Genomic DNA, 72,089 nt, shown 5'->3' with positions numbered 1-72,089 from the left:
TTTTATACACTTCATGCTGGAGGATTTTTTGATTCAAGTCATATCTAATGCGCGGTTTGTCTATATCTTGTTTTCAACTTTCTGAATTATAAATTTGCAATAGCTAGAGTAGTATGAGTCAGAATCATTAAGAGGATCTAATGATGACTTATCTACTATCCATTTTTCTGTAAGTTATAATAAGTGTTCAAGTAGAACTTGCTAGTGAAGGTTTCACAAAGGATTTGTGAGATACTTTATACCTATTTTTACTTCCTAATTGTTGTTTTCCTTGTCAAGCCTGTTTTAATCTTTTAAAAGATAAATTACAACAACTAGTATAGTATGAGTGAGAATCATTAAGAGGTCTAACGATGACTTATCTACTATCCAGTTTGCTGTAAATCATAATATCAGTTTAAGTAGAAATTATTAGTGAAGGTTTCACAAAGGATTTTTGAAATACTTTATACTTTTTCCTACTTTCTATCTGTTATTCTCCTTATCAAAAAGCAAAGTTTGCTATAAGGCTTTATGTAGTTGAAGTGACTGCCTTAAGATGCTTAGTTTCTTAGGATAAGTATCAACTACCTGTTCTCTTTCCTCTACTCCCCTATACTACTCACTTAACCATACAATTTATTCTTGCCACAACTTGCCAAATGAATGAAAGTTAAAGAGGAACTCAATCATTTCAAATTTCCTTCAAAAGCCATCCCATCACTCGAAAAACCCTTTTACATTTCGAAATGAAATCAGTAGTCTAGGAGTAACTCCTTGTGCTAACACTATGGTTATCCATGGGGAAAGGAGACCTATTTCTTTAAGACTTATCTCATTCTTGTAGATGAAGAGAAATCTTAGGAAAATATGTCAAATGTATGCTACAATGACTTTGTATGAGGGAGAGATTTCATCCTTTGAACAATATCGTTTCCTTTCAGAATTCTCCGATGTCTTTCCAGAAGAGTTGCCTGGTTTACCTCCAAAATGGGAGATTGACTTCTCCATAGAGATAAATCCTGGTACTAAACCTATATCCAAAGATCCCTACCAAATGTCTATTGTTCAACTTCATGAGTTGCAAGTTCAACTTCAATAGTTATTGGACAGGGGTATGATTGGACATAGTGTTTCACCTTGGGGAGCTCTAATGATATTTGTAAAGAAGAAGGATGGATCCCTTCGGCTCTGTGTTGACTACAGGCAATTGAATTGAGTAACTATTAGAAATCAATATCCTTTGCCTCGCAATGATGATCTATTTGATCAAATGAAGGGAGCCACCAAATTCTCCAAGATCGATCTTCGATCTAGATATCATCAGCTCAAAGTTAAAGAAGAGGATATTTCCAACACTGCTTTTCGAACTCGTTTTGGTCATTATGAGTTCGTGGTTGTTCGTTTTGGGTTATCTAATGCCCCAGGAGTATTTATGAGTCTGATGAATGGTGTATTTAGGAATTACTTGGACAATTTGTACAAGTGTTCCTCGATGACATCTTAATCTATTCAAAGTCCCCAGAAGAGCATGTGAAACACCTAAGATTGGTGTTACAATTCTTAAGAGAAAATAAAATTTATACAAAAATGTCCAAATATTCTTTTTTCCAATCAAAAATACATTATCTTGGACATAATATCTCCAGTGAAGGCATTATTGTTGACTCAGCAAAGATCGATGCAATTTCAGAATGGCCAACACCCTATAATGCACATGAAGTGCTTAGCTTCATGGGTATGGCAGGATACTATCAGAGATTTGTGGAGGGGTTTTCAAAAATGGCTAGCCCTATCACTTCATTTCTTAGGAAGGGAGTACGATTTAATTGGACAAATGAGTGTGAGAAAGCATTTTCCAAGCTCAAACAATGTTTGACTACAACTTTCATACTTAAGGTTCCAGATATGGATAGACCATTCATAGTATGTGCCGATGCGTCAAAAGATGGATTGGGTGCGGTATTATCACAATATGGTAGGGTGATTGCATATGCCTCCAAGAAGTTAAGGACTAATAAGGAAAACTATGCAACCCATGATCTAGAACTAGCAGCTATAGTTCATGCCTTACGACTTTGGCGACATTATCTGGTGGGAAAGAAATTTGAATTGAAAACAGATCACAAAGGTTTGCAACATATATTTACTCAAAGTGATATAAATGCTAGGCAAAGAAGGTGGTCAGAAATCCTAAGTGAATATGATTTTGACATAACTTACATCAAGGGTACATTGAACAAAGTAGCTAATGCACTCAGTCGAAGACCACAAATATTTTCAGTAATTCCATTGAAGATTGATTTACGAGAGTGCATCTTAAGGGAACAATATGTATACGAATGGTGCAAGGAAGTTAAAGTTTCTCTTTCTGGGGAGGGGGCTTAGAAAAATAAGGTAGAAGGGTATTCTTGTGATGATGACAGTATGATGAGGTTCATGCAAAAGATTGTAGTTCTAGATCAAGATGGGCTTCATGAGTTCATTTTGAAAGAAGCTCACTGTGCAACATATACGGCTCACCTAGGAGTCCAGATAATGTATGCTGATTTAAAGAAAATTTTCTTTTGGGTAGGCATGAAGAAGGATGTAGAAAATTTTGTGGAAAAATGTTTGGAATGTCAGCTAGTTAAAGAAGAACATGGTCATCTAGCAGGATTGTTGTAGCCGTATAACATTCCTGAGTCCAAATGGGAATAAATATCTATGGACTTTATTGTTGAATTACCTGAAACAACCAAAAGGCATAACTCTATTTTGGTGGTGGTAGATAAACTTACTAAGAGTGCCCATTTTATACCCGTTGCAGATACTTACAAAGCATTTGAAATAGCACAAGTATTTATCAAGGAGGTGGTTAGACTTCATGGTTTTCCTAAGAAAATCATATCATATAGGGCCTCTATATTTACAGGAATATTTTAGACTAGTTTCTAGGGAGCCCTTCAGACACAATTAAATTTTAGTATAGCTTATCATCCAGAGACTGATGGCCAAATTGAAAGAGTAAATCAAGTGTTAGAGGACATGCTTAGAATGTACGTAATGGATCAACAATCTAAGTGGGAAGATTATCTTCCTCTAGTGGAGTTCGCTTACAATAACAGTTATCACCGCTCCCTGGTATGGCACCTTATGAGTTATTGTATGGAATACCATGCAGAACACCTTTAAGTTGGGATAGATTAGAGGAAAAAATCTCGGTAGGTCTTGAAATTCTTCAAGAAATAGAATAACAAGTGTGTCGTATAAGGAAAAGATTAAAGAAAGCACAGGATAGACAGAAGAGCTATGCTGATATGAATAGAGTGGATCATAGTTTTAAAGAAGGGGAATTTGTTTTTCTTCGAGTAAAACCTCATAAAAGCTCTATTAGGTTTGGGAAAGGATCTAAGCTCTCTCCTTGATTTGTTGGGCCTTTTGAGATCATCGAAAGGGTTGGACCTGTGGCATATCATCTTGCTTTACCACTAGTTTTTCATCATATGCATGATGTATTTCATATTTCGGTACTACGTAAGTATGTTCATGATCCTTCTCACATTTTAGATTGGCATCAATTACAGGTAACAAACAAAGGAACTCTTAAGGTTGAGCCAATTTTCATTTTGTACCATTGCACTCGACAGCTTAGACGTGCATGGTGGGCCAAGTAAAAGTCCATTGGGACCTGTACAGTGCTAGTTCCGCCACCTGGGAAGGTACATCTTCTATGCGTCTTGAGTTTCCTTTTTTGTTTAGTTAAACTTCGGGCCAAGTTTACTCCAAGAGGGAGAGTATGTAGTGTTCTATTTTTCTAGTATAGTTTTGTCACTCGTATCAAGGGTTATATATATATGATAGGTTTATCACTTGATTGAGGAATAATGTTTTACATACATAGTTATATTTCATTTTATGTTTATCTATGACAGATTGATCACTCGATTGGGGAACAATGTTTTATATAGTTATATTTCCTCTTATATGTGGCATCATTGATTATCTGTATTAGATGGTTTTGGTTAAGTAAAATGTTATACATATGTTTTTCTGTTTGTATCTGATTTATGAAACATGTGATCCAAGATTGAGACACATATACCCATGGATTCTCATGGTTATGAGGAATAGATGGTTAATTATTATTTATGGATGATACATGATTTGTGTGATTATATATGTCTAATATTGTACTAAGCAGGATGTGGTAGGGTACCTGGTCATTTTCCAGCAAGGATGTTCAGTTATGAATGACTGTGGAAGTCATTTCTTCAAAACCAAAATGACTATGGAAGCCATGCACCATTCTGGGTAAAATGTGATTAGTTAATTTCATTATGAAATTCATTCGATTCCTTTGATCTATGAGATTGTAATGTGTGCAAGTCTTTGAACAAGGCCTTACCAGCGAACCATCAGATGGGTAAAAACTCACAATCAGTACCATAAGGAGAGACACAAAGTTTCAAAGCACAGTAGATGAGAGGGCATGGAAATTAGGGCATGGAGTCCTAAATCCAAGAAAGATAAAGACATGGAGACTTGTATATTTAGGGCATGGAGTCCTGAATATTTAAAAATATCAAGTTGTAAAATCTTGGATCTTTGGAGTAGATCAGGGCGCGAAGTCCTCAATCTACAAAGGCATGAAGATGCATGAAATAGGGGTGCGTAATCCCTATTCTCTAGAATAAAAATACCACTCATGGATGAATTTCCTTAAATAAAATTTCATTCTCACAATTTTGGAATGAATTTCTAAAAATAGAAAGTCATGTCCAACATCTCAAGCACAACTTTCCAAAAATAGTAAATCACTTTACATAAATTGGTAATCAAGTAGAGTTGAAGAAAAATGAATTAACTTATCATTAATCTCCTAATAGTTCAATCTCGATTGAATCCTCAATATTATTAATGTTATTATTATCTTTTACGAGACTATGATATTATTATTAAAAAGGAATTACAAGTCAATTTTATCTCATCAATCAATTCACACATCTCCTTCATGACTCTCATGGCTCTCTCTCTCTCTCTCTCTCTCTCTCTCTCTCTCTCTCTCTTTTAAATAATTCATTATAAACTATTTTATGCACTCATCAAAGAATGGCATATTCCTTTTCACTCAGTAAAAATATGTCATAAAATATTCCTCTTATGCTCTCTTTAATGCATATGTTACACTCTCCTTAACTAAGGCAGGCATACCTCTCCTTAATGGAATAAGTTACACTCCTCTAAATGGAATCCAATGCATTCACATTACTCCTCCTTTATGACAAGAATTGGTTGCTCCTCCTATATATGAGTCTCATGTATTCTCACTTGGGGATTATGAGGCCAAGAGTGGAAGAGACTTGAGAAAAATAGTGAGAGGGAGAGATATGGAGAGTAGCCAATTGCTTCCATAATAAATATGAAATTATTGTTAAAATCCTAAGATCTCTAGCTATTGAGGTTGGCCATGAGTGGTATTGAGAGGAAGTGAAAATTTTATTCCTTAGTTTGCCTTGCAAATCTCTCTACTGTTGTCTTTTGGTATTGCTTGTGAGATTTTGCAGCTTGGGGATTCTAGGGGGAGAAGTTCTTCTTGGATATGGTTGGGAGGAAAATTGGGTGGTTCACAATGAGTTGGTAAGGATATTGGAGCTGGAGCATACTCCCATTTTTTTTATTTGTATAAATTCACTGCCAGGTATGTTGACAACATTATATTGTGTTTCCTTTTGTAGTTAATTACATGGTTTTGCTTAATTGGTTATTAACTGAAACTTAGATGTATATCAAATGCTACACACTAAATGTTGAAGGAATTTTGCAATAACTGTAGTTTATTTTATGTAATTTCTTTTTGTACAATTTCATTGCAAGTTGATTTACATCATGTCTTAATGGCTGAAGCATTTAGGCTACCATGAGTTGTATGAAAACATGTTAATAACATAAATCTGGGTTTTCCTTCTCTTTTTACAGTTGTAGATAAGTTTGCACAGCATATGTTTGAGAAAAGGGATAAATGAGATGGTATGAATTTGTTTTTTATTGTGGTTTTAAATAATCACATTTAAGGGAATTTCAATTTCGATTTATTTTAACTTCCAGGGGTATCTGTACCTTATGAACATGTCACCCCAACTTTGATTTCAAAAAACAGCGTTTCAGAATCCGGTTATGTAATCTTCTATATTTTACAGATTTGTTGCTGCTGCCTGGTGGTTTTTCTTACTGTTTTTTTGTCGCTGTGATTTACCTGGTAATATCTTTTTATGAAACCAATCTATTATATAAAATTCGAATTATTATTTTAAAGTATCAAAGGTTAATACATTGATAGTTTAATAAACTTGTGATTGCTTTTTTTATAGTTTAATAGCTAGTAGCTTGTGTTGTGATTGCTAAACGTTGTTCAAAATTCCCAATGGATGTAGCTACATCATTGCGAGTTATTTGTAAAAATGCTTAAATATCTATAGTAATTATGTGCCTAAATTTTTGTATATGAAGCAATCAAGATGCATGACAGTTGTACTTATGTATTAGGTTCACTTCTTGGCATTACTAACAAAGAAAAAGAAATTATGTAATCTTAGATTCATGTTAGTTAATTTTGGTGAAATTTCATTAAGGGTTATGGTTGTAAGTGTTTGAAAAAATGCCTCAATGGCTATACATTTCATGCTTGCAAAATATTTGACATAATGCTTCAATGGTTGTAGCTAATTACATCTATGAATTGTCTATAAAAATATACGTAAATTTAGGATTTGCAACCAAGGTGTTTCTAGAAATATCTCAAAGAATAAGCATGATGATTCCATTGAATTAAAAATCCATGGAAGACAAATTGGTTAGGTGAAATGTTGTAATTGTTAGCTCACATATGAATTCATAATAATTGGAAACCACTCCTTTAGAAGTTGAATTATCTTGTTTTTCTTCCCTTTGTTTTACCAAAGAATTCATAGGCATATTGTCTAGAACAAAGCACATTAGTCACTCTTAAACACTTTTAATTGCAATAGAATGAACAATTAGCTTATTGGAAATTGTGGTTTGTAAAGATTGATATTATTTCCCACTAAAGACTCTATCATTTAAATGTGTTTTAAGACTTATGGTTGTAAGTTTTGGATCTTGAGGAACCATGACCCTTTAGCCTTAATAAGAAGTTTAATATTACCATGGGTTGGTTAGTTAGTAGAAATTAGTATGTAGTGTAAAGAATATCAATAAAAATAAAAATAAAAATATAGATATATGACCTTACATTAACTTTTACGTCTTAAAACTTAAACTTAAATCGCATTTTGAGTCAGCCTTAGTATAATACTAGTGGTTGGTAAGGTGGGACCTTACATAGATTTCTAGTATATGTTTGAGGGAGAATAGTGTGATTTTGATTTGGATTGATACTAGAGGAAAAGAGGCCTTAAAACGTATATTATTGGGGCTATCCATGAAGTGCTAGCAGAAGTGTGGGAACCCAGATATGCCAAAGGAGACCAACAATGTCAAGGCACCAGTTGTAATCTCTTTCTAATTTATATAAATGCAACTATTGATTGATTTCGTACATGAAGTGTCATTTTACATCTTTATGGCTTAATGTTCCTTGACCTATTAAGTAGGTTGAATACAATATTGTATGCTATCACGTGTTGTTGTTGTTGTTGTTTGCTTGCTCCAGCCATTCGAAGGAAGGAAACATAAGATAGTTGGAGTGAGGAAGTAGGATCATCACCAAGCGGAATAACGTTCTAAAAGGTAGGCCCTCTTAATTAATTCTAGCTTAAGGAGATTTTCCATAGATTGTTTTTTTGTGGCTAGACTTGCTCTCTCGGGGTAGAGGAATTGTTTGTGTTCGCATTAAGAATTTACCTGTACCACACCATTTCCACAATAGTACAAAATATCTTTGTCTCTATATTCTACGTATCATCCTTTATAGACCATAAGGAGTCGAATTGTGCTACCTCTGGCAATCCTTCCTTAAGCAGAGGAAATTGGCTATCCTCCAGCAATCTCCATGCAACAAGCACAATTGACAGCAACAACCAAGCGTAGTGGAATGACTTGGTTTCTTTCTAGGCTTCTTGGTATTTTGTTAGGAACTCCTGAAAAAGGAACCTTTCCCAGTTAAATTTTACGCTTTTTGCGCACTATGCAGCAAGGCAAATTCCTGGCACTAGAACCTTGTCTGCGTGGCATTTTCTCACAACCTTCCTTGCTAAAATATGGGTAGTGAATTGAACTGCATGGTCAATTATGGAAAGAATGGAATACCTTGTGACTTCTTGATGATTCCGTAATCCTTGTTCATCTTGTCTACAAGATCGTTCTCCCCAGTCTTCCCTCCAAAATCCTTAGTAGGGTTAACACCTTTGTAGGGCACTCGCGTGGTTTTATGAATCAATATGTTCATGATGGGGATAGACGCTCCTAGCCATAAGCACCCATCATGCACTAGCATAAGAAGTTGGTGCACACATATCGTATTAATGGGGGTATAGTGAAAATGTGGTACCAACGACAGATTGAGCAACATTGATTGCTCAACACCGCAGACCCAATCCATCATCTCCAATGTTGTAACACCTGTTTAACAACGAGATCCTTGCGAGCCGAGGACCTTTAAGGGACCTACTTAGGCAGCAGGGGCATGGATAATGTAAATTTCTCGCTATCAAGGTCCTTCGTGACCTTTGATTTTCCCCTCTGTGGAGGGATATACTTAGGTAGCCTCATCATGGGTTCCACTCCTTCAACATCAATATCCTCCATTCCTGGGGATTCTTCCACCTCCAAGTCCATTATTATCTTTGGCTGCTTACCTTTCTTTTGTTTTGCCTATGTTTCGATATGCTTCCTTGGTGATGCACACATCGGCACCGACTTCTTCTATTTTTCCTTCGCTGTTGGTGTATTTTCTTTCATTGCAGGCTATTTTTCTTTCGTCCCAGTCTATTTCAGCCTAGGCGACCTTGGCATTGTGGGCACCATAGGCATGGCCTCAACACTTGACACTTCTGGTCCTGGTGCATTAGACATAGCTGCTTCTGAAATCAGTGTTTTGGCTCAATTAGTGGCAGTCATTTTGTCCATAAATAATTCACAGGCTATGGGAGACAGATTTTCTTGTGATAGGAATTCTTCCTAGAATGCTCGACTCATAGGCAACAGACAATGAAATTAAACAACAAATGTTATAGCGCAAAGTGTTCTCGGATGGACTGATGCGTAATTTACAAGGTTTTTCAGCCGTTCCACCCAAATTCTGATAATAAATGTTGTTTTGGTGAAAGATATTCAAATTTTTTTTCCTTAATTTCTACAACCCTAGTCCTCTTAACTGTCTTCTAGATGTCAAGTCATGAATAGTAACTCCAATGATCATTTTCCTGTTGAACTGCATGGTACCTTCCCTTTTGGCGCAACCTCCTAAGCGCAACTTCATTGGTTGCATCTTCGTCATTCTCTGTTAAGCATACTCGCTACATTGTCCTTCACATCAGGGAATGTATTTTATAGTCTCGTGCTCTGTTGGAACTGCCTGGAGCACTAAGACTATCCTCCTGCCATATAGTCATTGTGCAGGATCCCCTGTATACAACTTCAATCTACTCCCATTCACTTTTCTCGAGAAGGGTTCCCCATTTAGCTTTGTGAGTTGAACTACACCTCCATCTGTAATTTATTTGACAATATATGGCCCTAACCAAAAATTTAGTGAATTTACTATCATATAACATGATAAGATCATTTACCTTGAATGTGCGAAGCTTGATGTAGCGATCATGCCATGATTTTTTCAGTTCCTTCTATACTTATTGATGGAATCCTACCAAAAATCGATCTTCTTTGAGCTCCATTAGCTGCGCGAGCCATTCTTCCAAGGCCTCACGATCCACCATGTCCGTTAAAGATGCAATGTGCAGACTAGGCACAATGTATTTCATTGACATTAAAACTTCGACCCCATATATTAATCTAAATGGGGTTTGCCCTGTCAGCTTCTTACAAGTAATTCTATAAGCTGAGAGTATTGCAAGTACATGTACATCCCAATCATTATGTTGCACATTGTAGATATTTGTCAGTGTGTTCTCCAAAATTTTGCTAATGTCTTCAACAGTTCCGTTTGCTTGCAGGTGATATGGTGTACTCTTCTGATGGTAGATTTGGAGATCCTCAATCAACGTGCTTATAGTTTCATTCAGAAAGTGCGTACCCCTATCACTTATTAGCACTTTTGGGCATCCAAATAGGGTTAAGACTTACTTGAATGGGAATTATGCAGTCGTATCCCTTGTACAATCCTTGATTAGTTGTGTTGCCACCCATCTAGTTAGATATTCTGTCACAGTGATAATATAGTGAGCACCTGTTTTCTTGCCAGGGGGCTGAATTGGCCAAACAAAATCAATCACCCACTTCTCAAATGCCTGCAAGGACACCTGAGGAGGTAGTGGTAACTCATCCCTACACAATGGTCTGCGAGTTCTTTGACATGCATGACATGCTTTATAGTATGCCTTGGAATCCTTGTGCAACGTTGGCCACCATAGACTTGCACACAGGATCTTCTACGCAGTTGCCTTACCGGCATAATGGTCTCCCACAGCTCCCCCATGAGCTTCAGCAAGAACTCTATCCCTTTCAAATTTCGACACATATCTTCATAGTATTTTATTTGCATGCATTTTATAAAAATGTCTTGCAATGACTGAAAAATCAATTGCATGTACTACTAATTCCTTCTTCTGCTGACTTGTATATCCTTCCGGTGCCATCCCTGTAGTCAAGAAGTGAATAATGTCTGCAAAGTGGTCATCCGCTATATGCACCGCAAAGAGTTTTGCATCTGGAAACCCTTCCTCCAAATTATTAGGTTCTTCTCCTGTTTTGATTCACGACAGATGGTCAGGTCCAACATTTAACCTCCCAGGCTTTACAATGAATTCAAATTCATACTCCTGAAATAATAGCAACTATCTATAGATCTTCCCCCCCAACACAGGTTTTCTAACCAAGTATTTGAAGGCAGAATGATCTGTATACATCTTGAAATGTCCTCCTAATAGATAATGCTTGAATTTTTGAAGTGCATACACCATGGCCAACCCTTTGCGTTCGGTCGTTGAATAGTTTTTCTCAACGTTCGATAGCTTCCTACTTGCAAGGCTATAGCATGGTTCATTTCTCCTTCATTTTCATGTGTTAGTACTGCACCCAATGAAATGCAAGAAGCATCCAAATGCACATGAAACTCCTTTTTCCAATCGGGAAATATGTGTAGTAACCATATTTTCTTTCATCATATCTAAGATGGCTGACATTCTTCATTCCAGCAAAATGTCACGTCCTTCTTTAGCAGCTTCTCCATGGGTGTAGTGATTTGAGCATAAGATTTAATAAATTTCCAATAGTATCCTGTATGTCCCAACGTTGTGCACAACTGTTTAATGTTCCTAGGGGCCTCCAATTTCACAATCACCACAATATTTATAGGGCCCACCATTAATCCTTGCATGCACACAACATGACCCAGAAAGATCCCAAACGGAACACAGAATATGCATCTTTTCAAATTCAGTGCAATCTGGTATCTGCGACATGTATCCAACATCAGGCACAGAGTTTCTACATGGTGCTTCACTAATCCAAACACCGTCTAATCATCAAAGTATACCTCTAGAAACTTATGAATGAACTCCTTGAACGTTGCAATGATTACGCAGGAAAATATCATAGGTGCATTCTTTAGTCCAAATGGCATCACAATGTACTAAAAGCAACCCCATTCCATTGTGAAAGTTGTTTTTCATCTATCCTCTGGCGTGACCTTTATTTGATGATACCCTGAAAATCAATTAGTAAATGAATAGGCCTCCTTCCCTCCAACATTTTCTAGCATTTTGTTTGTGAACAACGTTGAAAATGGATCATGGACACATGCATCACTAAGCTTCTGCATATCTATGCATATCCTTATTTCACCCTTCTGTTTCTTTTCATGAACCACCATCAGGCTCACCCAGTTAGATTCTTCAACATGTTCTATGATGCCTGCCTCCAACATCTTATCCAGCACCTAGTGAACCTTTTCCTTATACATAGGATTAAGGTGATAAGGCATTTGTTTAATAGGTTTCGTGTTTCGTTTTAGTGTGATCTTCATAACGCCCAAATCACCGATTATGCCCTTTAGGTCTGAAAATGTAGTTGGAAAAAGATCCTAGTATTCACAGAGTAATTTAGCAACCTTATCGACTATAGCATCATCCTAGTAATCTCTAATTTTCATGAAATTTAGGTCTTCCTTAGTGCCAACATTTACTTGCTTCATCTTCAAAGGTGTGGATATGTCTGATTTTTCTATTTGTGGGCCTCTGACTTCACAATGTCCTTCTGCCTTCGGAATATTAATGTTCCTGGGGTCTTATTCTTCTTCTTCTTTGACGATCACATTATAGCATTCTAGTGCATGTCTCAGCTATGTGCTCCAGTCTAGTTGGGTCCATTCCTTGGGTTTTGTCGGTGTTCTGAGGATAACTACTTTAATTTCCTATAGCGCTTCATCGATGCTTGCAAACCTGTCCTAAAAATTGAATGTCAATAAGAACCCTTCCTTCAATACATCCCATTCCGTGGTGCCATGGTGGATCTCTGTTTCAAGATACTAGTTCATGGGGGTGGTATCCAAGGTATGACAAAATACATGTACCCACTCTAGCTACGGTTTTGTTCCCCATGCTTTAGTCCATTTTCCTAGGTGATTGCACAAATCGTCTCTTCAATTATACTTCTAATTCATTCTAGTGTTAATCCACCTGAACCGTAGCTTCATCATTCTTTTGTAATCTCCCCCTCTAGCAAAACTATCCTTATGGTGTAGCGTGCAATGCCAACTCCAATGCTTGAAAGTGATGGTCCTCAGGGACTTTGCACTCAAATTCATCCAAAAAACAGATCTATGTTAGTTAAACCATCATAATAAGGTAATTTCTTTACCTTCGATGAAACACAATGTGATAACTTCATCATCATATTGCAGCACAATGTAGATACTTCATGCAAGTGATTCTGCAAATGCTCTAATTCCTCATCCAAATCAAAGGTGCAGTAAGTCTCCAGGTCCCATGCAATCCATCCATCTGCCATTGGATTAATCCAGTCCTAATCTCACGCTATTACCTTGTATATTTGATCTAGTTTATAATCACTTTCTTCATAATCGCAAACTGGTTCAGTATAGCATGCCCTTCTAGAGGGTCCAGAGGCATTATAACCCAAAGTTACTTTCTTTCAAATGACGTCATTCTTTTATTAATATTAATGACTATGGTCATATCAATATCCCAGTCAATTCTCAAGAGTGCAAGGTAGGGATTACTGTCATCAACAATTTCTATAACTTCAAAGTCGGCTACCTCACTTGCACCTTCAATATCAACTCTTACTCTATATAGTCATTCCATGGGGATGATTTTCTACTGATTCGTCATTCTAAGCTAAACTGGAGACCACTACATCGCATGTCTCCCCATTCTTTCCCATGTCTATTTCAGTAAGATGTTCGCATCAGACTCTAAATCCAAGATGACCTGATCCATTTCATAATCTCCTATCTGCACGATTAGCCTCATTTCTTGCCTTGTTCATGTCTTATGCTTGCCAATTTTTCTAACCACGCGATGTCCATTAGGGACTTTATCTTTGCTAGCACATTTATTTATTAATTCCTGTAAGCCTTCCATAGCTTTGATATCGCATAGAAGCTTCATGCAAGTTTCCAAAAATGTAGTGAGTATAGAAAGATCAACATCTGCAGGCACACTTACTTCTTGCATATTGTCGTGGCTTCCTAAGGTGGAGGCCTTAACGATGCTCTTCTTAGCTTCCGTAAATGTTTCATTAGTGCGATCCAAATCAAAGATGGCTTCTTTCTTTGGTGCTTTTCGGACCCATCCTTCTTCTTCAGGTTGTTTACCCTTACCAGTGCTAATCGTCATTCCACTTCTTAGCAGAATATTAACGCTTTGATCTTCTTCATGGGGTTCAACCCTCATCATATGTTAATTATGCATAGGTTGCTGAGGCTACATTTTCTACTCTTTCATTTTAGTTATCAGCACCGGCCATTCTTCATTATATGGTCAAACTTTCTGCAGTAATGACATGATGGGTTTGTAGGATTCTGGCACTCTCGCGCATAGTGCCCTAGCTGCCCATAGTTGTAGAAGATAATTTGACTGCGACCTCTACCAGGTCCTCCTCCTCTGTGGCCCCTTCCTCAACCCTAATATCCTCTGTGCACTCATCTGGTGCCTTGATCTGGAGTCTGAGTTTTTTCTTGCATACAATACACAGGTGTTCTTTCCCTCATCATCTCATAGCTTTGACAGTGATGCTCATTGTGGCCCACATATTTGCATAAGTTACAGAACAACTGTTGGGGTGTCTAAACAAACTTCTAAAGTAAATGGAAATTGTCTGTCGCATGTTGCCCAGTAACTTAACAAATGGGGCACCACAGCATAGCCCCCATGCTTGGCCCTAATAGGGCTTCCGACTTTAATGGAATTGGCCCCCCTCCTATAATATAATTCATGTACATGGGACAATTGTCTTTATCATGCCCATGGCCCTTGCACTTCAAACACCAGGATTCTATGCGTACTTCTGGTTTAGTTTCCTTTTCTTTCTTCTAACTTTCTAATTCTAGGTGGAAGCTTTCTAATTGTGAGTGGATCTGCTGTACTCCTAGGGTCGTATCCTAAATAAGTGATGCATGCAGCCTCATTGCAATCTCCAAGGCCTTTCCCTATGTTTCTATCTTCTATTTTGATAGAGAAATTATCAAGTGGGGAAAAAGCAACGCTATAAACCATTCGTGATGATGGCTATTTGTGATTTTCATGTTAGCCTCTCTGATCTGAAACTTCAAATTTTGATCAAATTCCCAAGCCATCTCATTGACTCTCATCATGATCTCTTTAAATCCAATTCCTTACTCAGAGTCATATTTAGGTTTACTAAACTCTTTGTTGAAATCTGTCTTAGTCTTTGCTAGCGATGTAAGAGGATTATCGGAGAAATACTTAATGTTCCAGGTTAGTGTGTGATTCTATAGAGCAGTAACCAACTGTTCCTTCTTTATATTGTCATCAGTGATTTGTTGTGCTGTCTATTGTAGTGTTTTGTTCTCAATGGTGTACAAAAAGAGCCCACTTAAGATTGTGGATGACAAACAATCTCAACAATATAAATGGCTACTAAACATTGTAGATCTGCAGTTGTTGATAGAAAGAAAACATGCCAAAATTATAATCTATGCCACGATCATAGTTAAACAAAAAAAGACATATTAATAACCCCAAACATCCAATGGAAACCATATATGTAAATAATTATTTTATAATAACACGTATGAATAGAATAGATAAATGTTACCAATCCCCCTCTATGGGATGGGTTCTTGGTTATCCTCAAACATCTTCAGCTTTTGTAGAGTCTCTCTCCTCTATAATGCATAAACTCAGTAAAAATATGGTGTGCGACAATGAAAATAATCAGAGTTACAATAGCGAGTGCAACAATGAAAACAATCAAAAGTGAATAATGAATGGAAAACCCTCCTATTTATAACAAAATATTGAGTTATCCTCGAATAATGAGCAATAATAAAATATTATTGATCCCATTCTTGGAATAACCACCTGGAATATTTTATTATATTTGTTTAGGAGGGAAAAAGTATTTAAACTTTTATTTAGAAATAATAAATAAACAAATGATTTATTTATTATTTTAAGGAATTAGTTAAGGAATAATAAACAAATAATGATTTATTTAATTATTCCTAAGGGATTTAGTCAAATTTAGCAAATCTTAGTAACTAATTAATGATTAATTAGTTATTCTTAGAGAAAAATAAGAAAAATAATGATTTATATGTTTATTTTTCATGATTGGGTCAAATTTGACAAGGAATAATAACAAAAAAATGGTTTAATTAATTATTCCTAGTAGAAAATCAAATAAATAGTGATTTATTTAATTATTCTTCATGGGTTTAGCTATAAATTACTTAATGAAGGTGGTTTATTAGGTAATTTCTCACAGCAAAAGCAATTTTACTATGGTAAAATTGGCTTTACATGGTGTAATCTGATCCTTCTAGTAAATTAGGCTAGATGATCAAGTTTTTGTGATAATAGATTGCCCCCCAACCTACGAGTGTTAGGAGCAAAACGTATGACAGAAGTACGTTGTAAAGACATAATCACTTAGACAACAAAGGGAATTCAAGGAGAGAGAGAGAGAGAGACCAATGAAGTTGAATCTGAGAGAGGATAGTGACGGAGGGGGCGAGACTAATGTAAGTCTCCTTGTATGTTGTGGTACCAAACCTCAATGAGGTGGGGGAGGCATACCCATACCCACCAAGATAACTTAGTAGAAAAATAATGGTTCACTAGAAATATGAATTTGAGCAATAAAGTACATGCTGAATGGTACATGACATGTTGGCATAACAGAGCTAGAAAATAGTACAATGTGTCCCATATACACAATGCACCTAGTAAAAACATGAGCCAGGACTGAATAAAATAATATCTGAGTACATGAGATATAATGACCCTTCCCTCAATAAAATGGGCGGCAGGGAGGGTAGAACAACCGAAGAATCCCTGTTGAACAAGGAGGGGCTTTGCAAAACTGAATGGATCATCTGGATGAGACGTGCATGCTATGAACATTGTGATCGGTAGGAACTAAACCCATCAACTCTGTGGAACTGCATCTGAGGCTGTAGCATAATAGGTATGCATCCGGGCATGTGCGGGGCTACTTGAAGGGCCATCCCCTCATGAGGTCTGAAGCATCTCACACACACCCGGGAATCACTGGTACGATCTGTTGCATTACTAGACCATCAAGTGTATGGATCACAAACATGAAACGACCAAGTCAAAGGGAAATAATGACATGCTTGGATTGATTCAAGGCACCGAACAAGAATGGAAGCTGGAACCGAGATACACCACCCTCTAGGCCGTTCTTGTGGAATAAATGAGATAATGTCGACAAAATAGGGGCCTGCAATAGATGAGGCAATGAGGATCCTAAACTAAAGCATAAGGGAAAATAGTAATGTGAATGGACTTACACCAAGGATAATGGGGAAAAAGTGGGACAGAGGGACAAACAGACGACTACCCTTGTGAGAGCATAAAGTGCATGGTTAACCTGGCAGCAACTAACTCGACTTTGAGGGGATGGGAACAATATGACTAGCGGCTAAAAAAGCAACACAGGATGGAAGGTATGCAAATATGGATGGAATATTGTGACATGATATGATGGGACATCAAATAGACTCCAAAAATTCAAGGGTAACTCATCATGGATGCTCTGAATAAGGGTGACTCGATGACACTACCATATAGACTAGGCCTAGTGGGGACTATGAAAAAATGAGTAAATGATGGTTACTCATGATGAAAATTGACATATGGTATGACAAGTATTAAGAGGAGGTAGACCTCAAAGTACAAGTGTCTCTTTATGACAAATTCAATTTTGAGGGGCGACAAAGTGACCCTTCTTGGAAAAAAGGCTTCCTAGTGAAGTGTCAAATCATTAAAAATTGAGGAAGACCCATTATAGAGATGAGTGAGAGATTTCCAATGGTGCTAACGGTTCATCAAACTGAACTACAATATAGTCACAATGGGAAGCATAAAATTTGTGGATTTTTCTATGAAAGGATGTTTTCCCTCCAATTTGGATTCATTTGCTAAGTGAGCCGTGGTGAATTTGGAGAGGAGGAAAAGGCCCTAAATCTTGTGGAGATCATAGTGGACAAACCGACTATCGGAATTAGGATCTGTGACTTTCAAGTAGGTGACCTTACTCATCTCTTCAATTTCAATGGTTTATTTCCTAATTTTTGGCACCTAGAAGCTCCCTAAGAGACCCTTGCCCTTACTCACGGTCGCATCGCACTTTCTGGGTCTAGAAATGCGATTTGGATCGCAGAAAACAACTGGAAACCTATGAGCTTGCAATGTTTGGGATGAAAACTATGATTTGTTGCTGGATAAAGGGTTTGTTTGCTTGCATGGTGGGGACTGCAGGTTGATTAGTGTAGCTAGTTTTTTTCTTTTCTGAATTGACAAGACATGTGGTGTTTTGCAAATATGGCAGAGCTGAAAATCAACTGGTGTGAACGAGACTTCGATACTCTTTGATCTGAGATCCAAGGGGGTCAAGTTGTTCAAGGGGCATTGGCTCGTTATGGGGTGCTCAAGTTAGTAGAGAACCCGTTGATGATGACAGGTGAGCCCTTGCTATTGATAATTGTGAGTTATTGGGATCTAAACTAGGAGGTCTTTGTCATGTAGGGGAACAAGATTGAGCTCACATTACAAGATATTTACTTCTTGACCGGACTTGCTCCTCTCAGATATTTACTTCTTTTGGGGGATATTCATCTGGTGTTACCTCATGGGAGGAACATTACTGAGTTCGTGGAGTTCCATTGTCGACGAGGTGTTCGTATCAAGGGCACGACTATCATGTTTGTTGATTTAGAGAGGCTAGAGATGCAGGCTCTTACCATAGCTATGCTACAAGTCTTAGGCAGCCAAGCATTCCACCACATCACTAGAGGGCAAATGATGCTAGTTGAGAGTGTTTTGGCTGGGCCCTACTATGGGTGGGCCGAGATGATGCTTTCGTCGGTGAAATGACAATTGAGTCTTTGTAAGAGGCAAGTGATCATGACTGCACTTTTGGTATAGTACTATGTGCATTCTTCTTTGAGAACATACCCCCTATCTGCCCTCATGTACAGATCCAAGATGGGGGACCGTAAGAGCCCGGGATGCGCTACTGAGGGCAGCTACTGTGGAGAGGAAGAGGAGGGGGAGTCGGAAGGGTGTTTTGACCCGAGTTTTTTGCACATTGGGATCAGATGCCCCTTTACATTAATGATTACCCTTATAATGAGATGAACTATAATGGGATCCTGACTTGCCACTTCCACCCGGGTGAGCATGGGGACTAGACGGTAAGTGTTAAGTTGCTATGTTTTATGGTGCATTTTATATTTCTATCACATGTATGTGGTACTGAGTGTGAAACATGTTGTATGCAGACATAGAACCGGTGAAGTCGATAGGATATGCAGACCAAGCCATAGTGCCTGGGGCTGCAAATTAAGGGACATCATCATCTCATCAGGGTCTAGAGGATATTGTGCTGCTTGCTGATTTGCATCATAGGTTTGATATACTCTTGACTAGGGTTTCATAGCATGGATGGCACAACTTAGAGGAACGATACACATATTAGTGCACTGATCTTACCTCAGAGTGACGATGTATATTGCAGCATGTGGTGATGGCAGGTCAGGCAGTATGTGATCTATGTGCTAATGGAGTAGAGCCTTTGGCGTGAGATGTGCCGGACAGTGACTAGATGTAGGGACATGTGGGTCCCTTTTATTGTGATTTTTGTAACATGTTATGGGCATGTCAGATGTATTTAGAGCTATGGATCCAAACATTTTTATGATACATAATATGATTATGCATTTTGTATGACGATGATGGTTCGCCATTTGTGTGGTTATCTTCTGTGGTATACATGTGATAAACGCCAATCTAGAATTTTGTTTGTAATGGTATCTACATAGTGATTTTGGGATCTAGGCACATGAATGAAAGTAATGGCTTCAAATTTACGTACCAATAACTTCACTCGTAGATATTTTCTAGATAGGACTTGGTTATGAACATGATACACACCATTCAATTGCATGACAAGTAGCAAGGAATCTAAACGAACATGAATATGTAGGTTGTGATGAGCAATGGAATCGACTAACAAAGTTATCACTGCATCATATTTGGTGTGATTATTGGTGGCAGATCCAATGCACACACCATTCGAAAGGACTAACGTATGCAAGGGGGTAAAAATGGCCCAGGTTGCTAAGGCTAGATTCTGGGAGAAGTGACTTGCACTATCGGCATGACCGATATACGATGTGGATGATGGATCCATATGAAAGGTGAAAAAGACAATGGATGAGATGATGCAATCTACCTAACTACATGGTAGAAATAAAGACATGAAAACCAAAGGTATGTGTTGTGAGCAACATTTTTGGAGGTAGAGCGGGTTTGGAGAATTAGGAAGGAGATGGCCTTCGAAATCCTCTTGACGAAATGTCTCCTTACTTAAGTGTAGGGGTGATCAGGGGTAGACATAGCTTCCATGGTCTCCTTATCACGTTGGGAGATGGGCAGACAGGAGGAAGAATGACTACATGATGCGGCGGCATTACTTGGGGCATCAACTTGAGAAATAAGGTTCACATACGCATCGTCTTGAATGGTAGATGATGGAATGGTAGACGGAGGGTCTACTGATGTTGAGACCTAACATTCTATCGAAAAAGATTCGATAGAAGCACATGCAACAACGTCAGGAATTTTTGTCGACGAGGAACTCAAAGATGACAACAAGTAAGGAATGGGGCCTATGGTGTCCATCATCTCAACATCAGGGGGAGGGATCACAATAGTAGGGCCAGAGTTTCCCTGTTTTGGTTGATTGGTGGTACCAGAATCCATAGGTAGAGGATCAGAGGTTCCACTATGAGTGGCCTCGTAGTCACGAATTTCCCCAAGGTAATCGTGAAACTCATCGAGATGAGGGAAACAATGGGAATAGTGACCATGAGGCTCACACAGGGCACAAGGGTGGTTTGTGCGCAACGTTTTGAGTTTTTTAGGTGGTACCAATAAGTTAACATGGACTTCTAGAATATTCAACTCAGGGAATGCTTCATGAACCAAAGGTTTAAGTAGAGGAAGTTCAGGACAATTGTTGGTGGCATGCCCAATAACTTAACACAAAGCACACGGGGGTGTCAGATTTGGTGCCTTAGGGGATAGTGGAGATTGGGGAGCCTTGTCCTTCGAATATTTCCTTTTGGATTTCCCCCCCCGCACCACCTCAACTAACCCTGCTCTCAAATCCTTTCCCTCAGCAAGGATTTGTCTCTGCTCAACCTCAGCCCGGCCAAGCAGACCATCCCCAGTGGAGTCGCCAATTTTGTTGTAGTGTTTTCTTCTCAATGATGTACGAAAAGAACCCACTTAATATTGTGGATGAAAAACAATATCAATAATGTAAATGGCTGCTAAACATTGTAGATCTGCAACTGCTGATAGAAACAAAACCTGCCAAAATTCTGATCTATGCTATGATCATAGTTAAAAATCAAAAGAAAGAGTAATAATCCCAAACATCCAATGGAAACCATATATGTAAAGAATAATTTTATAATAACACCTGTGAAGAGAATAGATAAATGTTACCAGTCCCCCTCTATGGGATGGGTTCTTGGCTTTCCTCAATCGTCTTCAGCTTCTGTGGAGTCTCTCTCCTCTATAATGCATAAACCTAGTAAAAATATGGTGTGCAACATGAAAATAATTAGAGTTACAACAATGAGTGCAATAATGAAAATAATCAAAAGTGAATAATGAATGGAAAACCCTCCTATTTATAACAAAATATTGAGTTATCCTCGAATAATGAGCAATAATAAAATATTATCGATCTCATTCTTGGAATAACCACCTGGAATATTTTATTAAATTTGTTTAGGAGGGAAAAGTATCTAAACTTTTATTTAGAAATAATAAATAAATAAATTATTTATTTATTATCTCAAGGAATTAGTTAAGGAATATTAATAAACAAATAATGATTTATTTAATTATTCCTAAGGGATTTAGTCAAATTTAACACAGAGTAGTAATTAATTAATGATTAGTTAGTTATTCTTAGAGAAAGATAAGATAAATAATGATTTATCTATTTATTTTTCATGATTGGGTCAAATTTGAAAAGGAATAATAATAAAACAATGGTTTAATTAATTATTCCTTGAAGAAAATCAAATAAATGTGGTTTATTTAATTATTCTTCATGGGTTTAACTATAAATTACTTAATAAAGGTGATTTATTAGGTAATTTCTCACAACAAAATCAATTTTACTATGGTAAAATTGGCTTTACATGGTGTACTTCGATCCATCTAGTAAATTCGTCTAGATGATCAATTTTTTGGTGATAACACGGTCCATACAAAATTCACAACAAACTAGAAATTCCCTGTCTCTTCGCTTCCTTGTCCCTTGAAGATAGGCATCTTCATTGTATTCACCATATTGGAGGATGGAGGCGGAGGTGGATGGGTGGGTGAAGGTGTTTGCGGTGGAGGCAGAGGTGGAGGTGGGGTGGATGGATGATTTGTTCTAGGAATCCCCTGAGTGATTAGATGAACAGTGCTTCACGGCGTAGTCTATCCTACCCCTTCGTCGTCATTTGAAGGAAGTCTAATCAATGGACTATATTTTGGTCCTACTCCTTCATGATTTCTAAAGAACCATCCACTTCGCATATCTCCAAACATCAAGGTAATGGAATCACCCATTTTTCACATAAAAGCATTTTAATCCAAGTATTCAATGATCTTAAATACTTACCTCATGGTTCGTTGAAGAATCTTCGCTCTGCTTCGCTATAGCCGACTGATGTACCAACTTTAAATTCTGTAACAAATCCCCCTAGAACTCGATTGAACCAATGATTGACAACCTGTGCGATCTTGTTTTCAGAGGCTTCTAATCATCGCACTAATTATGGAGTCCACATTATAGGACTATTGAGCTTCTTCCTTCCTTGATTGTCTGTCAACTTAGCCAACCACTCATATTGCTCAATAGGGAAGGTGTAGAAGAAAATCTCATGTATCTATATATACAGATACTTGTTCAACCACTCTTCCTATGATAGGTGCGGATTCATATTTTCTTGTGCCGTGAACTCATGAATCCTCCCATCCAACCACTTTTCAATTTCTTTCTTGGTCGGATTCCAATGATGTGACACAACACATATTTTTCAAGAAGATATTAGTCACAACGATAGAACCATTTGTTGGCTAAGGGGGTCCTAACCCAGGTTCAAAGTTAGTTGCACCAACCAACAAAACCCTACACTACTGGCCCTTTCGGCAACAACTCACGTAGTGCAGGTTGCAGTCTCACCTGAAGTAGTATGGGGTGATGCAAGATCCAAGTTTCTACATCTAGAGACTAATGTGATGTCTTCCGGCACCTTGGATCTACCTTTGTGCAGATCGGTAAACCATTAGTGCACCTTACCACAACAACCTCAGACCTTCACGAAGATCTATGATCATCCCTTGCGGACCTTTAACAGTCGATTCACCTACTTACGCGTGTCAGAAAGAAATCTAACTTGATGTTCACACAAATCTACTTAAGTTATTAATAAACATAAGAAGAGTCACCAAAGTCTTTGTGAACATATTTAAACATGCATTGCATACATTATTAGGAATTATTCAAGAGAATCGTGTAGCATTCAATCAATATTTCATAAATTAAGTCATTCATCAATGTTACATAACATAAATAGATATGAACAGAAATACCCAACAATTCTTTAGAAAATTGTCTTTATTAATCTCAATTCACAAATTACAGACTCAAAACTACCCTGCGCACACAGCTGCAAGGGTCCGTGCACTCAACTACGAACTCTACCTAGGCCTATGTGCACTCATCCGTGGAGACTTTCTCTCTCTTTGTAAGCAAAGGAAGTAGAGCCTTCTTGCCTTAAACTCTTAAATTGACCCAATTCTCTTTCTTTTTTCATTCTCCTTTCCTTAGTTACCTCCTCTCCTTTTCACTAGGACTCACTATTTATAGACTTTTTCATACAATGCCATGGTTCGTGGACCATGGGTGAATCTCAAAGCCAACACAAAACTTTAAACAAAATAAAGGGTTAAGCCCCTTTGACTCCTATTCATCTATGCACTCTCCATCCACAAATCGGGGATACTTTACATCATTTCCAAAATTCTACCAAAATTTGGGTTATCTTAACCCTAATCTAACCTGGGGGACCCCATCCTAGCAAAATTTGTGACAATATGCAACTTGAAAGGGAACACATGGGAAGAGATACATCACAATCTAGAAAGAAGGTTATCCAATGATCTAAAGTGATGGTTAAAACAACAATGAATCTCGATAAGATTCATACAAACATATATAGAAAATTCCATACATACATGCATAAACAACAACTACATATATCATTAGAGTAACCAAGACAAATGAAATACAATAACAACATATTCATGAAATGTGTTGGCTCTGTTATGTTAAGAAAGTGAAAGATCCAATCATACACACAACTATGACCAACCAGTCATCTTGACAACTAAACATTGCACTCACTGTTGCCTGCTCCTCCAAAGAGATATACTAGCTCTCAACTGTGGAGAAGCCAAGACTCGTTACAATACACTACAATATTTCTCTAAGATACATCTATAGGAATATTGTCTCACAAAGGCCTCTACAATGAGTTATGAGGTTCTATAAATAACAAAGGGTTGGGTGAACCTTGACATTCCCATTTGTGACTCTTCACCTACCCTCATGACTCTTCAACAACTACATGATTGTTACATTCTACTATCGACACTTGGTCTTTCACTTCTACAAGATGTTACATTACAATCTGCTCATGTACCCATGTGAGACAAAATAGGCTTGAGCAAGCCATGCAAGATATCACTAAGACTCGGACAACTGTGGGAAGATTAACTCTTTTACATCCTCATGATGATCAACGGTGGTGAACTATTGCCAAGCTTGGTAGTTCGTTATGGTGTCTACATGCTCAATGGTGACATCCTACTGAAAGTGCACTCTTTCCTCCGTTGCATCTGGGTATACTGATTTGCCACCTCTGTCCAACTCATCTGATAACATGTGCATCATAGTCTTGAGTGAAACCGACCAACAACATATTGATGCATAGTGTCTGTTATCACCCAAAAATTCTCAAAATATCATTGTGTCAACTTTGCTTTTGGTCATGATTTCAAGGAGGTCTAAAAGTCATTTTAGTCTTGATAAAAGGGTAAGTGATAGGGTTTGAAGTCTTAAAATATCATTTTTCATTTCCAAATGAAGTCCTTTAAGTTCACTTCATGGTCAAATAGGTCACATTTTCCATTTAGAAGTCATTCCATTAAGTTTAGGGTTAAATTTTTGCAATCATAAAGGAATCCGCAGTTTCGTAGCGTAGCTAGTTCAAAAAATGTGATTTGCGCTACAAAAACAAGCTAATTTTGTAGAGCACTATGAGGTGAAAACCCTATTTTTCTATTTTTAGTAGTCAACTTCCAAGGGGGTTCCTGAGCAATTGAAAACTAATTTTTGAAAAATGGAAGGTGTTTTTCTTCCTAACATACTTAAGTACAAAAACCTCTATATTTTTTTTGAAATTCATTATGAGGTGGGAGACATTGATGACTCAACTTGCGCTACGAAACTGCTAAAAGTCATTGGGAGAAAAACTTTATTTTCTGGTTTTAGTAGTTCACTTCATGATCCATTTCTAGCCAAATAAAAAATTATTTTAGAATTATGAAAGAGGTTTCTGTTCGTAAAATCTCCCGATACAATAACCTCTCTCAATTTCCTAAACAATGTTACCAGTTGAGAGAAACAAGGCTTTCTTTGAAGCCATATTTTCAGAAATCATAATTTTCCAGTTTTACAGATGTTGCTCAAAGACAGTTTCTGGACAGTTAGGTCATGGATTAGTAGGGTTGGTAACAATGTTGGAGGTATCATTATGGTCGAAGACATGGATTAGCAGCTGTAAAAGAATGTATTTAAGTCTTAGATAAGGTTGTTGAAACATGTTTTAGGAGTTTCACTCCTATTTGTATTAGGACTCATAAAAGACAGTTAGTTGTCAGTTTGTAATTAAGAGTTTGTTTTATGAGTAGATAGGTGTCAATTTTAGAAATTAAAATTCTCCTAAGGATGGATCATAGAATCCAAGGTTTTAAAGAATCTATATGAAGCATGAGGTCGAATTCCTCAAGGGGTTGGAATTTTTATTAGCAAAAGAAGTTGTGTTATGGGAGCAGACTGTGTGTTTTTCAGCTTAATATAGAGATCAGTTTTACTACTCAAGATTCACAAGGGGTTTATGTGTTAGATGTTTCTATGGCCTTTCCAAATTACTTATTTTGCGTGGTATGAGCATGTGTTACTTAGAATTCATTAGAAAATTCTCTAACTTCTTTCAGATGCTTGTAGACTGTGTTTATTCACTGTGTTACTGTTTCACTTATAAACCTAAACTCCAAGTGCCTTGACTTCCATGTTTAGCTGATTATGATGTTTTGTTGAAGACTAATTTGACTCCATGGCCCAATAGATGTTTTCTAATCTGTAATTCAACCAGTTATACATTTTTTTCCATTTTTATGTAAATTCTAGGAAGGGACTGATATATACAGAAGCAGTTTAACTTTTCTGAATCTGAGATTCTTAGTGTACTTCAGTGAGCTTTATCTTTTATCTTTGATATGTTTTACTTCCATAGTCTTAACACTTATTACTTAGAATTCATGGAGGAACATGCTCTGACTTCCTTTAAGTGTTAAACTATGGTGAATTGAGTTCTTGGGTCCTATCTTTGGATGTTTTTCTTCAATGTTTTAATACTTATTACTTAAAATTCATGGTTATTCATGCTCTAACTTCCTTTAAGTATGAGACTTTGATGAATCACTTTTAAGAATTTCATTTTGAATACCTTGATGTATCATTACTCCAAATTCATGCCCACATGCTCTGACTTCTATGAACTTCAAGTTATTGAGACTTTCCTAAATGTGTTACGCTTTCATTGAAGTATATACAAGCCTCAGTTTTATAAGAAAAGCTATTTTTTATCTTTATCTCTGTCACTGACTCCATAGCCCAATGGTAGCAAGTCTCCATATTTCAACCTATAAACATATAAAATCAAAAACCATAGAGTTAGCCATTTATCTATATCTTTAATCAATATCATTAACACTCGAGAGAGCCCTCTCAGGCTGAGGAGGCTAAGCCTCAGCCAAAAGATTGGTTTGAAATAGTTACACTGAGATTGACTTGATAAGCAGCCTATCAGGGTCTTATTTTGGTGATAACAGTGTCTGTGTTGATCTCCAAGTTTGCGTTGGTGGCTATGCACATCAACTCATCAAAGTACATGTCTAGCTCTGGCCGATCTTGGTTCTTTGACTTCACCTTGGTGAGTATTTCAATAGATGGGATCGCATGCATGCGCACATGACATCCATGCTGCTGAACACCCATGCAAGTGAAGCCTGCAAAATGGTAATGAGCTACGGGAGTTCCTCATAGTTTCAGATCTAAACCTAGATGCGTGCCTTCAACTCTACCACCTTTGGCTTCATCATCTTTGGCAAGTGTAATGGGGTTCCTTTGTACCTCATTGTCCATGTTTTCATGTGATTGATAGCAGTATTTGAAAAGATGTGTGCTCTCCTAGCACAACGTTGTTGCCAACCATTGAGATGGATAACTGACATATGCATGATGACGAATCAAGAATACAACATCCGCATGAATGATTCGAGAGACAATACTTCATCCAGTATCAATCTCTTTAAATTTTCTTTGGTGGATGATCTAACCTATTCTCCTCCCTGCTTGGCTACTTATAACACTTTATCCATGCACTAGTTCTCTACTATCAAGAATCAAACACTCGAGTTAGTGGCTTCAGCATATACTCTGTTAGCATCGCCCAATGCTACTAGATGCTTGTGCACATCGGATATGATCACTTGTTCTTCAAACTGTGCAAGAGATATGTGAACATCCGAAGTGGGCACTCTGCACGACTGCACAATTATGTGTTGTGACTAGTCAAAAGATATGTTGTGCATCTCCGCCTCCCGATTATCTTCAAGGATATTTGTGTCTCCTTGATCACGTGAGAATCACTCTACCTCCAGATCTAGTGAAGCTGATCGGGTGACCTCTTGGTTCTGAGGCATGACATAAATATCCTGGTCTAACTCTAGTTGAACCATATCTGTATCCATCTACTTTATCATCTTTTAAGTCTCTTAAGCTAAGTCCCGCTTCTACAAATACTCACCCTGTCTGCTCTGTGCCAACTACTCAACTGATTCTATAACATGCATGGGTACAATTCCATCCATATGTGCATGATATACCTCCTCCTATACCTATTCCTATTATGCTTCCTTCTCTCTTCTTTGCAGCTCCTGTTCTTCCCAAAGTTGTTGCTTCACCTCTTGTAACTTATTTTCTGTTTCCTCCATCCTATGTTTCTCTTTGAGCCTTTGCATGATCCTTTTGTCACCTTGTCGCCTCTTAACCTTGATATCCAAAGCTGATTTCAACACAAGTGGATCTGCTTTTAACTTGTATCTTTTCTCTGCATCTGTGTTGTCAACGACCTTTACTTTTCCTTTGTCACGTGCATGGATGCTACCCTCTGCTACTGCTAATGATGCTTCTCTATGAGATGTTGCTTCCCTCTACTTTGCTAACAACTCTACAGCTATGCTGACTGGTTCATTGACCCTGGAGGAGTGATAATAGTATCTCCATGGGTCTTCCTCAGGCCAGTGACACACCCCATGGATCCAAGGAAATTGCACTCTCGCACAGTGGTCCTTCACTAAGTAATGCGAGTCATATTGATTGAAACTTCTGGTGCCAAAGGTGAATCTTTTGAACACCTCCATCTCGGCCTCAGCATGCTTTAGATTACGTATCTCATACAACCTGATCTGCAAAGGAAGGGTGGGCCAAGGTGCCTTCTTCTTCCTGTGAAGTATTGCTGGCAACCCTATTGAGATGTGATATGAAATCGATTTCATGACGAGCTTTTCCATGGCAAAATTTGGTAAAAAATGTGGAGCCTTCTCTGCATTGTACATCTGTATGAAGGTGCCAAGGGGTGAGGCATACCAATCTGCTATGTTGATCAATGCCTCCATCGCTACCTATGACATGTAAGATGGATCCTGCTCAAATATCATTTTGTACACCAGGGTGACAAAGTGTTCTGACAATGATATGATAACTCCATGGAAGATGCATTCATAGAATAATATGAAATAAGTGTGCACACATGTTTCTGAAGGTGTCCATGCCAAACCCAAGCCTAGGAACTTCTGATAAGAATAGACTACATCCAAAATGTAAGCAGACATGTATACCTCCACTTTCCATCCCTTGGGTGGATTCCAAGCTTCTGTCACCTATTCCTTCAACCTGAGAGCCAATATGTCAGACTAGTTGCAAGGTCTTCCTTAGCTAGATAGTTGTTCCAATACAATCGCCCAACTCTGTGGGAAGGTCTTTGAACTCTCTTGGTGGTATAAGTAGCATGCAAAGATGACCAAGTACTGATATGCCTTCCACAATATCTTCGTCTTGTAAACAGGGCTGGGTATTTTCCTGAACTTGGCTGGCTCTTTCGCCCAGCTCTTCAAGGTATCTATTGAGTTTGCACTACTGTTGGGTTTGCTGAAGGGTTTCTCTATGGTGACCGTGCACTGGAACAAATTGACAAACGGGAGGTCAAATCCAAAAACAGAGGTATTTTCTGATACACGATTAGCACTAAAGCACTAATCACGTATCGGAGGGCATCCCCCTCAGTGAAGAAAAGCCCCAAGTGCTCGGTCATGAGGAAAAGCATAAAACCGTACGGAAATCACTGATTCCATCAGAAGGCAGGTCCCACGCTAAAACCAGTAGGATATTGGAAGGGCTTCAAGCGATAAACGGGTTCGACCAAGTCCTGACTGATGCAATACACTGGGTGACATGTGCCCAATGGATGAGAGAGAAAATCACTCCCATCGTGCAGGTAAAAGTTAGGCTACTTACCCACGTGATATGGATGGAGACCATAGGATCTGGAGGCTCCAGATCAATGGAGGAGAAATGATCCGATGGATGACCAGATTCGATGGGGAAATAGGCTGAGTCATATAAGATTTGAGGTTCGGCATGACCGCTGAGCTAGCAGAGGAATCAGTTTCATGAGCCATCTTGGAGCAATGGAAATAACGCTCGTTCAAAGAGAACTGACACTCATTTCATGAGGAAACAAGTGGCCACCTCTCTATGAAGCATTACACAATGATGATGATGCAGAGCAGGGGAATTCAAGCGGACAAAGGTAGGAGATCCAGAGAGTCATGAAGCAAAAATGAACAGTCAGGGAGCAGATTGGCTTTAAGCCAAGAAAAAATAGAGAGAAAAGGGAGTAGGAAGAGAGGCAGAGAAAGAGAAGTAGAAAGCCAAGAGGCAGGAAAGAAGTGAATTGCAGAGAATAGAGAAGCTGAGCTGACCTGCAGACAGAGACAGAGAGAGTCCGAGAGTCTGTGAACTCCAAAGAAGGCTTGAGAGGTTCAAGCAACTCTTCTGTGTATACCTGTCAGGTATTGAGTACCAAATTGGACTCATACCACTGAGACCAGTTGAGGTCGAGATTCAATAAGGGGAGTTTATGTACTCTAGAGACTTGGGGAATCCAAGTACAATCCTACTAATCATCATCTGTTCCGTGAGACTCAATTTGAGCTCACTATTGTAAAAACTCTGCTTTAAGACACAATAGAAAGGCCACCACTGAAGGCTAGACCAGGAGACGTAGCCCAAGAGGATTGGGTGAACTCCTTATTAAGCTTGTTGTGTTTTATGTGTTTGCTTACTGTGTTTCTCTTACTGTTTCAATGTCTATGTATTTCACAATCTTATCGATTTGTTGCATAAAATAACATAGGCACACCCCAGCACTTGAGTTTGTAATACCTTCATTATTTCTCTGAGGTCATGTACGAGTGATTTCAGATCAAGAAGAGCATTCTAATACCACTGATCTGAACTTAAATTGGAATGCAACATAATACATGTATAACCATAAATATAGAGTTACAACAGTAATAACACTTCATTTCATTAATAATAAAGAACTGAAATATGCTTACATATAGAATGGAAATAAACTAGCTCGAGTGATGGTAGCTTAACTCTGAGAAGAGATGTGGAGGCTACATGCCTCTGAACTGTGTTATAATGAGGCTCAAATTCCTATTTATTAATGAGAAAAAATGGAAAACCCTAAACATCCAAAAACCTAACCCTAGGAGTTGAAGTGCCAAAATTGTGGGCCCCGTTTGGGTAAATTGGTACATCAACTTCGTGGGGTCATAACTTAGGCATACGATCTTGTTTTGGCTACCATAATACCTTGTTTGTAAGATATCGGAGAGGAGGCTGAAAAAAATGGGAAACTAGTTTGGGACTTTTCCAGCCTCTCCGTTTTCCCTAAAAACGTCTTTTAGTCCCTCAAAATGGTTCTAGAAGTTTAGGACCTAAAAAACTGCCAAAAATATTAATTTGTGATACAATTAAGGAAACTGAAAAGAAACAATGGTAGGGGTCCAAGTGGAATAGGTGGGTGGACACAAATATGCACCTGGATCTTATGTGGACCTTTCTCGATAGCCTCGTCTTCCGGGCACAAATATTTTGTCATTTTTATTGATGATTTCTCATAAAAGTGTTGGATCTTCTTCATGCGGAAGAAGGACAAGACATTCTCCAAGTTAGTAGAATTCAAGGCACTGGTTGAGAAAGAAATGAGCAAGAAGGTGAAGGATCTTAGTATTTATAATGGAGGTGAGTATGTGTCGAATGAGTTTAAAAATTTCTGTACAAAAGAAGGCATTCAACGAGAGTTGATAGCACCCCACAATCCACAGTAGAATGAGGAAGCTGAGAGGAAGAACCACAACATTGTGGGAGTAGTGAGGGAAATGTTTCATGATAAATGCCTATATTTTCATTCGTGGGTCGATGCATGCAACACAATAGTTTATTTGTAGAACTAGAGTCCTCATCATATTATGGGAATGATTACACTGGAGGAGGCCTTTTTGGGGAGAAAGTCGGATGTGTCTCACTTCAAGATTTTTGGAGCCTTTGTTTACTACCATGTATCCAAAGAATCAAGGAAGAAGATAGAATTGGATGTAGAATTGGGGATATTTTTAGGTTAGATGAAAACTCCCCACAACTAGCATGTGTACTTGCCATCCCTCAGAATGACAGTTGTGCGAAGGGATGCAAAATTTGATGAAGACAAAGCCATGCAATGCTCTCTTGAGAGGAAGCTTCAGATCTCAACAGAAGAGGAGATCTTAGCTCCAAAGGAGGAACCTCAAGAAGATGTGGAGCAACCAAAAATTCAGGAGTATAGAGTGGAGATAGCCACTCGAGAAGAACCATCTAGATAAGTTAGGAAAAGGACCAGGGAAGCTGAGAGATTGGTGCAGGATGCAAGGGAGAATGTGGGTGATCCTTCAAATCAATGCAAGTAGAGAAGGTCACAAGATCAGTACACTGGCTACATAGCTCTAACGACTGATCTTGTAGATATTGAGCCATCATCTTTTGAGGAAGTAGTAGAGAAACCTGTATGGGTTGAAGAAATGGTGGAGGAATACGTGTCCATTGTAAAGAACAGTGTTTGGGAAGTGGTCCCAAGACCAACAATTAAATCAGTTGTGGATTCAATAAGGATCTTCAAGGTAAATCATGCAACATATGAAGAATAGAAAATTACAAGGCCATATTTGTGGCTAAGGGGTACTCTCATGTTGAGGGGCTTGATTATGAGGATATCTTTTCTCCTGTAGCAAGGAAATCATCCATTAGATCAATTATTTATCTAGCTACACAGATGGGGTGGAATATCCACTAGATGGATGTGAAAACTGCATTCCTTAATAGATTTATTGAGGAGGAGGTGTATATCTAGAAACCATAAGGCTTTGAGACTTTTCATCGAGAGTCTCATGTGTGCAGACTCAAGAGAGCATTGTATCATATCAAGAAACCACCCTGTCGTTGGTACACCAAGATTGATAGCTATATCATCAGTTTTAGCTTCAACAAAATTGGAGTGGATGCAAACCTCTATCATATCTTGGTAGAAGGTAAATTATTGTTTATTTATTTATATGTTGATGACGTGATTTTAACTAGTGATGAGAATTTGATCATATCTTGTAACGAGGACCTTGCAAGAGAGTTTGAAATAAAGGACATGGGTCTCATGCATTTCTTCTTGAGATTGGAAGTATGGCAAGGTGATGGGGAACTCTTTTTCTCTCAGATAAAGTATGCCAATGAGATATTTAAGAGGTTCTGCACAGAAAATTTCAAACCCATGGAGACACCTCTAGCGATCTACTAGAGGAAAGAGGATGCCACTTTAGGTGAGGAAGTATATGCTATTGTTTATTAACAGTTGGTCGGTTCAATAATGTATCCAGTGGAACACAACCATATATGTGTTATGCAGTCAACCATTTGAGCCAAGTTATGGTTAGGCGAACCAAATTATTTTGGAGGGAAGCTAAGCATGTTCTACAGTACCTCAAAGGAACAACCTAGTTTGGACTATGGTACAAACGGATAAATGGAGTGAAGTTATGTGGATTCACATATGCAGATTGAGTGGGGATTCCATAAGACTAAAATAGTACATCAAGTGGAATTTTTAGTTTTGGGCCCACGGTTGTTTCCTTATACAGCAAGAAGTAAAGATATGTGGCACTTAACTTAGCATAAGCAGAATACATGGCTCTTAGTCAGGAAACATGTGAGGTGATCTATATGAGAAAGATACTTGTTGGATTGTTTGGTTAGATGATGGGTCCAACAGTGATATACTGGGGTAATCAAAGTGTTGTAGCGGCTACAACCACCCTCCAAAAATTTTCCTTAGCTTTGTTTTGGAGCCTCCGTACCAACCATCCTTAGCAACATATCTTGCACTATCTAAGTACATAGGCTTCAGCTGAGCTTCAATGGCTTACCAGTCTGTGTTGGTCAACTTTTTTGCCTTCCACCTGTAGGGTGACATTCTAGACTTAGTAATTTTTCTGGATAAGGTGCTCAATGAGAAAATTGCACAATTCTAGAGGGGAGCCAACCTTCCCTCTAGAAATTGCGCAATCTAACTGAGCTCCAGAAATGTGCAATCCAACCAGGCAACCTTCCCTCTGCAAAATGCGTAGTTCATCCCAACACTGGGCTTCATCTCAAAAATTGTGCAATTTTGACTAAAATCCAGGGCTTCAGTCTAGAAATTTCATAATGCATGAGGGACAACGAGTCTTGCTCAGCCCAAAATTTGTGCAAATTTCATCCCCAGAATTACAGACTGTTGCATGTGCTTTTAGGTTGATCAGTTCCCCCCAGGACTGAGCAATCCTAATTTGCATGCATGGGTCGCTTTTTCCAAAAAAAGGAAAAATCAAAAATCAAAAAATCATCCCTATATTTTAGGGATCTATTTTTAGTAACTGGAGGTTACATGCAAATATCATTTTAGAAATTTCCCTCCAAGTCTCGCTTTTTCCTAGATTTGTGGCATGCACATCATAACCTCATCCTTATCAAACTTATTTATTTGATGTTGTAGAGCTCATTCCTTGCATCGATCTTGGATCTCTGACATCCCGCATTGCATCTAGGATCATTCGGCACATTCAACTCAACCATTTCCAGGTAAATCTTCTTTTCATGTCTTTTGTTACTTTTCTATCGCTTTTTATATTTCAATTTGTGTGAATGTTTCTTGCTTGGTTTTCTTGAATGCCTGTTGTCATTTTAATGTATGTAAGCTTGTAGAAGTGTTGTTTTAAGTTTTTCATTTCATCTCACTGCTTTCTCATGCATGACACTATTTTTAAACTAACGGTCACCATTGTAGCGACTCGCTTCACACACATGCTTGTTTTCACATTTTCTAAATCCTACACTCACTATTTGCATGCATTATCATTCACTCTTGTTTACATGTAGCTTCATCATGCATTCAAAACTTTTCATGTTTTCAGTTGCCCATCGGTGGGTCTGGGCTACCTTGGCCCGGACCTTGCCTTGCCCGACTAGCAATGTGCATTTCTAAGAGTGAAGGCTCTACCTTCCCTCCAGAAAATGCACAAATCTTTCCCAGCACTAGCTGTTAGGCTTGCTTTGCCCAATTCTAGAAGGAAGTGCCCTGTTGACCCTAGAAATTGCGCAATGCAATTTTTTGTGTTTGCATGTCATTGTTGACTAAAACTGTGCATTCTACAGTTTCATTCCTTAGCAGGCTAGGTTATATTGTGCATTCCATAGTTCTGGTAGCTAGTTAGCCTCCTGATAGCCCACACTGTGCCTTGCGTAGTTTTGGCAGTCAGTCCCCCAGCCTCCCAGTGAAAATTGTGCAATCTTCCCAATCAGACACCTGGGTATGTTGCATGTTAGTCCTCAAAGTCGTTTTGATTTTAAACTGACATATTGCTTTCCATGAATGTTGTTATGTCTCCAAGTTTCATAGTTATTCATTCCTCCCTTAGCAATTCAGGTACAATGGCCTCCAAGAGAGAAGGGTCAAAAGACACCATCGAAAGTACAACTGGAGATGTAGTTGAACAAGTGTCTATGAGTTGGCCTACCTATGAAGAGACAAAGTTGTTCATAGACAAGGATATCAAGATGAAATGGAAGGATATCAATGACACCTTCTCAGGCACATTTGAGGAAAATCTGGAAGATCGCAGGGTCTATGTTAACATTCAAAAGTCTTGCTTATACCAGATTGCATGAAGATATCCCTCATTTCCATGGATGGACATGGTCAACTGGATTGTCTTGCATACTGATCCCGAGATAATGGTGATGAACAGTGTCAGTGGAACACAACTTTCTACCTTTAGGGCAAAGGACTTTAAGGAGATGTATCACTTCTTGTATGTGTCTTAAGGGTTGTTGTATGTGTTTTAAAGCAGAGTTTTTACAATAGTGAGTTCAAATTGAGTCTCACAGAAAATATGATGACTAGTAGGATTGTACTTGGATTCCCCATGTCTCTAGAATACACAGAATCCCCTTACTGATTCTCGACCTCAACTAGTCTCAGTGGTATGAGTCCAATATGTACTCAATAGCTGACAGGTATACACAGAAGAGTTGCCTGAACCTTTCAAGCCTTCTCTCGAGTTCACAGACTCTCAGACTCTCTCTGTCTCTGTTTGCTTGATGCCACCTTTGCTCTGCAGGTTAGCTCGGCTTCTTTTTTCTCTGAAATTCACTTCTTTCTTGCCTCTCAGATTTCTGCTTCTCTTTCTCTGCCTCTCTTCCTGCTCCCCTTTCTCTCTATCTGTTCGTGGCTTAAAGTCAATCTACTCCCTGACTGTTTGTTTCTGCTTCCCAGCTCTCTGGATCTCCTGCCTCTATCCACTTGAATTCCCCTTCTCTGCGTCATCATCACTGTGTAATGCTTCACAAAGAGGTGGCCACTTATTTCCTCACGAACTGAGTGTCAGTTATCTTTGAACGGTCATTATTTCTGTTGCTCCAAGATTGCCTGCGAAACTGATTCCTCTGCCAGCTCAACGGTCATGTCGGACCTTAAATCTTATATGACTCAACCTATTTCCTCATCGAATTCGATCATACATCAGATCATTTCTCCGCCATTGATCTGGAGCCTCCAGATCCAGTGGTCTCCATCCATATCGTGCGGGTAAGTAGCCTGACTATTACCCGCATGATGGGAGCAATTTTCCCTCTCATCCGCTAGACGCGTGTCACCCAGTGTATGGCATTGGGCGGGACTCAGTCGAACCCGCTTACCGGTTGAAGCCCTTCTGATATCCTACCAGTTTTATCGTGGGATCTACCTTCTTACGGAATCGGCGATTCCCATACGGTTTTATGCTTTTCCTCATGACTGAGCGCTTGGGGCTTTCCTTCATTGAGGGGGACACCCTGCGGTAAGCACTAATCACGTATCAAAAACTACCTCTATTTTTGGATTTGACCTCTCGTTTGTCAATTTGTGTCAGTGTGCAGTCACCATGGGCCAACGGTCTGTGCGCTTTGACCAAGGGTCCTCGTTGTTCCGTGCTGACCACAAATTTCCATTGTTTAGAGGTTATTTCTGATAAGGTTGATATCCATAAGATTTTGAAGCTTGTCATAATTTGAAACAATCATGAAAATGTTAGAGAATGTTTAAGGATCCAATTCGAATCACGACCTTCCCACTGAAAAATCTTTTGGACCACCAAAAGTTGGTTTTCAAGCATCAACTAAGTGAGGGTATAGTTGTCTCACTTGTCCCATCTCTATCCACTTTGCATTGCTTGGCTTTGAACCCTGGAGTCCAATCCTGAGGTACTCAACATCTCCCCTATGCGTCATCCTTACCTTTCTATCCAGAATTGTTTATTCCTGTAATTCATTGAGATATTTAGGTAACAAATCATTAATAGAAGGCAATTGACCCTGCTCTTCGAGATCTTCAATTAATGAAGGTTCAAATAGTCTCAATCTGTTTGCATTAATGACTGGGTAGATGTGCATGTAAGCTGGTAAATCAAGGCAAAAAGCATTCCCACCAATTTTCTCAAGTATATTGAAAGGTCCATACCTTATTGGCTTTAGTTTTTTACCTTCACCTTGCATTCTATCTTTGTTGATATATAGCCAGAATTCATCACAAACTTGAAAACTATGCTCCATCTGATGCTTGTCATTCCTTGCCTTGTATTTGGCTTGCCTCTTTTCCAGCTGTTCCTGTATTGCCTAGTGAATCTCTTGGATTTCTTCAATGAACTTGGTTTCCTTGTCCACATCACTGTGTCCATCAACTGTTATGTCTTTACCAATGACAAAATCCAAGAGAGACCTTGGTGTGAAACCAAAACAGGTCCCAAAAGGAGATCTCTGTGTGGAAGAATGTTTTTCTTGGTTGTAATCATGATGCACATAATACAAATGTTCATCCTAAAGTTTGGGATGCTTGCTGCAATAGCCTCTGAGCAATTTTATCACTGTCCTGTTGACCACTTCTATCTGGCCATCTGTATGTGGATGAAAAGCTATGATTTTCTTTAGTTTGGTGTCCATCAGTTCCCACAGACTTGACCAAAACTTCCCAACAAATCGGGTGTTTTGATCAGATACAATGGAAGTGGGTAATCCAAAATGAACCCATACATCCTGAAAGAATAACCTTGCAGTTTGTTCAGCTGTAATCTGTTTGTTACAAGGTATCAAAATACACATTTTGTTGAACGTATCCACAACAACATATAAATAGTCATGACCTTTCCTAGATTTAGGCAGTCCTCCAACAAAGTCCATGGAAACACTTTCCCAAGGATGAGAAGGAACTGGTAGTGGAGTGTACAAGCCTAGTTTTCTATTGCTGGGCTTGCTTTTAGCACACATGGTACACCCTCTTACATATCTAGAAACTATCTCATTCATTTTTGGCCAATAACAAAATCTTTGTAGCTGTGCAACCATTTTACTTACACCAAAGTGACCTGATATTAGAGAAGTGTGTGCTTCTCAAATTATCTTTACTCTTTCAGTTTGTGGAATGCATAGCTTCCCACAATGATACAAGAGTTGGTCCTTAATATGATAATCCAATTCTTCTACTTATTTGCCTTGACTTAAAGTTGCATATACATCTTTAAAATCTATATCTTGAGCATATTGTTCAATATAGCTCTCATGCAATACTGAATTATGCTTAAGTATAGTAGATGCATTCATAATTGGTCTAGATAACATATCTGCAACTTTATTGTGTATGCCCTTTTTATTCCGATGACTAAATGAAACTGTTGTAGAAAACCCATCCATCTATAATGTCTTGATTGCTGCAACTTAGTTTGGGAGTGTAGATATTGAAGTGGTTGATGATCAGTATGTATAACTATCTCTTTTCCCATTAAGTAATGTTTCCACTTTTTCACACTCTGCACTAATGCATACAATTCTTTATCATATGTGGGATAGTTAACTACTGCAGAATTAAATGTCTCAGAATGATAACATATGGGTTTACTGTGCTGTATCAACACTGCTTCCATGGCATAGTCATTGGCATACATTTGGATCTCAAATGGTCTTTGAAGATCGGGCAATGCTAGTACTGGTGTTGTACTAATCTTTTCTTTCAAGGTGTCGAAGGCTTTCTTTTGTTTTCCTCCCCACTGAAACACCTTGTTCAATCCTGTTAAAGCATGTAAGGGAGCTGCAATTAAGGAAAAGTTAGAAATGAACTTTCTCCAATATTGTGCTACTCCTAAGAATCTTCTAACTTCTATAGCAAATTTGGGTTTAAGCTAGTTTACAATGACTGCCACATTAGAGGGATCTATCTTCAATTCACCACCCCCTACTATATGTCCCAAATAATTCAAAGATGTTTTGCCAAATTCACATTTTGAGAGTTTAACATAAAGTTTTTCTCTTTTCAAAACATCTAGTGTCTACTTAACATGATTTAAATGTTCTTCCCACGTTTTGCTAAATATAAGAATTTCATCCAGATATACAATAAAAAATCATCAAGAAAAGGTCTGAGTACATCATTCATTATTCTCATGAAAGTAGCAGGAGCATTAGTTAAGCCAAAAGGCATAACCAGCCACTCATACAATCCCTGCTTTGTTTTGAAAGCAGTCTTCCATGCATCTTGTTCTGCAACCTGACCTGATGATATCCACTATGCAAGTCTAACTTGGAAAAATAAATAGCTTCCTTTAAATGATCTAATAGATCATTTGTGCGAGGAAGGGGACAACCATTTTTGATTGTTATCTTATTCAGTGTTCAGTAATCAATGCACATTCTCCACGAGCCATATTTCTTTTTCACAAAAACGATTGGAGACCCACGTGGTGATGTGCTAATTCTTATGAACCCTTTCTAGACCAACTCCTGCACCTGCTTCTTGATTTCTGCATTCTCTAAAGCAGACAACTTGTACATTCCCATGTTAGGCAATGGAGCATCTTGCTGCAAATTAATATCATGCACTATTTCCTTTTTGGGTGGCAAACCTTTAGGTTCTTGAATCACGATGTCATATTCTGAAACAACTTTGTCTAAATCAGTTTGATGTTTAGCATCACAGCCCTCAAATACATTGGTTTTATCAGGGTTCTTTTCCTTTACAACCATCAGTAAAAATTGTTTGCATGAATTCACAATTCATTTCAACTACCCTGAGTTTATGAGAGTATAATTATTCTTGAGCTTATGAGCTCTTACAATATATTCCATTCCATCTTTAACGAGGAGATACTTGTTCTCAGCTCTATAGAAAATAGCTTTTCTATCATACAAGTAAGGACTTCCTAAAACAATTCCACATATATCGAAAGGAACTATATCTAACTCAACCTCATCTGCAAATGTTGACCCAAAAGAAAACTTAAGTTTACATTGTCTAGTCACTTGTAGTTGTGCTTTATCACTTAACCAACCTAATGGGTATGGTTTCTTGTGAGGTGTAGTCAGTAATCCCAATTTCTTTACAATTGCTTCAGAAATTAAATTTACTTGTGAGCCACTATCAAACAAATTATCAAACTTTTGATGCTTGGAAATAACTCGAATATGGAAAATCTCATGCCTTTTTCTCTCATTTTCTTCATTATTAGTGGATTGTGTAGAATTACTAGTAGATGCTTCAGAATTTTTACCTTTTATACCTATGGCTGCAATGGTTGTTTCATCTCTTGAGTCTAACCCCAAATCTTTCTGAATAGTTGAAGCAGTCTTATTCTTCTTTCCCTCGAACTTCTTAGGTCTCAACTCCGGATGCAGGATCCAATAGTGCTCATCATCATGCCCATCCTTCTTATAGTGAGTGCATGAAGACTTGCTTTTCTGTGCAGTGTTGGCCTTCCTCTCTTTCCATTTCTATTTTCTTTTCTCCTTAGTCTTGCTTACAATGGGCTTGGATGATCCCCCAACTTCTAGGTTCCCATTCTTTCCTCTAGCTTCTAGATGCGTAGCTTGAACAGATACCTCATCTATACTAGTGGGATTAAGCATGAGGATAGTGTGCCTCATGCAACTGTGTAGACCACCTGTGTACTTCAACAGAGTCTCAGGTGAGCCTAAAGAAATTCCTAGAATCAAATCTCTTTTCCTAAATTCTTGGATGTAACCTTGTAAACTTTTCCCTTTCAATTGGCGAAGAGTTTGCTAGCTCATCATGGCTTGCTGCATGTAAGCTAGTGGATATAACTGCTTTTTGATTGCAGAAACAAATTCACTCCAGACAGAAAGAATCTTACCATGTTTCTTCATGTCAATTTGTGTCCTGCCTTCCCACCATACCAAGGAAGTTCCTCCGAGGCGTAGGCTAGCTAGCTAAATCTTACTCTTGTCTGAGTTGATACTCTGCACTCTGCAATAAACATCAATTTTTCTGATCCAATTATCCAGCTCCTCTGCATTCAACTCTCCATCATATATTGGTAAATCAAATTTAACATCTAATTTAATCAAAGATGTCTTCTTTTTATGTTCAGGGCTATTAGGAGGTGTGAGAAAGCTTTCTTCTTTCCCTTTGCCTTTCGAGTGGTCATGGAGGAGAGACTCTTCTTCTCCTTTATCTTGCTTGGAGCCTGATGAATCTTTATCTTTATGTTTCCTACAGTCCCTATACATTTCCTCTACCATGGACCTCATGGCCAGGAAACTATCTATAAATTGGGGGTCCAGTCCCAAGGGACTTTCTTCTGACATTTTCTTCTAAGGATAGACTCTTCCATTTTCTGAGTTAGTTTCTACCAACTCTCCTTCTCCTAGTTTAAGCTTTGATCTAGTTAGCATTCAAAAACAAAATCTAGCACAAGCTTGTCTAACCTTAACAACCTAGAGCTCTGATACGACTTGATCTGAAATCACCCATAGATGACCTCAGATAAATAATGAAGGTATTATAGACTCAAGTGTTGGGGTTTGCCTATGTTATTTTATGCAACGGATCGGTAAGATTGTGAAATACACAGACACTGAAACAGTAAGAGAAACAGAGTACGCAAAAACATAAAACACAACAAGCCTAATAAGGAGTTCACCCAATCATCTTGGGCTACGTCTCCCGGTCCTGCCTTTAGTAGTGGCCTTTCTACTATGTCTTAAAGCAGAGTTTTGACAATAGTGAGCTAAAATTGAGTCTCACGGAACAGATGATGATTAGTAGGATTGTACTTGGATTCCCCAAGTCTCTAGAGTACACAGACTCCCCTTACTGAATTTCTACCTCAACTGGTCTCAGTGGTATGAGTCCAATTTTGTACTCAATACCTGACAGGTATACACAGAAGAGTTGCTTGAACCTCTCAAGCCTTCTTTGGAGTTCACAAACTCTCGGACTCTCTCTATTTCTGTCTGCTTGATGTTGCCTTTGCTCTGCAGGTCAGCTCGACTTCTCTGTTCTCTGCAATTCACTTCTTTCCTGCCTCTCGGCTTTCTGCTTCTCTTTCTCTGCCTCTCTTCCTACTCCCTTTTCTCTCTGTTTGTTCATGGCTTAAATCCAATCTGCTCCCTGACTGTTCATTTTTGCTTCATGCCTCTCTCGATCTCCTACCTCTGTCCGCTTGAATTCCCCTACTCTGCATCATCATCACTGTGTAATGCTTCACAGAGAGGTGGCCACTTGTTTCCTCATGAAATGAGTGTCAGTTCTCTTTGAACAGTCGTTATTTCCATTGCTTCAAGATTGCCCTCGAAACTAATTCCTCTTCTAGCTCAGCGGTCATGTCGAACCTCAAATCTTATATGACTCAACCTATTTCCCCGTTGAATCTGGTCATCCATCGGATCATTTCTCCACCGTTGATCTGGAGCCTCCAGATCCTATGGTCTCCGTCCATATCGTGTGGGTAAGTAGCCTGACTTTTACCTGCATGATGAGAGTGGTTTTCTCTCTCATCCATTGGACACATGTCACCTAGTTTATGGCATCGGGTGGGACTCAATCGAACCCACTTAACGATTGAAGCCCTTCCGATATCCTGCTGGTTTTAGCGTGGAACCCACCTTCTAATGGAATTGGCGATTTCCATATGGTTTTATGCTTTTCCTCATGACCGAGCGCTTGGGACTTTCCTTCAATAACGGGGACACCCTGCAATAGCACTAATCGCGTATCAGAAACTACCTCTGTTTTTGGATTTGAACTCCCATTTGTCAATTTTTGCCAGTGCGTGGTCACCATGGGCCAACGGTCTGCACACGTTGACCGAGGGTCCTCATTGTTCCGTGTTGACCACAAATTGCCATTATTTAGAGGTTATTTCTGATAAGCTCGATATCCATAAGATTTTGAAGCTTGACATAATTTGAAACAGTCATGAAAACTTTAGAGAATGTTTAAGGATCCAATTTAGATCAATTCTCTTTCTCTATTTTTATTTGCATATCCCCAACGAGGTAATGGTATAAGGTGTTAAGACTCGAACTAGTTGAACCTTTGTAAAAATAGCCTCACAAACACTGATGACCTCCTATGGAGGAAGAAAATAAAGCCAAGGGGGTAGGAGATACTTTCAAAATATTGCTTAAATAAGCCCTCAAGTGACAAAGGAACATGATGATGGAAAATTTTTGGCAGATCCTTTGGCAGCTAGCCACAGGTGACATATCTCCTTCCAGCAACCACTCTGGAAGTGCCACACCCTTTAAGGTACAAGTTAACTTTGGTATACTTGTATTTGAAGGTTAGATAGATGAGGATGTCGTAGATAAATGGTTAAATATGTTACAAGGATATTTTTTGGTTCATGGATTTTCCAACCAGGAAAATATTACCTTTTCACTCCTCAAAGTCACCCCCCACATCAAGGACTAGTGGGAAACCTACTGTGAGAAGAGGGACGAGAGTGCACCCTCAAAATGTTTTAGTTGCACCCACTTGGAATTATTTCCAAGATGCCATCAAGGAGAAATATTAACCTATCAGGAGCTATGAGGATAAATACATAAAGTGGACCATGTTGCGACAGGGAAGGGACTAAAATGTGCCAAAGTTTAGAAGGATTCTGAGCGACATTTGGTATTCAAGTACCATGGCTGTCTACACAAGTACATCTAGGATGAGATAGATTTCCTGGACATCTCCTCACTCGTCACATCCTATCGATAACTTGCCAATATCGATTAGAAATTTAAACCGAAGAAGAAATACTTTGGATCTACAAATCTAAAGCAAGGGAAAGGCACTCCCAAACTATAGAAAAAAGGACAAAGCCAAGCTGGGGTGATGTAGGAAAACACATCAAAGCCACAAGAAAAGAATAACACCATGAAGACAAAGAAGAAAATGGGGAAATGGTGTGAATTCCATAAGAGCCCCACTCACAACACAAGGGAGTGTTGGGCCATGTAGTCACTGGTGGCTAAGCTGAAGGCTTCTAAATAAGATGCATGTTTCGACTTTGAGTCAAAACCAGACAAGGGGAATGGCAAAGGGAAGTGGATTATTGATGTGGAGCCCAGTTTCATTGTTGCTACCACCAATATCTAGAAGAATGAGCCAAAATATCCAAAGGATGGGGAGCATCACTTCCACTCACATATGTGGGTGAAGGGTTCTCCGTTGCAGTTCATTGTTGACATCAGGAGCCAAAAAAAACCTCATTTCAGTAGAGGTCATGAAGCGGAGGGGCCTACCAACCATGACATACCCACATCCATACACCATCAGGTGGATTCACCAAGGACAAGAACTTCCCATCAGCCAACAATGTTTTCTTCCCTATGACATCAAGCCCTTCATGGATGAGGTACTATGTGATGTTTCCCCTCTTGAAGTTTGTGATGTATTATTAGGAAAACCATACTTGTGGAAGTAGCATGTTGTGTACAAATCTAGGACTCACACCATTATTATTACTTTGTGAAATATATTTTACAGGATACTGGAGGTAGCACTTCCTACCACCCTCTCTTTGATAACTATGAAGCAATGCAGTAAGATCATTTCCCAGACCAGGAAATTTGTTTTTCTTATGATTTTCCCTCTGGGAAAGAAGAAGATTGTGGCCACAACTTCCACATAGAGCTCCTTCACATGGAACTAGCAGATGGACAAGGTCTTAGAGGAGTACATGGACATTTTCACCTCTCACATAGGGATACCTCTACATTGTCAGGTCAAGCACTCCATCGATCTAACCATGGGAAAGCTACTACCCAATGGACTGATCTATCGACGCTTTTTTGTTGAGAATGACGAAATCAAGAGGAATATTCAAGAGTTGTCACAGAAATGGCATGTCATGCCAAGTTCATCACCATGTGGGAGCCCGATCGTGTTTTTATGGAAGAAGGACGAAACTTGGAGACTCTATATTGACTATCAGGCACTGAACATGATCACTATCTGGAACAGGTATCCAATCCCATCGATTGATGACCTTATAAATGATCTCAAGGGAGCCAAATATTTCAGCAAGATTGACTTGAAGTCTGGTTATCACCAGGTACCAATCAAACCCTTTGATGTGTGGAAGACTGCCTTCAAATCCAAGCAGGGCATTTTCAAATGGTTTTTCATGCCTTTCAGGTTGACGAATTCCCATGCAACCTTCGTGAGGATGATGGATGAAATATTGTGACCCTTCACCAAATCACTCATGGTGGTGTATTTGGATGACATCCTAATATTTATCTAGAGTAGGGCAAGGCACCTCCACCATATTCGACAAGACATCCAAACCATGAGAAAACACAATTTGTGTGCCAATTTGGAGAAATACACTTTTGGTATGACCCAGGTTCATGCATTTTAGGTTGACGAATTCCCATGCAACCTTCATGAGGATAATGGACGAAATATTGTGACCCTTCACCAACTCATTCATGGTGGTGTATTTGGATGACATCCTAATATTTGTCTAGAGTTTGCAGAGCACCTCCACCATATTTGACATGAATTCCAAACCATGAGAAAACACAATTTGTGTGCCAATTTGGAGAAATACACTTTTGGTATGACCCAAGTAGTGGGGTGTGCATGTGGACCCAACCAAGATACAAGTTATTTGGGATGGCTAGCCCCAACCACTCTAACAGAGCTCCGAAGCTTTCTGGGTCTTGCCAATTTCTACCAGCGGTTCATGTTGGGGTTCTCTCATATCACTTGGCCTTTAATTCAAGTCACCAAGGGAAGAGTGAAAGAAAAAGTATTTTCGTCTAAATCCCAACAGAAGGCATTTGTTGAGCTAAAGCATCGCCTCTACTCTACACAAGTTCTCACATTACCAAACCTACAGCAACCATTTGAGATAAGACAGATGCCTACAACTATGCTAGTGGTGCAATTCTTATTCAGCAGAGGCATCCAATGTCATATCATAGTGAGACACTTTCAGATACAGCCTAAAAGTACCCAACCCCTATTGCAAGGATATGTATTCCCTTGTGTAGGCCTACTAACAATGGAAGCATTACATTCTAGGGAAGGAAACGGTCATCCACATAGACCGATGACCCCTACAGTTTGCATAGACATAAGGGAAGTTTCAGAATGATCACCATCAGAAATGGCCCACATACCTGCAACAGTTCCATTTGAACATTAACTATAAGAAGGGAAGCACCAATAATGTTGTGGACTACCTTAGTTGACCGCTGGTCATGGCACTGTCCATTGTGCTCAACTCTTGTGGGCACGATACTTTGGGGTGGCCGCATCTTTACAAGAGTGATCCAGAGTTTAGCAAAACATACCAGACACTCCTTGAAAGGAAAGCAAGTTCCAAAGTTTCCCCTCCCAGATGCATTGTTATGCCACCTAGGACACCTTTGTGTTCTTTCAAGTGAGCATGCCAAGATGATTTGGGAGGTGCACTATAGTTGGGTAGCTAAACAAATTGGAGTACAAAAAATAGTTGCAGTGTTGTAGAAATATTTTTATTGGCCAAACCTTCAGTAGGATATTGGGAAGTACATCAAATCCTGCATTGACTACTCCATTTCCAAACCAACCATCAAGAAGAAAGGCTTATACACTCCTTTCCCTACTCATAGTTGACCTTGGGAAGCAATCACTATGGATTACATGTCAGGCCTTCCTTCTACTAAGCATGCAAATGACTGTATTTTCATGGTTGTTGATAGATTCTCTAATATGGCCATTCTGGTGGCCTGTAAGAAGGGTATCATAGAAGAAGCCACTACAAAGATCTACTTTGAATGAGTATGGGTATACTTTGGGATCCTACAGTCCGTTATCTTAGATTGGAACAACAGGTTCCTAAGTACATTTTGGTTAAGTATCTAGTCGATGTTGGATACCAAGCTCACTAAGTCCATGACTTTCCACCCCCAAATTGATGGCCAAACAGAGGACGTTAATAGGATGATCATTCACATTCTACATATGTACAACTCAAAGCATCCATGTAAGTCGAATGAAATCCTCCCCTCTTTCCAGCCTATCTATTACAGAGCTCTCCATAACTCAACTAGCTACAACCCCTTTCAGGTGTGGTTCAGATTCTAACCACTATGTCCCATTTATGTGGCCATACTATTTGCAACTTCTCAGGAAGATTCTACTTGTGTCCAGTTTGAAGCTAATAGGGCTAACAACCTCATTGAGTCCATTCAACATGTCCACCAGTAGGTGCATGACATATTAGACAGAGAAAATGGTAAGTACAAGCAGCGGCATGATCAACATCGAGTGCCACATAAGTTTAAGGTGGGCGACAAAGATTGGTTACATTTGTATAAGGAGAACCTCGTTGGGACGCACCACAAGCTTCGACCACTCAGATATGGGCCTTACACCATCAATAAAGCTATAGGGGACAATGCTTTTGAGATCAACATTCCACCATTCCTTGGCCTGCACCCAGTGTTCAATGTGGACCCTTTTCGACCATACTTTCCACCATTAAATGGACACATCAGACATTGCCGAACAACTCACACCAATAGAGTTAAACCCAGACTGCATGGAATAGGACACACTTGATCAGATCATGGACATGCATATCAAGAACACTCACCAATAGAAGATCCAACTATATTGATTTGTCAAAGTTGGCCAATTCCTGCATCAAGGCAAGTGGTTCACTAGGGACCAGGTTCAGCAGAAGTTTCCCCATCTCATGGAGGCACTCAACGCGATGGGGACCATTACTTCATAAGGGGGGAGGACTGATACAGGTGGATATTGGTGGCCAGCTACTTATTCCACTTGGACCCCCATTGTTGTTTCTTTTTAGTTTCCTTAATAGTAGCATAACTTACTATTTTTTTGCATTTTTCAGGTCCTAAACTTCTAGAAAGGCGTTTTTAGGAAAAACAGAGAGAATGGAAAACTCCCAAACCAATATAATGGTATATTTGAAATGAGGTATTATGATAACCAACTGAATATCATCTGCCCAAGTTACGACCCCAGGAAGTTGATTTCACAATTTACCCAAACGGGGTCCACAATTTTGGCGCTTCATCACCTATGGTTAGGCTTTTAGATATTTAGGGTTTTCCATTGTTTCTCAATAATAAATAAGCCTTTGAGCCTCATTGTAATATAGTTCAGAGGCATGTAGCCACCACATCTCTTCTCAGAGATAAGCTATCATCACCCAATATAGTTTATTTCCATTATGTATGTAATTATATTTCAACCCTTTGATATTAATGAAATGAAGTGTTATATATGTTGCACCTCTATATTTATGGTTATATCTATATTTTCTTGCATTATTTTTTAAGTTCAAATCGAAAGACATTAGAGTGGACCCTTTCAAGGATTGCATGTGATTTGTTGTCTCGATCATGGAATATGTATTTTATGTACTTCCCTAAAGCACATCCTTTGCATACATTCTATTTCTCAAGTGCTCCTTTGTGGAGGGCTATGGTTATTTTTTGCATGATCTTCAAAGAACCATGATGAAATGGCCAATTCTTCTATGCAAAATTTCACTGACATCGTGGCTCTGCACCTTCTTTGCCTTTATGCTCAATGCACCATAATCCTCCACATCTAGCTTGTATAGGTTCTTCACATGAACCCCAATCTACTTCACCTACTCCGTGGCTATGTGTCTCAAGAATTCCTTCCCTATGTTGAAGATCACATCATAACCACAGTCTTCCAAAACTGCAACAAAGACGATATTTTTCTTTAGGCCTAGAACGAACATGACATCCTTGATCTCAATGGAGGAGCCTGAATACCTTTGAAAGATCACTATATTGATCCTGATTGTGCTATACCTTTCGTCATCCTCCATGTCAATGTGCATCTGCAAATCTTTCTCCTCCAGGTCATTGAAAAAATATCTATTTCTCATCATATGGAATGATGCACTTGAGTCCAGGTACCACATGCTCCCCATCAGTGTTTTGGCAATGCATGCAATGAGGGTAAAGTCAAGCTTGAACTGTGAAGCCAAAGCTTCACCTGTTGTCACTCTTGAGGTCTTCTTGCTTGCCTTCTTGTGCGGACATTTTGTTGCATAGTGCTCGAGTTCGTGACAATGGAAGAATTTAATTTTTGATAGATCTCTCTTCTTGCCCCCTTGACTAGATTCTGGTTTGGATTGGGATTTCTGACCTTTTTCTTTCTTTTCCTTTCCCTACAATGCAAATTTATCTTCATCATCACCCTTGGATGAAGTTCCATCTATATTATTCGGCCTTATTTCCTCATGTACCAAGTCGGACCATAAGTTCTCCCAACCCATTAGTTTCTCCCTCCCATTCACCGAATCTTAATAGTTATGCTAGCTCTTGGGAAGGCCCAGAAGAGCTACGGTTACCAAGTATTCTTCACAAAAATTAACACTGATCCCACCATGTTAATCACGAAACTATGTAAACTTTCATAGACATTGTGGAATTGTGTCATTCTTCTCCATCTTGATACTTCGAAGTTTATCCTTGAGCGCCAACTTCCTGTGGTCATTACTATTATCAAACAATTCTATCAGTTCTTTCCACATCATGAACAAAGTTTATTTTCCATGGAGATTCGATACAATATGATCCCTTACTCCCTCTAAGATGATTCTCATTTCCTTGGCCACGTATTTCTTCCATTTAGCAAGGTTTTGGGCATCATATGATCGAGGTTTTTCTACATCTCTCTTTATGTACTCTAGAAATACATTGTCATCCAATAATGCCTCCATGTGGTCCTTCCATGAAACAAAATTAGAGGCTCCTTCCAAGGAAAACTCTAACCTTAGGCAATTGAAGTCCATCTTCTCAGCTCTGTAGAAATCTTGCTACAATGATCTTCAAAATTCAAACCTATTATATACAACTTTGAATTTCCTGCACTAATGTGAATCTAGCTCTAATACCATGTGTTAGTGTCCTATGTTATAGTAATAAAATCCAAGCTTAGTATCGTTATTATTTTGGTCAATTTGTAAAGTGTTGCTTTGATCTCATAAAGATCAACTCAAGAGGATATATTAAAGTTTGAGTTGTACATAAATATCACAATGTCAATGTTTTAAAAGGTCTAGGTTTAGTTAGTTTAGGGTAATGTGTCATCCAAGTCACGACTGAAGATAATAGTGGGTTTAGGATTTTCATCATTGATTTGAGTTAATTGGTGTCTTTTCAAGTCAATTTCAAGGTCAAATCGAATATTTCATCATATCATCATTATCACAAGTTGTTGTTGCACTTCTCCTTAGTGTTGTGCTTTAATATTTTAAACTTTTAAGTAATCATTACAATTAAAGGGAGGCTTGGACCACGTGGAAGATGAAAATTACATATTGGCTCTTAAAAATCCATTGAGAAAGTTTCTCATCCTCGGATTCTTTGAGCAACAAAGATTTTTTTTTTGTGTTTTGGCTATAGGAGATCCATTGCGCTTTTACAAGTTGAAGGTTTCTTGCTACCACAACCACCCTGTTGCACTAAAAATTGTCACCTTGACATTCTGCAATCTATGTGAGTCCATTACCACTCATACTTTCCTCCTTTGCAAGTCTTAAGCCTCAGTTCTTCATATCAAGCCTTGAAAATAAAAGAAAGCCCTCAAAAGTATATAAAACTCTGGTTCCACACTTTCTCTTAGCATTACTTGTGGTCCCGCACCTAATGGTCATGTCCCCTGCGTACCTGACCACTCTGTCTCTGTGTAATGGGTGCAGACCCCTGTAAAAGTAAAAAAGGCGCAAGTATATTCTTAAAAACTCACTTTGAGTGATTTCTAGAAGCTTCTGGAAGGAATCTTGAGGTGGCAAGTTCGCTCCTTTAAGGTTCATGCATCCCATACCTTAAGGAGATAACCCCTTGATGTGATGAATTATCACCTCTTGTGTGCATCTAATTCCATTATTGATGATTCAATTTGCTTACGTCCTTTTCAACGCACTCTGATTGGTCTTGCTGCCAAATGGTACATTGAGTTACCACGAGGCTCCTTTTATAATTTTAGTCAGTTAGCCACTTCTTTCTTAACTCATTTTCAGTTTGCCTATCAGATATGACAATGGCATGGAATTGTTAACTTCATTAAAACAATCTACGTCCACATATATTTCTGATCATATTCATGAATGGCGATGTAGAAGGCGTTTAGTGAAAGTTTTTATTCTGGATCAAATTTTAGCAGAATGGTTTGTTAAATCATTGTTACCTAAAATCACTGAAGATGTAGCTAAGGAAGGAGTTGTTACTGAAGAGCAAGTCATTGCTCACGCTTAGTACCTTGACCTCTTCTATACGTAGTCAGGTACTTTACATGAAAAAATCCCCGACCTTCCGAAACACAATCAAATAACTACAGCTCCTTCAGGGTCTCATGCCGCTGATGGTATGATTGGTTCAGTTAGTACCAAAATCAAGAAGAAATATTCAAAGAATTCTTCTCCTATTATAACTTTACCAGATTCCCTGACAGGAGACTCTTCCACTGAAATTCCTACCGATATCCATGTCGTAGAATCATCTACGGCCAAATCAAAATCCAGCGTTAAAAAGAAAGGGAAGAAGAAAAATAAACAAAACTCAAAAGAGAAATCAAATAAAAATGAATCTACTGACGAGAAACATAAACCTCGCTATCCTTGTCTCATTTGTGATGAGGAGCATTTTACAAGAGACCACCCACATCGAGCTAAGGTTTTGAAAATCGTCAAAGGTTCTCAAATGCTTGCTGTCTTGAAGGATCCTTTTCCTAGTCAAGATAGTAAGATGATCGATTCTTCCTCAAATTCCTCAAAAGAACCCATTATGATGATGTCTCATGTCAAGATTGTGACACGATCGCAAGATTATGGTAGTAAAAATCCTGCTGGTGGTAAGGAATCAGAATCTTCAGAAAGTTCAAACCCATCAACTTCAACTCCTTCTAGTTCTGATCCGCTACAGATCGAGAAACCTAACCCTGACTTAGTAATCAAACTGCCTACAAAAGGTATACTTTGGAAGTTAGCTTTCAATCCACATGCGAGAGCTGCTCATAATTATAACATTGTTGAAGACTTAGCTATTTCCCTTTCAGCAATGTCGGCTTTGGAGGTGCTGCAATCATTCCCAGCACAGTGTAAATTACTATTGTCGGCTATAGGAGCTGTTGATATTCAGGATTCAAACCTAATAATCTTCGATTTAGAGAATAGTACACCTCGCCTACCTCATCAAATGGCTTTCCAGATTCCAGTTTTAGTCAAAAACAGACCTTGCTTTCGAACTATGATTGATGAGGGAGCTTCTACGTGTATTATGTCGATCCAGTGTTGGAAATCGCTTGGTTCTCCTACACTCAATCAGTCTCCGACGATTCTAAAGGCTTTTGATGGCCGAGGGTTCCATCCTTATGGCATTTTGTAGGATTTACCTATAGGGGTCGAAGGCAAAACTGTAAATCTAGATGTGGAAGTGGTTGATGCCCCTCTAGATTACAACCTTCTCTTGGGTCGAAATTGGTCTTACGCTATTACTTTTGTTTCATCGGTCTTTCGGCTTATCAAGTTTCCTCATAATGGAAAGATCATTATGATAGACCAATTGGATTATTTTTCATCTGACCCAGCCTCTTCAGAAAGTATTCAGCATGTCGGTAAAACAGCTATCCCTTATAAGGATGTTGGGGTAGGTTTGAAAGATTCTGGTTTACTAGGAACTTTTTCATTCCCTCCTCCTAATGTATCGCCTTCTACTGCAACTATCCATATGATTTCATCGAACACTATTGATTTTGATGATCCTTGGATCGTACCTTCCAATTCTGAGGTGGATTCATTTGGTAGCACGATGCCTTTGTGTCCCTTTGAAGTTGCATATCAGGCTGTACAGTCATTTTATAACTCTTGTTCAACCGCAAATAATCCAATGAATGTGGTCCATGGGGAATCACTTTCAATATCAACCTCAGTTTTAACAACATTTTCTGATCCTTACAAGAGATTTTTCGGTGAAAATCACATGAGATACCATTTGTTGACGCGTTTCAAACCAACCAGTGTGGTTCATCGCCAGGACAAGTTGAAGAAACAGATCCAACTTAGCATGTTAAATAGTCTGAGTAGAGCCTCCAACGAATAACTTGATTAGCCGTTGGTCAACTTAGTTGTTGGAGGCTCTGCTCAGACTATTTAACATGCTAAGATGGATCTGTTTCTTCAAATTGTCCTGACGATGAACCACACAGGTTGGTTCGAAACGCGTCGACAAATGGTATCTCATGTTATTTTCGTCGAAAAATATCTCGTAAACTTGATATGGATCACAGAAGCCTCAAATCTACAATTTTCTGATCCTGTTCATACTGATGAGTAGATTCGTGAACTTTTGTTTGTTGATGATTTACCATGGGAAGATCTTCATCATTGATCTTTGTTTTTACCTGACCTTGATCATTTTGAAAATGATTTTTCATCTATTTTTACCATTGACTATGTCAAAGAACCACAGAATCCATTGCAACATCCTGATCCTGAGTTAAATTTGGGAAATATCTCTTGAACGGTTCCTATTGACATTTCAGTTAAACCTGGAATTATTGAAAACATTCATATAGGTGCTTCCTATACGGACGATGAAATCCAAACTTATAAAGCCCCATTTCAAGAATTCCGCAACGTGTTTGCTTGGTCATATGAAGAAATGCCAGGAATCAATCCATCAATTGTTTTCCATGAAATTAAAACTTACTCGGATGCTAAACCTGTCCGGCAACATTTGCATCAGATACACCCACAAAAAGTTGTTGCTATTAAAGCTGAAGTTGAGAAATTACTTCATGCAGGTTTCATTTATCCAATTCCCTTAATGGATTGGGTATCGAATATTGTTCCTGTTAACAAAAAGCAAGGAACGATAAGAATATGTATCAATTATAGGGATATTAATCAAACTTGTCCTAAAGACAATTATCCAACCCCCTATATCGATCAAATTATAGATGATTGTGCCGACAGGGAAATGTTCTCCTTTATGGATGGTTTTTCCGGTTACAATCAAATCAACATACTCCCTGCTAATCAACCTAAAATAGATTTCATTTGTCCATGGGGGACCTTTGCTTATTGCAAATTACCTTTTCGATTGAAGAACGCTGGAGCAACTTTTCAAAGGGCTATGTCTTATGCATTTCATGACATAAGCACATTGTGCAACCTTATCTTGATGATTTACCTGCTCATTCATTATGTAGAGCCAATCATCTCACTCATTTACGAGCGATCTTTATGAGATGTAGGCATTATCGAATTAGGCTAAATCCACACAAATGTGTTTTCTGTATAGAAACGGGTAGTTTACTGGGATTTGTCGTTTCAAAAGCTAGCATTCATGTCGATCCCTCGAAGGTTGAAGCTATTGTCAAATTGCCTCCTCCTTCGACTCTTCGCCAACTCCAATGTTTGCAAGGGAATGCAAACATTTTACGTTGTTTCATTCCTAACTACGCCGAGATAACGAAAGGTTTTACCAAGTTGTTGAAATAGAATACTCCATTCTTTTGGGATGAGATAGCTAACGAATCTTTTGATGCACTTAAACACGCGTTGACCCATGCACTGTTATTGCATCCTCCCAACTACAACCAGGATTACTTTTTGTACCTCGCCGCCTCTTAGTCCACCATTGGGATGGTTTTAGTTCAGGAAGATGAATTCAACGGTGAACATGTGATTTATTACCTTAGTTGAACTCTGAATCCAACTGAGCTTAAATATTCGCATGTGGAGAAATTGGCATTGGCGGCTGTTCAAGCTATCCAAAAATTCCGTCACTACATCTTATTACGCAAAACCATGGTAATTTCTGACTGTAACCCTATGACGTATATTTTGACCAAACAATTGCTAGGGGCAAGTATTCCAAATGGACAGTTATCCTGCAGGAATTTGACTTGGAATTTGAAAAATCCAAGGCAAAGAAATCTTTGGTTTTTGCGGAACTAATGTGTGATTTCCCGCACGCTGATACTAAAAGTGTGGTGGAAGAGCCCATTGCAGACAAATCCTTGTTTCTTATCAATACTCTTGATCCATGGTACGGAGATATCATTGTTTATCTCCAAACTCAATCTTTTCGACCTGAAATTTCACGATCTTAGCGACGGAAAATACGTTTCCAATCCCAACAATACAATATTATTGGTGATACACTCTATCGTCATGGCATGGATTTTGTTTTCCGACCTTGTTTAACTCATGAAGAAGCTAAAAAGGTTCTAAATGACTGTCACTCTGGAGCATGTGGCAGTCATATGTCTGGGTATGCCATAGTGCAAAAGATATTGCGCGCTGGTTATTTCTGGCCATATTTATTCAAAGATTGTATCTATACAGTCCCGAAATGCCACAATTGTCAAATTTTTGATCGTAAGATGAGTGCTCCACCCGCTCCTCTCCACCCTATAATTGTTGTCGATCCTTTCACAAAGTGGGGTATCGACTTTATTACATGTAACCCTCAATCGGCTGGGGGGCATGCGTATATCATACTTGCAGTAGATTATTTTACTAAGTGGGCTGAGGTGATGCCTACATTTTCAACAGATGGCAAAACTGCTGCAACTTTCATTTTCAATCATATAATTACTAAATTCGGTGTTCCTCAAGCAATTATTACTGATCATGGGAGTCATTTTCGAAACATCATGATGACTGAACTAACAGATCAACTTGGCCTGCGTCACGATAGTTCTACTCCATATTACCCATAGGCTAATGGTATGGTTGAAGCTATCAATAAAGTTCTAGTCACTATGATCCGACGAATCATTGGTATTCATAGGTCGAATTGGAATAACATGTTATTTTTAGCACTTTGAGCATATCAAACCTCAGTAAAAACATCAATTGGTTTCCCTCCTTTTCAACTGGTTTACGGTTTGGAAGTAGTGTTACCCATTGAATGAGAAATTCTGTCATCGCAAATAGCCATAGAATTACTCCTAGCCACTTCCGAAGAGGAGAAAAATTTGTTGTACTTAGCTCAGCTAGATGAGAATCGACGCAATGCTGCATTAGCAATTGAGACTCATGCAAAACGAATAAAAGCTTAGCACGATCGAAATGTTACACCTCGTAATTTTTCGGAAGGAGACCTAGTCTTACTATATGATCAAGCAAATGATAAGCTAGGGGCTGGAAAATTTGTACCTATGTGGCATGGTCCTTATATTGTTAAGCGAAAGCTGGCAAAAGGGGCCTATGAATTGGTAGATTTTGATGGTGTCTCTTTGGGTAAACCCAGAAATGGGCTTTATCTGAAGAGATATTATGCTTAAATTTTGGTGTGGAGATTTTTGTTATATTAGTTTCTTTCTAGATGGTGTGTTTTAGATTAGAAAAGTGTGCCTAGTTTAGAGAGTGCTTTTATCATTATTCTTGCTTATCTTGATTTTACTCTTGATATTGCAGATGTCGACGTCTCTTCAAACATACATTGGTTTTGCTGATGGTGCTTGTCATAATACATGGAACATTTCTTCCACAGCTTGGGTTATCTATTCACCCTCTGAAGAGTTAGTATCTATGCATGGGGTAAGCCTCGGTGAAACAACGAATAACATTGCATAGTATAGTGCAGTGATTGAGTTATTATCTGAATCCATCTCATTTGGGATTCAGAGTTTGATTGTTAGGTTAGATTCTGAACTCATTGTATTAGAGCTTAATAGAGTTTATGCCATTAGAAATCCAGTATTATTAAGATTATTTTTGAGAGTTCGTCTCTTCGAACGTGAATTTGACTACATTGAATATCAACATATTCCAAGATATTAAATACATTAGCAGATGCAGTTTCTTCTCGAATGTTAAATAGAAATTTGAAATAATCAAAACAGTAAATTTGAAAACATTTCATAACATGTTGCACAAGATAACCAGTAATAGTGATATATCATAGCATATAAGTGTGTCAAATATACATCGTCTTCAATCATAGGTTGAAAAACACCTTATGATTGGCAAAAAATGATAGTACAAAAATACATAAAATGTTGTATGAGTCTACAAATGGCGATAATCCTATCCTTGATGATGATCACGATAAGAAACCACTGCTTGGGCCACCCTACAAAGGAACCTCCTAAAAGGTCCTGGGACCCCAATCACGTAACGTTGTAACCTAAGTGGAATGTCATCTATGCTAGTCTCTGGAATATCTACTGTCAAACACTCTAGATGATTCTCCAATTTGGTCAGGGTCTCTGTAGATTGGTTCTGTGGGGCCGGTACTGCAGCAACTGGGTGTCTCCTATCATAGGGCTGGAGAGCAGCTGGTCACCATGGACCCACATCTGCATTTGAAACTTTTTATTATCAGTTTTGGACGATTTAAAAACAAAAAAAATAGTTAAAACTTAGAAAATGTTGAGAATGATTTTACCTGAATCATCCCACTACTCTCCTGGTGGAAGAGTCATGTCTGGGTCACCACGATAATCCATCCTAGCATATGGAAAATCCTGAATCACAAAAAGTTGGTTCCCCAACCAATGAAAATACTCAAGCGGAAATCGAACAACCTCTGAACCCTCCTCAGGATGACGGGCCATCACTGCAACCCAGTGCATTATCCTAGGCTCTCGGGGAAGTCCAGCCTCAACAGAAAGTTGTTGTGGGACCAACATCGGGACCCTCTCTATACCAAAGCTCACAACCAGGAAACCATATCCAAAGTTTTTTATTTTTCCGTTCTTTGCTCTAGTTAGTTGGCCTTTTACATTTGCTAACACAGCTTCGCACCAGTTGAAGATGGTACCTCGATAACAGTCTAATGCCATTCACATCTGGGATCCGGTAGCTACATGTAATGCTGCACTCCCGCATAGTCTGGTGATAGTAAACGCAACAAAATTAAGTTCAGGACAGGCAATAGTTTTAATATCGATCTGTTTGTCCTTTGTTTGATCATTGCAAAACTCTAATCAGAGACTATCGACAGACTGGCCACCTGGCCTAGTCCCGAAAAGAGATAATCATTCACCTCTCCGGGGCAAGCCATTCAAAAAATATATGTCCTCTAGCTCAATTTCGAGATGGTGGCCACCAATCATGAAACTGTAGTCCTGTATGTTCCACTTGTCTACCAGCCATTGCAAAAAGTCTACCTGGGCCCTCATGCCTAGTATGGCCCAGAATTTGAATAGTTTGCATGCTCTCAATGCATCCAATGAGGGTTGATGATTTATTGCAGCAAGGTACACATCCTCATGCTCGCGTTCCTGCCAAATAAGAATTTTGTATGTCCTACATTTCAAAATAGACGTATTAGAACAATTTAGTTTGAAACTTTTTGGGCAGAAATAGAGAAATTTGAAATTTTAAAATCCATTTCACAGGGTCCGAACCCACTGGTTACAGATAGTGTCTAGGTCCGCACGTGTCGTAAGCAACAGGTGTGGACCCATGACTTTTCCTTTGTAGAAAAAAGTCGGGGTCCACAGGGTTCGTATGTTGCACCTGCGGACCCCTGCGAGCAGATTTCTAAACTAATTTTTCCCTTAAAAATCAAAATGGAAGCCTAAAAATGAAATGTAAATAGTTGAAATGCAAGATTAGGATGATGTGGATTACCTGGAGCTGACGGTTTTCGATTCCAACGGATGGATTCTCTGCAATCTTCACAGGAAGTTTCTTACCCCAAAGCTCTCACTTCTCACTCAGAAATCAAATGGTAAAAATGAATTTACAAAAGCCCTTTTTATAAGTTTTTTGAATAAATGAATTTTTAATTTATTTATTTTTTCACTTGAAAAAGGTAACTTTTTGATGCATTTTTATTTATCTTAAATAGGTATGAGTAATGTTTTGAGTTTTTTTGCAAAATATTGGATTTTCAGGGAGAATTGATCATTTTCAACAAAGAGCATACTTTTTCACTTTTTTGGACTCTTCCAAAATTTACGAAAAAGTGAAACATTGGAGTCCTCTTTAAGCTCTTTTCTGACTCGTAAAATATGAAAAGGTTGCCGAGTTTTTTCCCTTTTTGACTCGTTAAACAAAATTAAAAAGGCAGTCCACTTATAGCTCTTTTCTGACCGTATAAACATGAAAAGATCGCCTGACTTTTGTCGTTTCAAGTTCAATATTGGTTATAAAACAACGTGTTTTCGATCACTTTTTTACTTTTTCAGATTGGAGCCACTAATTATAAAAAGTACTCCTTGATCGTAATGGTCAAGTGGTTCTCTCAAGTATTATTTTATACTTTTTCAGGCTTGGAAGACAAATTTATGAAAAAGGACACCCATGGAGTTTCCTTAAGTTTTTCTTCTGACTCCCTAAAATTGAAAAACACTGAGCTTCTCCTATACTGGACTTGTTAAAATTTAACAATAAAGGACATGTTCAATTTTAAACAGGAACGAATCACTCCTTCTTAGGGTTCGAATTTTAAACTAAGTTGGACTCATTCAAAGGATGAGCTTATAACCAAGCAAATGTTATCCTCCTCAAGCTTGTCAAAAATAAAGAGGTACTTGCCAGAAATGGTGGGGGAAAAGAGAGAAAAATGAACTTGTTTGTTATACTTTGTGTTTTAGAAAAGCAGTTAACCACTCTTGAACATGACACTTTTTGTTCACCTGGGTTGGGAAATCCTTTGCCTAATAGTTCATCAAACCATATTGAAAGTCTTTAGCTGGTTTCTGGGTATTAGCTTTGGGTAAATTGTCACCAAACCATCTGCAGTGTCATTATGTGTTTAAGAGGTCAGTTCAAATAAACCGTTCATCTGCAAAATATATGTCATCCATTTTGACCATCCCTGAGTTAGTCCTTGCCAAATATATTTCTTCAAAACTTGATCTATGATTTCGTGTTGTGGGCTTGCCTATGATGGATTGCTTTCTATCGACTTCAGCTCATTATCTAGAAAGATGATCTAGAAATCATCAGTACCTTGGAATCTGCATGCCCTAATGGTAGGTTTCTCGCCTTCGACGACAGGTTGCATCATTGACCTTCGATCAAAGGATTCTATGACATGTTCGACATCAGCTCATCTATTCACATTTCATGGATTGCACTGAGTACTTTGAGAGCCATTGACATTACTGGTGGTTTCTCTCACACTTGTTAACAGTTCACATCCTTGACTAGTAATCAAGTGGTTTCTACCATGTTCGACTTCAACACATTCATTCACATTGATAGAATCGTACTAGTTAGGGAAGCAGAAATCAAGACCTTGGATCTAGTTTCCACCATCTAGGTTGCGAGGAATTTTGTTATTCATTATATAGTAGACTATTCATAAACAGATGGTTGCGCCCATACTGTGTCTACATATGTCTATACTCATGATGTATTACAAAATCATTCCTGTATCAGAGCAAATTAGTTAGTTTTCTAGTCAATTTTGATCTGAGCATGGGAATGCCTACCTCAGCGATGATATGTTCACATATATATATTTTTCATTGAATGTTTTTACAGGTTCCGACTCGGGTGTCCACAGGATGATCCTTGAAATGATAAAGTACTTCACTCTTCATACATGAAAGACTTCATTTTCATCTATTATAGACTTCACACTTTAGGGGGCAATCTGTTGCACTAAAAATTTTCACCTTGACATTCTGCAATCTATGTGAGTCCATTACCACTCATACTTTCCTCCTTTGCAAGTATTAAGCCTCAGTTCTTCATATCAAGCCTTGAAAATAAGAGAAAGCCCTCAAAAGTCTATAAATCTTTGGTTCCACAGTTTCTCTTAGCATTACCTACGGTCCCGCACCTAATGGTCATGTCCCCTACGTACCTGACCACTCTGTCTTTGTGTAATGGGTGCGGACCCCTGTAAAAGTTAAAAAGGTGCAAGTATATTCTTAAAAACTCACTTTGAGTCATTTCTAGAAGCTTCTGGAAGGAATCTTGAGGTGGAAAGTTCGCTCCTTTAAGGTTCATGCATCCCATACCTTAAGGAGCTAACCCCTTGATGTGAGGAGCTTATCCCTTTGAAGGAGGACTCTATCCCTCCATAGGTGGACTTGTAATCTCCTTCCTTTGCACTATAAAATGCAACATTGGGCTGGTTAATTGGGAGGTTGAAAGCTAAATATTTTTGAGGTGAAATGTTGCTGGAACTTAGTCTTCCTAATTGAGCTTTTGTGAGGAGAGATTACATACCTTTTTGATCTCATTGGGAAGAGTGTGAGGCTTGTCAAAGTTAAGGAGATTCCTGTTTCGAACCCTGGGAAGAGCTTGTACAACATCAAGGAACCAAAGGTTGTAAAGTTATTCTATTTCAAAGTCAATACAAATAAGTTTATTTTTCTCAATAAGCTATGTTTTATGGTTTATTTTATGGACTCCTTGATCACCATAATAAACATGTTTTATGATATTAGATATGCAGGTGTTATTTGATGTGTGCTTGTTTGTGTTTGCAGGTTCTCAAAAGGAAACTCTTTCGCACGGTTGAAGATTGGCTGCTACAAATTAGCGTTGGACTTAAGGTAGGGTGTAACACCTCTATAGCTTTTATTAATGAATCAATATGTTTAGAGAAAGGTAGATTTGATTGTTCTACTTGTTTCTAGATATCTTTAGATACAAGGGAGATCAGCCTTGTCCGCAAGTTCGATTTATCCGGCCAACATACCCTTGGGTTCCAAATATCTTTATTCTATCATAGTTAATGTTCTGCACTATTAGATTCATCTTTAACAATTAAGGAGAGTGCTCAAATGAGATTGCAACCCTTAGAATCTTCACCTCGATGTGCTTTCCTCGCTGCACCTATGTTCTGGTAATTTGCTTCACACAAAACAAATACTTCTTGTGTTTTTTCATGTGAGTAATTTTTTTGTAGTATGAGTTTTTTAATACAGAGGTTTACCATCGACAATCTTGCTCAAAACCTTCATCTAAACCCTAATTCCACTATTGCTACATTCTTGTTGCATTAAGATGTTGATTGTGTTACTGCATTTTGAAACTCTAGAAGTCACTTCTTGTGAGTCATGACAACACAAGATAGGAAGAAAAGGTATAGAGGGGGTGACATAGTTAGATTAGAGCTTCAATACCTTCCCTTGGTAAATTTAGATCCAACTATTAGGGTTGCATTTGAGTAGGCTGGTTGCATTACGTTTTGTGAAAATATACAAGGCTATAGTGTTCAGGTTACCAAAGAATTTTCCTTAAACTTCATTGGTGTGGAATCCAAGGTTGGAGAATTGAGTTTCCCAGTTTCAGAGATTACCATATTAGTTTCTACAGAGATCCCTTTGCATGGAGAACAATGTTTCAAGGGCATGCCATTAGATATGGCCAATTATAAAGATTTTTTGAAACCAAAGTATAAAAATAAAGAATATGGGTATATTCTGCCAAGAGAGTATCTTCTTGAACCTTACAAAAAACTACTCAAGGAAATTCAAAGATATTTCACTTATGAAGGAAGATTTGGGAGGCTTTATCAGTATCACTTCAGGCTTTTGATGCATTTTATAGATAAAATCCCTTTAAATCTACATTTTTTCTTGTTTAGGAGTATTGGTAAGATGGTAGATAAGGTTTAGGGTAATAAGAGTCAAATGGAGCTCAATATATTTCATTTATCCTTCATCAAATTGTTAGTGGTGGAAGATCCGAGGAAGAAAATCAGGCATGGAAAGCATTTTTGGTTTCATCCAAATTGACATTGAACCTTCCAGTAGTCCCCAGAGAAAAACGGATACACCCTCATAAGTGGAAAATGATGTTCAACCAACAATGGAAATATCAGTCAAAAGGCCACAAACTTTAGTTGACTCATCTAGTAGGAAAAACGACAAGAAACTTCATTTCTCTCCTGAAGTGGTGGAGGTTTCCAAGAAACCACTCACAAGAGTTGTTGCAAGAAGGTTACCCACCAAGAAAACACATGAAAAACCTATTGATGTTCAAGACATGATATCATAAAATATTGATTTAGATGACGGGGATAAGGAGATTATGGAGTTGCAGGAGCAATTGAAAAAAGCTCATTTAGTCATTGTTTAGCTTCAACGTGACAATAGGGAGCCAAAAAATAACATTTTAGAAAAGGAATATAAAACTAATGAAGCAGAAGTTGTGATTAAGACAACTCCACATACCACTAGATCTAAAGGTAAAAGGAACGCATAAACCAAGGACATCTAGGAGATAGAAACCTCACAATCAAGAATATTTGTAACCCGATCTTCATCCAAGAAATTGAAGCTTTAGAAAGAAAGTCTAATGAAAGGAGAGTCAATGAAAGAGAATAAGAAGGCTATGTTGGATGAATGAAAAAACACATTCCATAGGCTAAGGAAGTAGCTAAGGAAATATCAATATGAAATCAGTAGGCTTAGAGAACAATATGAAAGGGATAAACAAAAGATACATGATCAACTGAATAGTTATGGGCCAACATTGTTTGAAGCTAAGTATGTGTTGAGGATAACTCTGCCCCTCCACAAAAAACTTAAGAACTTTTATGGGAAAACTCTCACCTTGAAAAGGTAACCGATGGCTACAAAAAAAGACTTACAAGAGGCATTGCATGAAAAACAAAAGGAAGAAAGAGGAAATATGGACTTGTTAGTTAAGGTGGCTAAGGTTTTATTTTGGACAGCTAACCAAGATGATTTTTTTTCCTCTTTTTGTGTGATTGAACTAGCTCATATTAGTCATATCCCCCACATTCTGTAGGTTTTAACCCCATATAGAAATTACCTGCATACAAATTCTAAAACACATAAAATAAAAAATGCGAGAGTATAACACATAAAACACATATACACAAATATTTTCCCCTGGATCCCAAAACTGGGACTACCAGCTTGATTTTTCATTATGTTCCTGTCAATGTTACAATACATATTTATACATGCCGAAGCATCCAATACCATGGACCGAAAACCATCATGTCCAAAACCATGGACCGAAAACCATCGCGTCCAAAAACATGTGCGAAAATCATGCACAAAACCATAGGTGAGTTTCTCCAACCTAACATAGGGTCCAAAACCAAAACTTTCCGGGGCGCTGCCCTGGACCCCATAAAGTGGGGTTACGGGTACACCTCAAACCCCGTGTTCACTACGTGGAAATAATATAACACAACCCAACACATTCTTGGAATTATTTTGCAAAGAAGCTGGAAAGTGACATAGTAACACAACAAATTTGTTACGCTACTATCAAAGGCATTAAGATTTGATAGAGGATCAAGGTTTTGGCATTATTTCTTATGTATGGAGGCTCAAGAAGGTATTTTTGAATGTCAAAATCATCAATCAACCATTTTTCTTGGTAAAATCTTCAACACCTTCTCAAATTCACACGAATGAAGTTAGTTGTGCCCAGTCGCTATGCTTCTGCTATCGATGATGATTTTTAAAGACGGGAGTTTAGATTTTCAACATATGTTCCTAAAGGGAGGAACTAATAGTTTCTAATGTATATATTTTGTAAATTTCTATGAGAAAAGGGTTGATGGGGGAGTAAAAAGAGAGATATTTTCTTTGATATGGTAAACTGTGGAATTTTAATACAAGTGATCAATACATAAGTACATATCTTTTCCTCTCAAGGATTCCTTTGTCGATAGCTTTTCGTGATTTTATTTCTTCAATGTTTATGTGTTATTTATAGTTTTCCATGAACATGTTCTTCTTTTCATTATTTTAATGAAGACTATATATTATAGAATTCATCCTAGATAGATGCTTTGTTTCATTCCATTTCAAATAATACCAGTATTTTTCATCTAAAGTTAAGAATAAATTCATCCTTAATAAATTCTTTATGTTTAATGGGATGTGATTCTTAATTCCCCTGCCATATGCTACAATAAATTTAAATATCAAGAATTTTTTGCCACATTTCCCTTGTCATAGATCTGCTCCATAACTAGTTATTGATCACTTTAATAAATTTAACTCCATGCCCAATGGATATATCTATAGCTCTACCATCAAAATTTTAGAAACCTATTCCTCTATGATCTCAATACCTAGCCTAAAGCCTAAGATAGCTAGTCATCTAAGAGACTGAATATTCATATAGAGAGAGCCCTCTCTGGAGCTAGAAGGGCTAGATTGCAGTTTTAAAGTGGTTTGTGGTTACCTTTGGGTTCCTCTCCTTAGCTTAGAGGAATTACAGAGTGCTAACACCATGTAGAAATTAGGTTGTATATTTGCAACTATTGTTGGCTTAGGAGGTCCTGACCCAGGTTCAGAGTTAGTTGCACCAACCAACAAATCCCTACACAACTGGCCCCTTCAATAACAACCTGCGTAGCACAGGCTGTAGTCCCACCCAAAGTAGTATTGGGGGATGAAAGAACCACGTTTTTGCATACAAAAACTAGTGTGATGTCTTCAAGTGCCTTAGATCTTCTTCCACATAGATCGACAGTCTTCTAGGGCTCTTTTAACTAGGTTAACCGACTTCCAGACCTTCGTGAAGGCCTGCGATCAGTAATTGCGGACATGAAATAGTCAATTTACTTACTTTCACGCATCTACACACAACCCTAGATTGGATTTCGCATAGATCTACTTAATTCACCAAAAAACATAAAGAAAATAGCTTCTAACTTCATGAAACTAGACAATTATTCATAACATGCATTAATAAGACAAATCCAATACATTCGTGCAGTGTTTAGTCATTATTTCATAACCATATCATTCAATCAGTGAAATACAACATAAATAGATTTCATGGAAATACACAGTAATTCTTCAGAAAACCTTCTTTATTGATCTTCAGTTCACCAACTACAAAATCTTCTACCTCGCGCACACAGCTACAGGGATCCATGCACTTAGTTGCGGACTCTACCTAGGCCTTCATGCACTCAGCTGTGGAGCCTTTCCTTCACTACAGACAAGAACAAACCTTCCTCTATATCAAACCCTTACTGCAATCAGTCAATCATCCATTCTTGTCTATGAAAATTTAATTCTTGTTTAAGACTTGCTAATACTCAACTATTTATAGCTTTCCTAATACAATACCATGGTTCGCAGACCATGGGAGAATCCAAAAACCGACCAAAACAAGGGGCTAAGACCCCTTTGACTCTTATCTATCTATGCGCTCTGCATCCACATTTTGCAGAGACTTTACATCTTTACAAAAAATGACTAAGTTAATTCAATTCTACCCCTGGGGACCCCATCCCAACAGGTCCCCAACACAAAGATCAGGACTAGCCCTCGAGTCACTCGACTGGTTGTTCCACATTCTAGTGGAGTTTGTTGAATGCGTTGGTAAACGTGTGGAGCTATGTGGTACTTTGTTCTATTGGTTTCTGTACCTCTAGGTCTGCTGCATGGCCTTTAGCTTCTCATGAATGTTCTAGGAAAGTTGGATGGCTTCTTCTATCCAAGGCTGAGGCTAGTCTCTGAGCAAGGAATGCATTTTATGCAACTCTTGGATATGTATCAACTTTTCCTTGCCTTCCTGCAAGTGTACGAAGCACTGGACTGGCACCAACATTCGCGCCGTCGTACTGATCTCATCATATTGTTGATGCACTTCCCTGGTCTCTGTGTTCAAGTGTTGTAGCGTAGGATCTTCCTGCAGTGTATCCCTTAGGTCCATTGCCTGAGTGAAGAGCTAGTCACAAACCTGAACTACAACATCTAGTTGACCCATGGACTCTTTTGTAGCTACGCTTCTTTGTTCCCGAACTTCTGGCGGTGTGGTCAACTACAACTTCAACTGCAGCTCAGTTATTTGCATCCGAAAATCGAAAATCACCTTATCGACTTTCTCCTTTGAAGAATGTACTTCAAAAGCCAATTTCCTCACTCTAGATAAGGCCTCTACATCCTCTGGTATATTCAGCTCAACCACGGACTTGTAGGCCTACTCAATTACTCTTACCAGGTTCTGGCACTATGTTCTTAATTCCTCATGTTCCTTCAGCGCCTAATTTTTTTCTGCGAAAAGATGCTCATTGTAGTCTAGTTGGTTAGGATAATTTTCTCTCACCTGAGAGACCCACATTCAAGTCCCAACAACAGAACCGTTTGTTGGCTTAGGCGGTCCTAAACCAAGTTTAGAGTTAATTGCGCCAACCAAAAAAACCCTACATTGCTGTCCCTTTCAGCAACAAGCTGCATAACATAGGCTCCAATCTCACTTAAAGTAGTATTGGGGGATGCAAGAACCAAGTTTCTACATTCAGAGACTAGTGTGATGTCTTCAAGTGCCTTAGCTATGCTACCATACAGATCGATAGTCTTCTAGGGCTCTTTTACTCTAACTAGGTTAACTAGCTTCCAAACCTTCGCGAAGGCCTATGATCAATGATTGTGGACTTAAAACAGTCAATTTACTTACTTTCTTGCATCTACACACAACCCTGGATTGGATTTTGCATAGATCTACTTATTTTGTCAGAAAACATAAAGGAAATAGATTCTAACTTCACGGAACTAGACAATTATTCATAACATCCATTAATAAGATAGATCTAGTACATTCACGCAGTATTCAGTCATTATTTCATAACCATATCATTCAATGAGCGAAATATAACATAAATAGATTTCATGGAAATACACAGTAATTCTTCAAAAATCCTTCTTTATTTATCTTCAGTTCACTGATTACAAACTCTTCTACCCTACGCACACAATTGCAGGGGTCCGTGCACTCAGCTGCAAACTCTACCTAGGCCTCCGCACACTCAGCTCAGGAGCCTTTCCTTGTCTACAAATAGGAACATACCTTCCTGTCTATCAAACCCTTTGCACAATCAGTTAATTATCCATTCTTGTCTATCAAAAGTTATTTATTTTTTAAGACTTGCCAAGACTCATCTATTTATAGCTTTCCTAATACAATACCATGGTCTGTGGACAATGCGAGAATTAAAAAAACTAACCAAAACAAGGGGCTAAGACCCCTTTATCTCTTACCTATCCACATGCTCTGGATCCACATTTTGCGGAGTCTTTACATCTTTTACAAAATTATTTACAAAAAATGACTAAGTTAATTCAATTTTACCCCTGGAGACCCCATCCCAAAAACTACTCATGAAGTTTTAATCAAAATCACAAGACACAAATATACACTATTGCTTTGTGGACATTATTTAACAACTTAGAAAAAAATTTCAAACATGCAAGAAGGAATAACACACATGAAATGCGTATTTTTATCTAGAGAAAGAAATCTGCTAAAAACACCAACAAGGAACAAAACACATGCAACAAGTATTTTTATCCAGGGAAAGAAATCTACTAAAAAACCCAATCCCTCTTGCATTAATGAAATGAAATAGAGATGTATTACAATTGCTTTCCTCAACTGAGCTCACGTTTGAAGTGCACAACCTATCTCTCTTCTCACTGAAGCCCTTTGACCTAGACTTAGTCAAATTTTCCCTTGGCTTAATCTCCTATTTCCTTGCGTTGTTCCTCGAGGACTTAACCCCTATTATTTAGTAAATTCCCTCATTTGAATTGTGCAATTCCTTTAGGCTAATCATCTGACTGTGTGCAACACATGTACACTCAAGACTAGTCTACAATGGATGTTACACTGCCTTGGAATCTCCACCTCAAGTAGGTAACTCAAATTCTCTGCATGCACTAGCCATTTTGGGCTGATTGATTAGTTAGTTTTGGATGATCACTGAATTTGACTGAAGTCCCACTGCTTAACTGACCTTCCACTAGTTCCTCCAAAAGTTGGAACTATTTTAACTGAAAACAACTTGAGTTAAATGACCTTGATTGCTACAAATTAGAAATCACACATGCAGAACTGAATTCTAGCTCCTCGAACTTGAATTTACTAGGTAAACTGGGTGACAAAAGCAATTTCACACAAGTTAACATCATCCAAGTTTCCCATCGATGTGGAAATTCAAATTTTCTCAATTCAATCAAGGCAAGATCAAATTGGAAATTTCTTGTTCCATTTTTCAACACTGATTATTGAATGGTTAACTATGACTTAATTATTATATTGTAAAAGTTATTTTTTTAGTTGAATTTTACATATAAATAAACATTGATAAATTCATTTAAAAAATAATTATAAATATTGTGTTACTCATTATAAATGTTGTTTTCTATTTTTTTTCTTTGGATCTAGGATGAGTCTACATTGTGGATAGCCCCAGTGTTATATGAAAGAATAATATACCCATCAATGCCATCCTATCACCAAGATTATAAGAAGCTTAGTTAAGCTTGGATGCCCACTAGGATATTTTAAATCCCCCAAAGGTGGCTCCCATCTTCAATTCCTCCCCTTAAGATTTGAACCTGTGACCTGGCGGGGGACTAAACCCACTCATTATATATACTCTTATTAATCAATAGTAATTATTATTGCATGTTTATCTAATAATTAAAATGACGACAAATTTGATTTGGGAGGAGTGGAGGAGTGAGAACAGTGAGGGTTTCAGATTGCAGCAGGTGTTTTCATCCATGGAAGGACGCAGAGGAGGGAACTCCCCTCCCTCCTATAAGGAGGTCGTAGCCAATAAGGGCAAGAAGCCCCCAGAAAAATTCAGAGGAATTATAGAGGAAGGAAGAGGTAATATGGAAGAGGAAATAGATGGCACCAAAATGAAGGAGAATAATAACACTAAAGACAAGGAGGAAGATGACAAAAAACAAGGAACAAAAGAGAAAAAAAAAAGGGACCTTGTAATCCCAAAGCTGAAATCAACCCTAGAGTAGTTTTAAATGATCATGTGCTACAGGCGCATAGGGATCACATGCGGACCTATGCAATCATTTGCAAATTCATGGGATTATGGCCAACTGAAAAATATTTACAAACATGGATCAAACACCACTAGAAACCAAAAGGGAGCATTGATCTACATCTTGGGTCAAAGGGATTCTTCATTGCGGTGTTCACAAATATTGAGAACAAAGATAGAGTGTTTAAAGGAGGGCCCTACTTCTATGCAACAACAGGTCTCTATATGCGGCCATGGAAGATGAATTTTGTCCCGGAGCGTGAAACTTTTACTTTGGTCCCGGTCTGGGTAAGACTCTATTCTCTACCTCTTGATTATTGGCAACCTGAATCGTTAGCTGCCATAGGCAATAAATTAGGTAGGTTTGTCAAATCTTCTAAATCTACTAGAAGGGGAAAATATACTTCCTTTGTAAGGATATCTGTTGAGATGGATCTATTCAGAGCTCTTCTGGATGAGGTAATATTGGAAGTTTTTGATGAAGAATGGGTGCAAATAGTGGACTAAGAGCATATCCCGTTCAAATGTCGTAAATGCCATGAGCATGGGCACCTACTTAGAGACTGCCCTCTCAGTAAAGCAGAGAATAAAAGAAAAACTACTACAATGAAAGACCCTGATATCTTTCACAAGGTGGTACATAGAGGAAAAGGCGGCAAGAGAGGGAAAAAGCAACATCAAAATGAGGGACAAAAAATTAGTCATAACCAGTTCCATGTTCTGGAAGAGGACGATGAATGAACATTAGAAGATCAAGCAATGGAAAGAAGTATGGGGGAGAAGGAGAAAGAAGAAAACCGGGAACAAACATAAGAAAATGATAAACAGAAAGGGATCATGATGAGTGATACAAAACCGGAGATGGACCAGGAAATGACCCAGAGTGAGATGGAAAAGGAAGAATGTGAGCTACAAGAGATTCTTGAAAGAGAAGACCTAGATCTAGAAGGGTTCTTGATTCAGGGAACAACCGGTGGGGTAGAATCATTACCTCAAGAAGAGCTCAATAGAATACAACAATTGTATTTATGGAAAACTCAATATAAGGGTTTGGATGAGAAAAAAAATCATTGACAGGTAGAGCAATGAAGGTGTGAAAACGATAAAAACTACTCTGGGATTAGCACCTAGAAATCCAGGAAAGAAAAGGGGCAGAAAAAAGAAGAACGAACTAATGATGGAATGTGGTAAGCTTATGATAGATTTAGGTAAGATGAAAGATATTTCCAGCTACTCCTTTACAAATCTTTAATTATGAAGTTCATATCTTGCAATATTAGAGGTCTAGGCAGTAAAAGAAAATAGAGAATGCTTAGTAACAGAATGAAACATGCAGCTCCGGATATAATTTTCATCTAGGAAACAAAATGTTCCATTCAAAAGTTAAGACAAATACATGGTAAATGGCTCAGTAGGTTTGAGTTTCTAGAAGTTAAAGCAGAGAACATAGCTGGAGGCATTCTCACTCTCTGGAATCCCTAAATAATTGACGTAATAGATTCTAAGGCATCAAGAAATTATTTATTAGTAGTTATTCAGCATGTAGGAGATTGGGGTACCTATCTAGTCACGAATGTTTACAGCCCTCAAAGGATAGATGAAAAACTCAGGCTTACAGATTCCCTAGCGGATCTCAGGGATAGACATGCAGGAATACCCTAGATCATGGGAGGGGATTTCAATATGATAAAATCACTTTCGAAGAAAAAAGGGGGAACCATAGCACTAGGTAAAGACTCTTTAGCATTTCAAATATTTACAGATAATATGAAGCTAGTGGACATTGAAACAAGCAATGGCCTCTTTACATGGAACAATAAGAGAGGAGGAGAGTCTCATGTAGCCTCCAAGTTGGATAGATTCATTATCTCTGAGGACCTTATGCTCATAGATAAGGAAATAATAGTGAGTGTTCTTCCCTTTGGAGGCTCAAATAACTGGCCAGTTCAAATGGAGATCCAGGGCATAGGTACCCCCCGGAATAGACCTTTCAGATTTGAGAATATATGGCTTTCACACCCAGAATTCATCAGAAATATTGAGAAATGGTTGGTAGAAGATCTATAGAATCAAGGAACTAGAATGTT

The sequence above is a fragment of the Pinus tabuliformis genome, chromosome 8 (assembly GCF_031772625.1).
Source record: "Pinus tabuliformis cultivar Carrire ecotype Pingquan chromosome 8, CPIR1, whole genome shotgun sequence".
In the NCBI taxonomy this organism is placed as follows: Eukaryota; Viridiplantae; Streptophyta; class Pinopsida; order Pinales; family Pinaceae; genus Pinus; species Pinus tabuliformis.
Note: the sequence above shows the minus strand (reverse complement) of the source record.